We start from the raw sequence: 72,089 nt of genomic DNA, 5'->3' as shown, positions 1-72,089 counted from the left end.
GATGTGTTGCTACCTACCCTCACCACCTGGGGGCGGCCCGTCAGGAAGTCCAGGATCCATTTGCAGAGGGAGGTGTTTAGTCCCAGGATCCTTAGCTTAGTGATGAGCTTTGAGGGTACTATGGTGTTGAACGCTGAGCTGTAGTCAATGAATAGCATTCTCACATAAGTGTTCCTTTTGTCCAGGTGGGAAAGGGCAGTGTGGAGTGCAATAGAGATTGCATCATCTGTGGATCTGTTTGGGCGGTATGCAAATTGGAGTGGGTCTAGGGTTTCTGGGATAATGGTGTTGATGTGAGCCATTACCAGCCTTTCAAAGCACTTCATGGCTATAGATGTGAGTGCTACGGGTCTGTAGTCATTTAGGCAGGTTGCCTTTGTGTTCGTGGGCACAGGGACTATGGTGGTCTGCTTGAAACATGTTGGTATTACAGACTCAATCAGGGACATGTTGAAAATGTCAGTGAAGACACCTGCCAGTTGGTCAGCACACGTTCTGGTAATCCGTCTGGCCCCGCAGCCTTGTGTATGCTGACCTGTTTAAAGGTCTTACTCATGTCGGCTATGGAGAGCGTGATCACATAGTCGTCCGGAACAGCTGATGCTCTCGTGCATGCCTCAGTGTTGCTTGCCTCGAAGCGAGCAAAATAATGTTCATGTTATAATTTTTAAAATAAATAAATAATTACATTTGCTTATGAGTCTATTAAAATCGGCATTGATTAAAATGTAATTTCTTTTGAATAAGTTCTTAACTTTGCAATGTCTTGAATTCCGGACTTTTATTCTGAAGGTTTCTCATTACATTAAAAAAGTGACGTCATCGTTAGTGCGGCTAGTAGTCCGAGACTAGCCTTGAATAAATAGTATTCTGCCAGCAGCACAGACAACGACGTCAATTAGTATGTTAATGATAAAACCTTCAAAAATAAAAGACTGCATTTCAAAACATTGCATAACTCATTCAAATAATATTTAATATTAATCAATTGCCACTTTTATTGTGGCGACAACAAAATACAAAACAGTAATTTATGAAAACAAATATATGGTTCTAAAAACATTTTTTTTTTAGATCAATAATGAAAAAAATACAATGTTGACACTGATATGTTAAGAATATTGGCCTGTAGAGAACATTTCTACCTGTCTCAGCTAAAGTGTGGTGGGAAATACTCTACTAACCTTATATGTGTAGTTTTGGAGGGGGACTGTGTCGTACATACCCAACAGCACTTTGTTCTTCACCCCCTCCATAGCCCCTAATGCTATACAATAGATTGTAAGTAGGATACATATTGGCTTGTAGAGCGAAAACCTTTCTACCCGTCGCAGCTAAAGTGGGCTGGGAAATACTCAGTAGGGTCTCTACTCACCAAATATAGTTAGTTTCTCTATAAGCCAATATGTAATGAATATGCAGTGTCTTGCATTGCAGTGAATAGTGTGTGTGGAGTAATGAGTCATCAGTACTCTGTACTCAACCCGTTGCTCAGCACGAGACCCATTTATTTTATTTAACCCTTATTTTACCAGGTAAGTTGACTGAGAACACATTCTCATTTACAGCAACGATCTGGGGAATAGTTACAGGGGAGAGAAGGGGGGATGAAAGAGCCAATTGTAAACTGGGGATGATTAGGTGGCCATGATGGTATGAAGGCCAGAATGGGAATTTAGCAAGGACACCAGGGTTCACACCCTACTACGATAAGTTCCATGGGATCTTCAGTGACCATAGAGAGTCAGGACACCCAATTAATGTCCCATCCGAAAGACGGCACCCTATACAGGGCAATGTTCCCAATCACTGCCCTGGGGCATTGTGATATTTTTTTTTAGACTAGAGCAAAGGGTGCCTCCTACTGGCCCTCCAACACCACTTCCAGCAGCGTCTGGTCTCCCATCCAGGGACCAACCAGGACCAACACTGCTTAGCTTCAGAACAAGCCAGCTGTGGGATGCAGAGTGGTATGCTGCTGGCATTTAAGTGTATCTATTGAGTAATTCCAATAACATATATTTGTATTTTATTTAAAGTATTTCTATAAATATATGTCAAATTATCCATGTATTACAATGCTGTGAAAAACAGATGTGCTGCACCTGAGTGCAATTTTTTTTAATCGATTTCCCCAAACTTTAGCATGTCTTTGCAGAGGGACTCTTATTTTGAAGGAGAAAATAAAACGTGTGTTCGTAAGTGCACACTGGCGTGCCAGAGTATGTACATTCATTGTCCGTTCATAAATTCAGAGCATACACTGGACGCTCTGGCCGAGGAGTAGGGTTTATCCGAGCGTTCTGACCTCAGAACGGTAGTCAAGCACCCAAGTTAACTGGTTAAAGTTAGCTTGCTAGCTACTTCCAGACATAAATGAGAGAACACCTCACTCTGACCATTGTTCTCGCAATAGCAGAGCTGTTTAGGCTGTGTTCTTGTTATATAGAGTGTTGGTGACTGTAATTGTGCTGCTGGCAACAATTAAATTTTTTTTTTGCCGACGTTTACTGACACCGGTCATATTCAACGGGTGTTGCGCGTTCATAAATTCATCAGTTATTCGGCACCCTGTCACACTCAGACGAGAGCGCTCTCAATTCGGATTAGATATCCAGAGTGAATTTACAAACGCACCCAAAAAGGATCCGCGATCTTGCGGCCAGCATAACATCCTGATGCTAGGAGAACGATAATAGTCATCGTGTATGATTCCCCAGTGACGCCCATAAGACCTGAAAATCAACTATTAGCTACGTTATTAACTAGTCACAGAGTGTGGTAAGTGCAATAACTAATCTATGTGATGTTTTTGTCTTCAAAATAGAAACCGGAAAAATTCTAAAATTCTGTATCGCTAGGCCAACTACTGTGCAAACAGTGTGGCTAACTACAGCTAGCTAGCTATCATCGCAGCCACATCACTAACTCTGGTCAATGTTGTTACGTGCGGTTTGATCTTTCTATTTTCCCCAATTTTGTTGAGTAACGAAAGTAAATTGATGCCAGTCACTAAACAAAGTCACTAGCTATGTTACTGGAGTGCTGACACACTTAGTCGTTTCCCAGAAATACCGGTAAACGTTATTGAGCACTTTGTTTTCCTCCAGACTGTCTATGGTCCATACAGCCATTGGTCCACGCACATGCTCGTTAAGACCCGTGGAGCCGGTGTTTCGGCTCGGAAAGTGTACCTCAATCCAGGGATGAGAAATGTGTTGTACTCCGAATTGTCCCGTTATCCCAACTGTTAAAACGAGAAGATTGAAAGGAATTTATTTAAACGTATTGGTTTAACAGTTGCGATAATGGTACAACTGGGAGTAAAACTAATTTCTCGCCCCTGGTACGTTTTCCGAAGCCATAATAACTTGCGCGGTGTTTGCAGTGACTTAATAATATTAACATGAAAGTGTGTCGGATCTGCTGGCTAGCTGCTAGCCAGAACTGCTCTGACTGTGACTCGAGTTGGTCTGCAGTGCTTTTATGTTTTTTGTAATGATAATTTAAATCGTTGTCATGCCCATGGATGCTTGTAGTTATCTATTAGGAATGTGGCCAGCCAGCTAGTTTGTGTGACAATTGTTAGCTGGCTAGCTACAGTACAGTAGCTAGCTAACATGTTAGCCAACATAAACTGACATAACCAAATTAAGCAGCTGCTGTGCATAGCATTTGGTTGTTGTCTACAGTAGCTAGTTTCACAGTCATCTATGTTAGCCAGCGGTATGACTGTTATTAGCTGGCTAGCCATACAAGGTCTACGCTAAGTCAGCTAATAGGCTTTTGCATAGTAACAAAAAACAATGGCGTGCATAAATAGAAACATAGGAACCAAGACAGTTGTCTGTCTTGTTTGCTGAACAGCGAGGTAAAGGTGGTTTTATATTCACAAATTCAACAGACATTGGCCAAAAGCCATTTAAAAAAATGTAAAAATCAATAACTCAATCAATCAATCAATTTTATTTTATATAGCCCTTCGTACATCAGCTAATATCTCGAAGTGCTGTACAGAAACCCAGCCTAAAACCCCAAACAGCTAGTAATGCAGGTGTAGAAGCACGGTGGCTAGGAAAAACTCCCTAGAAAGGCCAAAACCTAGGAAGAAACCTAGAGAGGAACCAGGCTATGAGGGGTGGCCAGTCCTCTTCTGGCTGTGCCGGGTGGAGATTATAACAGAACTATGCCAAGATGTTCAAAAATGTTCATAAGTGACAAGCATGGTCAAATAATAATCATGAATAATTTTCAGTTGGCTTTTCATAGCTGATCATTAAGAGTTGAAAAACAACAGGTCTGGGACAGGTGGCGGTTCCATAACCGCAGGCAGAACAGCTGAAACTGGAATAGCAGCAAGGCCAGGCGGACTGGGGACAGCAAGGAGTCACCACGGGCGGCAGTCCCGACGCATGGTCCTAGGGCCCAGGTCCTCCGAGAGAAAGAAAGAGAGAAGGAGAAAATTAGAGAGAGCCAAGATTTTCAAAATGTTCATAAATGACAAGCATGGTCAAATAATAATCAGGAATAAATCTGTTGGCTTTTCATAGCCGATCATTAAGAGTTGAAAACAGCAGGTCTGGGACAGGTAGGGGTTCCATAACCGCAGGCAGAACAGTTGAAACTGGAATAGCAGCAAGGCCAGGCGGACTGGGGACAGCAAGGAGTCACCACGGCCGGTAGTCCTGACGTATGGTCCTAGGGCTCAGGTCCTCCGAGAGAAAGAAAGAGAGAAGGAGAAAATTAGAGAGAGCCAAGATTTTCAAAATGTTCATAAGTGACAAGCATGGTCAAATAATAATCAGGAATAAATCTGTTGGCTTTTCATAGCCGATCATTAAGAGTTGAAAACAGCAGGTCTGGGACAGGTAGGGGTTCCGTAACCGCAGGCAGAACAGTTGAAACTGGAATAGCAGCAAGGCCAGGCGGACTGGGGACAGCAAGGTGTCATCATGCCCGGTAGTCCTGACGTATGGTCCTAGGGCTCAGGTTCTCAGAGAGAACGAGAGAATTAGAGAGAGCATACTTAAATTCACACAGGACACTGGATAAGACAGGAGAAGTACTCCAGGTATAACCAACTGACCCTAGCCCCCCGACACATAAACTACTGCAGCATAAATACTGGAGGCTGAGACAGGAGCGGTCAGGAGACACTGTGGCCCCATCCGAAGAAACCCCCGGACAGGGCCAAACAGGAAGGATATAACCCCACCCACTTTGCCAAAGCACAGCCCCCGCACCACTAGAGGGATATCCTCAACCACCAACTTACAATCCTGAGACAAGGCCGAGTATAGCCCACAAAGATCTCCACCACAGCACAAACCAAGGGGGGGCGCCAACCCAGACAGGAAGATCACGTCAGTAACTCAACCCACTCAAGTGACGCACCCCTCCTAGGGACGGCATGAAAGAGCACCAGCAAGCCAGTGACTCAGCCCCTGTAACAGGGTTAGAGGCAGAGAATCCCAGTGGAGAGAGGGGAACCGGCCTGGCAGAGACAGCAAGGGCGGTTCGTTGCTCCAGAGCCTTTCCGTTCACCTTCACACTCCTGGGCCAGACTACACTCAATCATATGACCTACTGAAGAGATAAGTCTTCAGTAAAGACTTAAAGGTTGAGACCGAGTCTGCGTCTCTCACATGGGTAGGCAGACTGTTCCATAAAAATGGAGATCTATAGGAGAAAGCCCTGCCTCCCGCTGTTTGCTTAGAAATTCTAGGGACAATTAGGAGGCCTGCGTCTTGTGACCGTAGCGTACGTATTGGTATGTACGGCAGGACCAACTCGGAAAGATAGGTAGGAGCAAGCCCATGTAACGCTTTATAGGTTAACAGTAAAACCTTGAAATCAGCCCTTGCCTTAACAGGAAGCCAGTGTAGGGAAGCTAGCACTGGAGTAATATGATCAAATTTCTTGGTTCTAGTCAGGATTCTAGCAGCCGTATTTAGCACTAACTGAAGTTTATTTAGTGCTTTATCCGGGTAGCCGGAAAGTAGAGCATTGCAGTAGTCTAACCTAGAAGTAACAAATGCATGGATTAATTTTTCTGCATCATTTTTGGACAGAAAATTTCTGATTTTTGCAATGTTACGTAGATGGAAAAAAGCTGTCCTTGAAATAGTCTTGATATGTTCGTCAAAAGAGAGATCAGGGTCAAGAGTAACGCCGAGGTCCTTCACAGTTTTATTTGAGACGACTTTACAACCATCAAGATGAATTGTCAGATTTAACAGAAGATCTCTTTGTTTCTTGGGACCTAGAACAAGCATCTCTGTTTTGTCCGAGTTTAAAAGTAGAACGTTTTCAGCCATCCACTTCCTTATGTCTGAAACACAGGCTTCTAGCGAGGGCAATTTTGGGGCTTCACCATGTTTCATTGAAATGTACAGCTGTGTGTCATCCGCATAGCAGTGAAAGTTAACATTATGTTTTCGAATAACATCCCCAAGAGGTAAAATATATAGTGAAAACAATAGTGGTCCTAAAACGGAACCTTGAGGAACACCGAAATGTACAGTTGATTTGTCAGAGGACAGACCATTCACAGAGACAAACTGATATCTTTCCGACAGGTAAGATCTAAACCAGGCCAGAACTTGTCCGTGTAGACCAATTTGGGTTTCCAGTCTCTCCAAAAGAATGTGGTGATCGATGGTGTCAAAGGCAGCACTAAGGTCTAGTAGCACGAGGACAGATGCAGAGCCTCGGTCTGACGCCATTAAAAGGTCATTTACCACCTTCACAAGTGCAGTCTCAGTGCTATGATGGGGTCTAAAACCAGACTGAAGCATTTCGTACACATTGTTTGTCTTCAGAAAGGCAGTGAGTTGCTGCGCAACAGCTTTTTCTAAAATTTTTGAGAGGAATGGAAGATTCGATATAGGCCGATAGTTTTTTATATTTTCCGGGTCAAGGTTTGGCTTTTTCAAGAGAGGCTTTATCACTGCCACTTTTAGTGAGTTTGGTACACATCCAGTGGATAGAGAGCTGTTTATTATGTTCAACATAGGAGGGCCAAGCACAGGAAGCAGCTCCTTCAGCAGTTTAGTAGGAATAGGATCCAGTATGCAGCTTGAAGGTTTAGAGGCCATGATTATTTTCATCATTGTGTCAAGAGATATAGTACTAAAACACTTAAGTGTCTCTCCCGATCCCAGGCCCTCGCAGAGCTGTGCAGATCCAGGACAGCTAAGCCCTGGAGGAATACGCAGATTCAAAGAGGAGTCCGTAATTTGCTTTCTAATGGTCATGATCTTTTCCTCAAAGAAGTTCATGAATTTATTACTGCTGAAGTGAAAGCCATCCTCTCTTGGGGAATGCTGATTTTTAGTTAGCTTTGCAACAGTATCAAAAAGAAATTTTGGATTGTTCTTATTTTCCTCGATTAAGTTGGAAAAGTAGGATGATCGAGCAGCAGTGAGGGCTCTTCGGTACTGCACGGTACTGTCTTTCCAAGCTAGTCGGAAGACTTCCAGTTTGGTGTGGCGCCATTTCCGTTCCAATTTCCTGGAAGCTTGCTTCAAAGCTCGGGTATTTTCTGTATACCAGGGAGCTAGTTTCTTATGACAAATGTTTTTCGTTTTTAGGGGTGCAACTGCATCTAGGGTATTGCGCAAGGTTAAATTGAGTTCCTCAGTTAAGTGGTTAACTGATTTTTGTCCTCTGACGTCCTTGGGTAGGCAGAAGGAGTCTGGAAGGGCATCAAGGAATTTTTGTGTTGTCTGAGAATTTATAGCACGACTTTTGATGCTTCTTGGTTGCGGTCTGAGCAGATTATTTGTTGCGATTGCAAACGTAATAAAATGGTGGTCCGATAGTCCAGGATTATGTGGAAAAACATTAAGATCTACAACATTTATTCCATGGGACAAAACTAGGTCCAGAGTATGACTGTGGCAGTGAGTAGGTCCAGAGACATGTTGGACAAAACCCACTGAGTCGATGATGGCTCCGAAAGACTTTTGGAGTGGGTCTGTGGACTTCTCCATGTGAATATTAAAATCACCAAAAATTAGAATATGATCTGCTATGACTACAAGGTCTGATAGGAATTCAGGAAACTCAGAGAGGAATGCTGTATATGGCCCAGGAGGCCTGTAAACAGTAGCTATAAAAAGTGATTGAGTAGGCTGCATAGATTTCATGACTAGAAGCTCAAAAGACGAAAACGCCATTTTTTTTTTTTGTAAATTGAAATTTGCTATCGTAAATGTTAGCAACACCTCCGCCTTTGCGGGATGCACGGGGGATATGGTCACTAGTGTAACCAGGAGGTGAGGCCTCATTTAACACAGTAAATTCATCAGGCTTAAGCCATGTTTCAGTCAGGCCAATCACATCAAGATTATGATCAGTGATTAGTTCATTGACTATGACTGCCTTTGAAGTGAGGGATCTAACATTAAGTAACCCTATTTTGAGATGTGAGGTATCACGATCTCTTTCAATAATGGCAGGAATGGAGGAGGTCTTTATCCTAATAAGATTGCTAAGGCGAACACCGCCATGTTTAGTTTTGCCCAACCTAGGTCGAGGCACAGACACAGTCTCAATGGGTATGGCTGAGCTGACTACACTGACTGTGCTATTGGCAGACTCCACTAAGCTGGCAGGTTGGCTAACAGCCTGCTGCCTGGCCTGCACCCTATTTCATTGTGGGGCTAGAGGAGTTAGAGCCCTATCTATGTTGGTAGATAAGATGAGAGCACCCCTCCAGCTAGGATGGAGTCCGTCACTCCTCAGCAGGTCAGGCTTGGTCCTGTTTGTGGGTGAGTCCCAGAAAGAGGGCCAATTATCTACAAATTCTATCTTTTGGGAGGGGCAGAAAACAGTTTTCAACCAGCGATTGAGTGCTGAGACTCTGCTGTAGAGCTCGTCACTCCCCCTAACTGGGAGGGGGCCAGAGACAATTACTCGATGCCGACACATCTTTCTAGCTGATTTACACGCTGAAGCTATGTTGAGCTTGGTGACCTCTGACTGTTTCATTCTAACATCGTTGGTGCCGACGTGGATAACAATATCTCTATACTCTCTACACTCGCCAGATTTAGCTTTAGCCAGCACCATCTTTAGATTAGCCTTAACGTCGGTAGCCCTGCCCCCTGGTAAACAGTGTATGATCGCTGGGTGATTCGTTTTAAGTCTAATACTGCGGGTAATGGAGTCGCCAATGACTAGGGTTTTCAATTTGTCAGAGCTAATGGTGGGAGCCTTCGGCGTCTCAGACCCCGTAACGGGAGGAGTAGAGACAAGAGAAGACTCAGACTCAGACTCCGACTCGCTACATAATGGGGAGAACCGGTTGAAAGTTTCTGTCGGCTGAATGAGCGACACCGGTTGAGCATTCCAACAGCATTTCCCTCCAGAAGCCATGAGAAAGTTGTCCGGCTGCGGGGACTGTGCGGGGGGGTTTATACTAACGTTACTATCTGTACTTACTGGTGGCACAGACGCTGTTTCTTCCTTTCCTACACTGAAATTACCCTTGCCTAACGATTGCGTCTGAAGCTGGGCTTGTAGCACAGCTATTCTCGCCGTAAGGCGATCGTTCTCCTGTATATTATGAGTACAGCGACTGCAATTAGAAGACATCATGTTAATGTTACTACTTAGCTTCGGCTGTTGAAGGTGTTGACGAACCATGTCCAGATAAAGCGTCCGGAGTGAAAAAGTTGAATGAGGGAAAAAAGTTGCGATGGAAAAACTAAAAATATAAACGGTAATTAAAAAGAAAAACAAAACAAAAAAACGTAAAGTTGTCAGCTAGCAAAGTAAAGTAAAGTTGGCAGCAAAACGCACAGCAACACGTCTGCAGATTCAACAGGAAGTGACGTTACCACACACCGCAAGACCACCGCAAGACCTCTAATTTACCATTTGTCACCGAATCATCAACCTAGATATGATTTATTCTATAAATGTCTAGCATACTTTTACAACCTTTTGTTTTGAGTAAAAATCCAGTTTTTGATTTGTGGTCAAAGTTCTAACGAGTCTGTTATACCCTATTAGAAGGGGCCTGGCATAACATTCTGCATCTTCAGTCATATTAGATTACAGGAAAAAAGTACGGGATGAAGGGGTCAGGCCTGACTAACAAAGAAGACAGGTGGATGGATCAAGAGGACCAAGACAACCAAGGGGATCAACATGGGCATTCCACAGTGGAGATAAGGAAAACTAAGAGTGAACCATAACAAACACTACTGTTCAAAAGTTTGGGGTCACTTAGAAATGTCCTTGTTTTCAACAGTGAAGAGGTGATTCCGGGATGCTGGCCTTCTACGCAGAGTTGCAAAAAAAAAAAGCACTTTCTCAGACTGGCAAATAAAAATAAAATATTAAGATGGGCAAAGAACAGACACTGGACAGAGATATGGCTTTTTCTTTGCAACTCTGCCTAGAAGGCCAGCATCCCGGAGTCGTCTCTTCACTGTTGACATTGAGACTGGTGTTTTGTGGGCACTATTTATTGAAGCTGCCAGTTGAGGACTTGTGAGGCATCTGTTTCTCAAACTAGACACTCTAATGTACTTGTCCTCTTGCTCAGTTGTGCACCGGGGCCTCCCATTCCTCTTTCTATTCTGTTTAGAGCCAGTTTCCTCTGTTCTGTGAAGGGAGTAGTACACAGTGTTGTACGAGATCTTCAGTTTTTTGGCAATTTCTCGCATGGAATAGCCTTCATTTCTCAGAACAAGAATAGACTGATGAGTTTCAGAAGAAAGGTCTTTGTTTCTGGCCATTTTGCGCCTGTAATCGAACCCACAAATGCTGATGCTCCAGATACTCAACTAGTCTAAAGAAGGCCAGTTTTATTGCTTCTTTAATCAGGACAACAGTTTTCAGCTGTGCTAACATAATTGAAGAAGGGTTTTCTGATGATCAATTAGCCTTTTAAAATTACAAACTTGGATTAGCTAACACAACGTTCCATTGGAACACAGGAGTGATGGTTGTTGATAATGGGCCTATGTAGATATTCCATTAAAAATCAGTCGTTTCCAGCTACAATAGTCAGTGATGAATGATCATTGATGTTATTTTAATGGACAATGACGTGCTTTTCTTTAAAAAACATGGACGTTTCTAAGTGAACCCAATCTTTTGAACTGTAGTGTGTATATGTATATACCAGAGGGTGGATAACAATATAAAACGCCAGTATTTAGAAGTGGACGGTACATGTTTTGTTTTTAGGCTAAATGTATACATTATGATTGTGAACCCCTCTGCAATCTACTGGCACTAACCATTAAAACCTAGTACTTCAACGGGCTATTTGGTCTCTTTCTCTATCAAACTGCTAGCACAAAGCCTACGTGAATATGTGGTTTTTCACCAAAAAATATCAACTGGCTCTAATCAGCTCTACATAATTCAGCAGGGAGGTATGCAACTACCACACATTATACCCATTATACCAGTGGAGAAACTACGTCACCTACATAGGTATTACCATATCCCTTTCAACTCACATTCCTTGCAGAAAGAACTGTTTGCAAACCTTTTAAAACATCCAGAAAGACAGTGGTCTTAGAAGGGCATTTATACTTTAAAATACGTATTGTATGGATGTGGATGAAAGAATTCTGCCAGTGTTTTAAAGTCCTAGTTTCATATTTTTTCCTTTACCTCCAACTCTATATATCCAAGTGAGCCTATGAGGACCTTGGGGATCAGATGTACCATTATACCCTTTGATCAAACGTATAACAGACAGACACTGCTCAAAAGGAGTCGTTTGTGATATCTACACTCAGTTGCCACTTTATTAGGTTCACCACCCGATTCACGAAAATAAATTGCTCCTACATACACCAAGTCCCATGGTCTTTGCTTGCTAGACACTAAAGCATGCAGAGAAGTATTCTGTTACTGTTTGGTTGAACTTTAGACAGTCTGTGATGGTCTTTTGTAACTCAGAAAAGTTTCAAAACTTGTACTGACTGTAATAAACTCCAACTGGACTTAAAAACTTGAGCAGTCTTATCTCCTTTCCCAGTTTCATCAACAGTTTTGAATTCGCTCTGTACCAGATGCATAGGGGGTTGTACCTAATAAAGTGACCAAAGACCACTGAATCTCTAGACTTTCCAGAATGTGTTCTGGGATTACCCAGGGTATTAAACATTTGCCTGTAAGTGTTGAACAGTTGAATCTATTACCTCAGGAGATGGTACAATTCAGCTTGTCTGGGGATGACAAAGAAGGACTTTAATAGGAAATTATTGGAAGGGGCCTCTTTGCTGTTAAATTAGAGACGTGTAAATAAATGACTGTTGTGCCTTTTAACTACTTTAAAATGTGGAACTGTTGCACTAAAAATGCAACATTGATTTGGCATACAATTGAAGATTGTAAACTTACAACTTTATGTAAACATTGTAACTTCATATAGAACAAATTGCACTTGAAATGAACATTTCTTGCAAATAAATGCATATTTTCACTTTCTTCTGTGACAATCACTGATTTAATCATCTTTAAATGCAATATTTGAGATTTTATGTATTTCTATCAAATCAAAACTGGAATTTGTCCACAAAACATAAGGTTGTAAAAGTATGCTAGACATTTTATAGAATAAATCATATCTAGGTTGATGATTCTGTGACAAATGGTGAATTAGTTATAGATTTTTAAATGGCTTTTGGCGAATGTCTGTTGAATGTCTGATTTAAATGTCTGTTGAATGTGTGAATATAAAATCAACTTCACCTTGGTTTGCTGCTCACCCCAGCAAACCAGTGCAATTGTCCATTCAAAAAAAGTTTGTTACTTTCAGCTGAAACATCTGTGTCTCTACCTGTCCATCCATCTGACAGTTTAGAGGAGCTATCACATGGAGCCATCGGGACAGGATGCCAACGACCACGGCCAAAACTCAGTTGGCGACAGTGAGCACCCATGGGAGGTAACAGACATGACCAGGCTCCGCCGCTTCATCTGCTACGGCTCGGAAATGGCCATCTATGACACCAAAGAGCACCGGCTGGGCATGGAGAGTGCCCTGGCTCTGCTCTCCCTGCTACAGGAGGGCAGGGGTTGCGAGGTGGTGGAGGAGGTCAAGAGGCTGGCTCTGGAGGGCAGGCCAGTCAGGGCCAACCCTTCCCTGTTCGCCTTAGCTGTGTGCTCCCAACATTTGGACCTGAATACCAGACAGGGGGCGTTCCGAGCCCTGAGTGAGGTGTGCCGGGCCCCCGAGCACCTCTTCACCTTCATCCAATACAAGAAGGAGGCGAAAGAGAGGATGCGGTGCGGGATATGGGGACGGGCCCTGAGGAAAGCGGTGTCAGATTGGTACAATAAACAGGACGCCATGGGTCTGGCTCTGGCGGTGACCAAGTATAAAACGAGAGAGGGCTGGTCGCATCAGGATCTGCTCAGACTCTCCCACGCCAAGCCTGCTAACGAAGGTAAGCTGCAAAAGATTTACAATGTACACACTCTCAAACGCTATTATGAATATACAAGGGTCATGGTGCAAGATTTAGACTACGGAGAATGTTTTTTTGTGTTGATGACATGTTTTTTTATAAAAGGGTTATCCTCATGGATGAAATCAGTAATAAAATAATATCTCAGTAAAGCCTTTAAAGTAACAAATTATTGGTGGTATCAGGAAATGTGGTTCAATGCTCTTTTTCTTTTGTCTGATTTATGCTCTGACAACTCTGCTGTGCTTGCAGCGATCGTGTTGATCAGTAAATACGTTATGAAAGGATGGAAGGAGGTCCAGGGGGCATACGCCGACAAGGAGAACTCGGAGGAGGTGATCAAAGTCCTCTCATACCTGGAAGCGGTTGAGAAGGTCAAACACAGTGCAGACGAGATGGAGGTCAGCCATCTAATAGAGGAGCATAGTCTGGAGCGGGAACAACTTCTGACAGACCACCTGAAGTCCAAAGTGGTGAGCAGTGTGCACCCACCAACTTGTGTTTTTAACCAACTCTTTTTTTCCCCGCTCAAATTAAAGTTGGTCCAATATTGAGATGTCCTCGTCACTGCTAGCTTTTTTTGTTAAAGTGTGTAGTCCCACTCCTCACATTTTTGGTTTATTAACTGTGATAGATAGGAAAGATAGAGGAGAGAGTGTGCTGAAATATAGCAGTGTGACAGATTCAAATCCATTGCGCGGGAGTATATGTAGGCTGGGGCCTGCGGCTTAGACCACGAGCCTACTCTAAGCCCAGTAGCCTACTCTAAGCCCAGTAGCCTACTCTAAGCCCAGTAGTCTACTCTAAGCCCAGTAGCCTACTCTAAGCCCAGTAGCCTACTCTAAGCCCAGTAGCCTACTTTAAGCCCAGTAGCCTACTCTAAGCCCAGTAGCCTACTCTAAGCCACACTCCTAGCTGTTTTTTACATCCAGCTCTATGTCTCAATGCCATATTAATGGGAAATATTAGCACCATATAATTATCATAGTGGAATTATCACTTTTTCATGTGTAGGGTCTCAAGACATCCTTATTACTTTTGTGGGATGGGGGTTGTTTTTAGTTCATGTATGATGCCTTTTCTCCACTGCAGGTATGGAAAGCATTGTTAAAGGAGATGCCCATGGAGTCAATGCTAAGGACCCTGGGTAAGATGACCGCAGACCAAGTCCTGGAACCAGGAAGCTCAGACGTGGCAGAGGTGTGCGAAAGGATCCAGAGTGAGGCGGCTTTAAAGAAGGTGAGGCGTACCTATGTCTCTCACCTTCTGACAACTGGGATTCATTCACATACTGCTTTCCCAGGGATTTATCTAACTGTTTTATTGTTGTCTTAGGCAAAACTCCACCCTTTCAGCGTCTTGACAGCCTCGGAAAACTACAAAAGGGGCCAAGGCAACCGGGGGAAAGTGAAATGGGAACCAGACGTTGACATCATAAAAGCACTGGACTCTGCTTTCTACAAATGTTTCACAGTAAGTTGAGCGTCACATATACCGATACTCACAGATAGGGCTGTGGCGGTCATGAAATTTTGTCAGCCAGTGATTGTCAAGCAATTGTTAATTAACATAAACATATTTAGCATAACCTGCAAGCCACTGATGCAGAACTTTGGAACATCATTTAAAAAGTCTAATACATTAATTTCATATAGCTTGCACCATCACAATAAATCCATTATTTATTTTAGACAGGTCTTAAGAAACTTGATATGAAGAAAATGTAGTCTATTTCAGAAGAACAGAATAGCATACTCTGAGTTGTCCTGATCTAGCTATGCCATATGGTTGTGGGCTACACTAGTTAATTTAGCAGACAAGATTTGCTTAGAATTAGTGGCATTATTTTATGGTATGAAGAATACATTTGAACATAGTTTAATAAAATAGAAATAGAAATCGTTTGGAGAAAATATTGAGGGAGTGCGCACGTGGCTGTTCTGTGTTGAGCGGTTAACAAAGAAACAGGTCCTCCTATATGCTTAATTTAGAGCTATTTATTCAACTTCAGTTGTGATCCAAACGTTGGTCTATAGGTTTTGATTTGTAATATATTCTAAGGCTGCATGATGCGGCTAATGATTAGAAAAAGTTGCATGAAAGGCTTGAGCTCTGCTTTGTTTTTTGCTTACGCTGAACACACTTCATCAGTCTCTCATTCACAATTTGACAAGCACTTGATAGTGCCTGGAATTTCCCAGCGGCATCCCCCTTGTGTGGGAATATAATAATAATTCCCAGCTGCTTGCTCCAAAGCATCCAGGAGAAGAGCATTCGGAAAGTATTCTGACCCCTTGACTTTTTCCACATTTTGTTACGTTACAGCCTTATTCAAATATTTATTACAAAACAATTCCTCAATCTACACACAATACCCCATAATGACAAAGTGAGTACAGGTTTGTTAGAAATTTTTGCAAATGTATTACAAATAAAAAACAGATACCTTATTTACATAAGCATTCAAACCCTTTGCTATGAGACTCGAAATTTAGTTCAGAACAACAGCAAAGGACCTTGTGAAGATGCTGGAGGAAACGGGTACAAAAGTATCTAAAATCCACAGTAAAACAAGTCCTATTTCGACATAACCTGAAAGGCTGCTCAGCAAGGAAGAAGCCACTGCTCCAAAACCGCCATTAAAAAAGCCAAACTATGGCATGCAACTTCACATGGGGACAAAGATCGTACTTTTTGGCAAACGTCCTATGGTCTGATGAAACAAAAATAGAACTGTTTGGACATAATGACCATCGTTATGTTTGGAGGAAAAAGGGGGAGGCTTGCAAGCCGAAGAACACCATCCCAACCGTGAAGCACGGGGGTGGCAGCATCATGTTGTGGGGGTGCTTTGCTGCAGGAGGGCCTGGTGCACTTCACAAAATAGATGGCATCATGAGGTAGGAAAATTATGTGGATATATTGAAGCAACATCTCAAGACATCAGTCAGGAAGTTAGAGCTTGGTTCCAAATGGGTCTTCCAAATGGACAATGATCCCAAGCATACTTCCAAAGTTGTGACAAAATGGCTTAAGGACAACAAAGTCAAGGTATTGGAGTGGCCATCACAAAGCCCTGACCTCAATCACATCAAAAATTTGTGGGCAGAACTGAAAAAGCGTGTGAGAGCAAGGAGGCCTACAAACCTGACTCAGTTACACCAGCTCTGTCAGGAGGAATGGGCCAAAATTCACCGAACTTATTGTGGGAAGCTTGTGGAAGGCTACCCGAAACGTTTGACCCAAGTGAAATAATTTAAAAGCAATGCTACCAAATACTAATTGAGTGTATGTAAACTTCTGACCCACTGGGAATGTGATGAAAGAAATGAAAGCTGAAATAAATAATTCTCCCTACTATTATTCTGACATTTCACATTCTTAAAATAAAGTGGTGATCCTAACTGACCTAAGACAGGGCATTTTTACTGGGATTAAATGTCAGGAATTGTGAAAAACTGAGTTTAAATGTATTTGGCTAAGGTGTATGTAAACGTCCGACTTCAACTGTATATACACTGCTCAAAACAATAAAGGGAACACTTAAACAACACAATGTAACTCCAAGTCAATCACACTTCTGTGAAATCAAACTGTCCACTTAGGAAGCAACACTGATTGACAATAAATTTCACATGCTGTTGTGCAAATGGAATAGACAAAAGGTGGAAATTATAGGCAATTAGCAAGACACCCCCAATAAAGGAGTGATTCTGCAGGTGGTGACCACAGACCACTTCTCAGTTCCTATGCTTCCTGGCTGATGTTTTGGTCACTTTTGAATGCTGGCGGTGCTCTCACTCTAGTGGTAGCATGAGACGGAGTCTACAACCCACACAAGTGGCTCAGGTAGTGCAGCTCATGCAGGATGGCACATCAATGCGAGCTGTGGCAAGAAGGTTTGCTGTGTCTGTCAGCGTAGTGTCCAGAGCATGGAGGCGCTACCAGGAGACAGGCCAGTACATCAGGAGACGTGGAGGAGGCCGTAGGAGGGCAACAACCCAGCAGCAGGACCGCTACCTCCGCCTTTGTGCAAGGAGGGGCACTGCCAGAGCCCTGCAAAATGACCTCCAGCAGGCCACAAATGTGCATGTGTCAGCATATGGTCTCACAAGGGCTCTGAGGATCTCATCTCGGTACCTAATGGCAGTCAGGCTACCTCTGGCGAGCACATGGAGGGCTGTGCGGCCCACAAAGAAATGCCACCCCACACCATGACTGACCCACCGCCAAACCGGTCATGCTGGAGGATGTTGCAGGCAGCAGAACGTTCTCCACGGCGTCTCCAGACTCTGTCACGTCTGTCACATGTGCTCATGTGCTCAGTGTGAACCTGTTTCATCTGTGAAGAGCACAGGGCGCCAGTGGCGAATTTGCCAATCTTGGTGTTCTCTGGCAAATGCCAAACATCCTGCACGGTGTTGGGCTGTAAGCACAACCCTCACCTGTGGACGTCGGGCCCTCATACCACCCTCATGGAGTCTGTTTCTGACCGTTTGAGCAGACACATGCACATTTGTGGCCTGCTGGAGGTCATTTTGCAGGGCTCTGGCAGTGCCCCTCCTTGCACAAAGGCGGAGGTAGCGGTCCTGCTGCTGGGTTGTTGCCCTCCTACGGCCTCCTCCACGTCTCCTGATGTACTGGCCTGTCTCCTGGTAGCGCCTCCATGCTCTGGACACTACGCTGACAGACACAGCAAACCTTCTTGCCACAGCTCGCATTGATGTGCCATCCTGCATGAGCTGCACTACCTGAGCCACTTGTGTGGGTTGTAGACTCCGTCTCATGCTACCACTAGAGTGAGAGCACCGCCAGCATTCAAAAGTGACCAAAACATCAGCCAGGAAGCATAGGAACTGAGAAGTGGTCTGTGGTCACCACCTGCAGAATCACTTCTTTTTTGGGGGTGTCTTGCTAATTGCCTATAATTTCCACCTTTTGTCTATTCCATTTGCACAACAGCATGTGAAATTTATTGTCAATCAGTGTTGCTTCCTAAGTGGACAGTTTGATTTCACAGAAGTGTGATTGACTTGGAGTTACATTGTGTTGTTTAAGTGTTCCCTTTATTTTTTTGAGCAGTGTATATTTATACATTTGCAGAAATAACAAAAAATACTTTTTGCTTTGTCATTATGGGGTATTATGTGTAGTTTTAAGGGGGGTAAACAATTTAATCAATTTTAGAATAAGGCCGTAACGTAACAAAATATGGAAAAGTCAAGGGGTCTGAATAATTTCGAATGCACTCTGTGTGAAAATCGTTTTGTTTTAGAAGTGACCGTTATCATGCACCTGTCTCGGGAACAGATGCTGGGGGGGAAAAAAATTATCATCTATGCACTTAATTTGCAAACGGTGGACGCTTTTCCCGTGGTTAATTTTCATGCCAGCCAGGTAGGTTATACTCTTGTTGTAAAGCGAAGCGATGTGTTTAGTCTTTAGAAAGTTGAGAAATAAATATAGTAGGCCTAGCCTATAGAAAGCTGATGGGATCCTCTTTTTAATAGAGGCCATCAACTGTTTTCTCACGCAAATGCCTATGGGCTGTGGGTTTTCATGACGTGTTTGATTTTCGATCACTTTTGCATTGATGTCACAGTGATTAGAGGGACAATAGAGTGCTGAGCAGGCTACTAATGACCATTAGCAGCATCAGAGCTTGGAGAACCCTAGTTACCGTGGCTAAATGGTCACATGGAATTTGACTGCGGTCGTTACTCGTCACCGCCGGTGTGGCGGTAAAGCGGTCACCGTAACAGCACTACTCACAGAGCATCCCACTGTTCTGAGTAGTGTCCACAAATGCGAAACGTTAATTGTCCACCACGATGAAATGGATAAGTTTGTCGCACACGATATCTGACGGCACTGGCTCAATTTTTACGAAACTTGGGTGAATGATGCGTCGTGCCATAGAGATCCGGGTTTTTCAAAATGACACTGACTTGTTAGTCACACACAATATCTTAATTGGGATGCATCATTCTTGGGGGACGACATGTTTACTGTTGCATGTTTTTTGATTTTTTTCATTACATTTGAGTCATTTAGCAGATGCTCTTATCCAGAGCGACTTACAGAAGTAATTAGGGTTAAGTGCCTTACTCAAGGGCACGTTGACAGATTTTTCACCTAGCCGGCTCTGTATTGAACCAGCAACCTTTTTCGGGTTACTGGAACAGCACCAGCAACCTGCCACCTTACTTCACTTGTGTTCCTTTCCTGAGAACGTGGAGCCGGCGGGGAAGCGCTTTATGGTGGCGGTGGACATTAGCACATCGCTGAGCAGCATTGTTAAGGGGACCTCCGTCAGCACAGCTGTAGCGGCTGCAGCCATGGCCATGGTAAGTCAACACACTATGAGCAGGTACTCCTAAACAAGGCTAAATGACTAATGTAGTAGTTTGCAGCTGTGTTTCAAAGCGGTGTCTCTAACAGTTGGAAGACGGGTCTGTTGACACATTCTATGGATTCCTGCCACGTTTCCCCACATGCCCCCATCTCAAGAGAGCACAGGCATTGCATGTGTGCTTTGTAATGAGGACTTGTCATTTTTACATTTGAATGATAATTCCTGGCATCTTAGAGAGGGACTATTTCAGCATTGTGTTCTAAGTTGGTTGTATCTATGTTACAGGTTTTTGCGCGGACGGAGGCAGAGACACAGGTTATGGCCTACTCTGAAGGAGCTATAGTTCCTTGCACCATCACTGAAGGCATGTCTCTTCGACAAGTAGCAACCGAGCTGGTCAAGGTATGGAAACAAGAAGTGTCTCTCTGCAAACTATGCACCTCTGAATGACAAACTTTTTTTTAATGGAAAACTTGCTTGGAAAAAACGAATTTTACTTGCCAAAGTTTCTAAAAGTTCACTGAAAGGCAATAAGAAAAGCTCATTTCTGTTTTGCTACGCTGGGCCCTACTGAACATGATCAATTTCTCAGATGAAATATGAGGTTGTAAAATGTAATGACTGTGTGTTGTGTTCATAGCTGACCTTCTGTGTCAACCACCTGTTCACAGATCCCCAGTGGCTATACAGACTGTGCTCTCCCCGTCCTGTGGGCCTCGGAGAAGACGATCACCGTGGACATGTTCATCATATTCACCAACAGTGCCTGCTGGCACGGCGAGGCCAATCCAGCGGAGTGTCTGAGGATGTACCGACATGTAAGACACTTTGCTGTGGTGTACCACTGTCCTTCCCCTCTTAACTCCTTATTTTTTTGGTTGCATAGATATACAGCCTCATTATTACTTCATTATATTGTATGTCTTTATGTGGAACTACACACGTACGTGGAACTACAACACTGTAGTGGCAAACATGGCATAACACAGCCGCAAATATTGTATGCTCTGATCGTTCTTAATCATGTCAAATTAAGTAGCCTGTTCAACCTCTCTTTCGTATCGTCTGAGATTCCCAAAAATTGGAAAGCTGCCGCGGTCATCCCCTTCTTCAAAGGGGGAGAGACCATTTCGAATCCCACCGTACCTTCTCCGCTGTGCAATCTGGTTTCAGAGCTGGTCATGGGTGTACCTCAGCCACGCTCAAGGTCCTAAACGATATCATAACCGCCATCGATATGAGACATTACTGTGCAGCCGTATTCATCGACCTGGCCAAGGCTTTCGACTCTGTCAATCACCACATTCTTATCGGCAGACTCAACAGCCTTTGGTTTCTCAAATGATTGCCTCGCCTGGTTCATCAACTGCTTCTCTGATAGAGTTCAGTGTGTCAAATTGGAGGGCCTGTTGTCCGGACCTCTGGCAATCTTTATGGGGGTGCCACAGGGTTAAATTCTCGGGCCGACTCTCTTCTCTGTATCCATCAATGATGTCGCTCTTGCTGCTGGTGATTCTCTGATCCACCTCTACGCAGGCGACACCATTCTGTATACCTCTGGCCCTTCTTTGGACACTGTGTTAACTAACCTCCAGACAAGCTTCAATGCCATACATCTCTCCTTCCGTGGCCTCCAACTGCTCTTAAATGCAAGTAAAATTAAATGCATGCTCTTCAACCGATCGCTGCACGCACCTGTCCGCCCGTCCAGCATCACTACTCTGGACGGTTTTGACTTAGAATGTGTGGACAACTACAAATACCTAGGTGTCTGGTTAGACTGTAAACTATCCTTCCACTCACATTAAGCATCTCCAATCCAAAATTAAATCTAGAATCACCTTCCTATATTGCAACAAAGCCTCCTTCACTCATGCTGCCAAACATACCCTCGTAAAACTGACCATCCTACCGATCCTCGACTTCGGCGATGTCATTTACAAAATAGCCTCCAACACTACTCAGCAAATTGGATGCAGTCCATCACAGTGCTATCCGTTTTGTTACCAAAGCACCATATACTACCCACCACTGCAATCTCTACGCCCTCGTTGGCTGGCCCTCGCTTCACACTCGCCGCCAAACCCACTGGCTCCAGGTCATCTACAAGTCTCTGCTAGGTAAAGCCCCGCCTTATCTCAGCTCACTGGTCACCATAGCAGCACCAACCCGTAGCATGCGCTCCAGCAGGTATATCTCACTGGACACCCCCAAAGCCAATCCTTCCTTTGGCTGCCTTTCCTTCCAGTTCTCTGCTGCCAATGACTTTAACGAACTGCAAAGATCACTGAAGCTGGAGACTCATATCTCCCTCACTAGCTTTAAGCACCAGCTGTCAGAGCAACTCACAGATCACTGCACCTGTACATAGCCCATCTGTAACAAGCCCATCCAACTACCTCATCCCCATACTATATTTATTTCTTTATCTTGCTCCTTTGCACCCCAGTATCTCTACTTGCACATTCATCTTCTGCACATCTACCATTCCAGTGTTTAATTGCTATATTGTAATTACTTCGCCACCATGGCCTATTTATTGCTTTACCTCCCTTATCCTACCTCATTTGCACACACTGTATATCGACTTTTTCTATTGTATTATTGACTGTTTGTTTATTCCATGTGTAACTCTGTGTTGTTGTATGTGTCGAACTGCTTTGCTTTATCTTGGCCAGGTCGCAGTTGTAAATGAGAACTTGTTCTCAACTAGCCTACCTGGATAAAAAAGGTGAAATAAATAATAAAAATAAAATGAATGGTATATTGCCCAAGCCTAGTCAGAGTCTGGAATATAAATATATGTACCAGTCAAAAGTTTGGACACCTACTCATTCAAGGGTTTTTATTTTGACTATTTTCTACATGGTAGCAAAATAATGAAGACAAACTATGAAATAACACACATGGAATCATGTACTAAACAAAAAAGTGTTAAACAAATCAAAGTATATTTTAGATTCTTCAAAGTAGCCACCCTTTGCCTTGTTAACAGCTTTTTCACACTCTTGGCATTCTCTCAACCAGCTTCACCTGGAATCCTTATCCAACAGTCTTGTAGGAGTTCCCACGTATGCTGAGCACTTGTTGGCTGCTTTTCCTTCACTCTTTAGTCCAACTCATCCCAAATCATCTCAATTGGGTTGAGGTCGGGTGATTGTGGAGGCCAGGACATCTGATGCCGCACTCCATCACTCTCCTTCTGGTCAGATAGCTCTTACACGGCCTGGAGGTGTGTTTTGCGTCATTGTCCTGTTGAAAAACAAATTATAGTCCCACTAAGTGCAAACCAGATGGGATGGCATATCGCTGCAGAATGGAGATCATACGTTAGTTCATCCGCTCTGCGTATCAGAAAGACACGGCAGTTGGAACCAAAAATCTAAAATTTGGACTCGTCAGACCAAAGGACAGATTTCCACCGGTCTAATGTCTATTGCTCGTGTTTCTTGGCCCAGGCAAGTCTCTTCTTCTTATTGGTGTCCTTTAGTAGTGGTTTCTTTGCAGCAATTTGACCATGAAGGCCTGATTCACGCAGCCTCCTCTGAACAGTTGATGTTACTTGAACTCTGAGGCTGGTAACACTAATGAACTTATCATCTGCAGCAGAGGTAACTCTAGGTCTTCCTTTTCTGTGGCGGTCCTCATGAGAGCCAGTTTCATCATAGCGCTTGATGGTTTTTGCGACTGCACTTGAAGAAACTTTCAAAGTTCTTGAAATGTTCCATATTGACTGACCTTCATGTCTTAAAGTAATGATGGACTGTCATTTCTCTTTGCTTATTTGAGCTGTTCTTGCCATAATAAGGACTTGGTCTTTTGCCAAGTAGGTTCTATCTTCTGTATACCAACCCTACCTTGTCACAACACAGCTGATTGGCTTAAATGCATTAAGAAGGAAAGAAATTCCACAAATTAACTTTTAACAAGGCACACCTGTTAAATGCATTCCAGGTGACGACCTCATGAAGCTAGTTAGTGTGCAAAGCTGTCATCAAGCCAAAGGGTGGCTACTTTGAAGAATCTAAAATATATTTTGATTTGTTTAACACTTTTTTTTGGTTACTACATGATTCCATGTTTGTTATTTCATAGTTTTGATGTTCAGTATTATTAGACAGTGTCGAAAATAGTAAAAATAAAGAAAAACCCTTGAATGAGTAGGTGTGTCCAAACTTTTGATTTGTACTGTGTGTATATATACAGTGCATTCGGAAAGTATTCAGACGCCTTGACTTTTTCCATATTTTGTTAAGTCACAGCCTTATTCTAAAATTGATTAAATTGTTTTTTGCATCAATCTTCACACAATACCCCATAATGACAAAGCAAAAACATGTTTGTAGGAATGTTTGCTAATTTATTCTAAATATCCCATTTACTTAAGTATTCAGACCCTTTACTCAGTACTTTGTTGACGCACCTTTGGCACTGATTACAGCCTCAAGTCTTCTTGGGTATGACGATACAAGCTTGGCACACCCTGTATTTGGGGAGTTTCTCCCATTCTTTTGTACAGATCCTCTAAGGTTTGATGGGGAGCGTTGCTTCACAGCAATTTTCAGGTCTCCAGATATGTTCGATCGGGTTCAAGTCCAGGCTCTGGTTGGGTCACTCAAGGACTTTCTGAGACTTGTCCCGAAGCCACTCCTGCGTTGTCTTGGCTGTTTGCTTAGGGTCATTGTTCTGTTGGAAGGTGAACCTTCGCCCCAGTCTGAGGTCCTGAGCACTCTGGAGCAGGTTTTCATCAAGGATCTCTCTCTACTTTGCTCCGATCATCTTTGTCTTGATCCTGACTAGTCTCCCAGTCCCTTCCGCTGAAAAACATCCGCACAGCATGATGCTGCCGCCACCGTGCTTCACCGTAGGAATGGTCTCAGGTTTCCTCCAGATGTGACACTTGGCATTCAGGCCAAAGAGTTCAATCTTGGTTTTGTCAGACCAGAGAATCTTGTTTCTCATAGTCTGAGAGTCCTCATAGGTGCCTTTTGGCAAACTCCAAGTTGGTTGTCATGTACCTTTTACTGAGGAGTGGCTTCTGTCTGGCCACTTTACCATAAAGGCCTGAATGGTGGAGTGCTGCAGAGATGGTTGTCCTTCTGGAAGGTTCTCCCATCTCCACAGAGGAACTCTGGAGCCCTGTCAGTGACCATCGGGTTCTTAGTCACCTAGGCCCTTCTCCCCCGAATGATCAGTTTGTCCGGGCGGCCAGCTCTAGGAAGAGTCTTGATGGTTCCAAACTTCTTCCATTTAAAAATGATGGAGGCCACTGTGTTATTGGGGACCTTCAATGCTGCAGAAATGTTTTGGTTCCCTTCCCCAGATCTGTGCCTCGACACAATCCTGTCCCGGAGCTCTACGGACAATTCGTACGTTCATCTCTAGGAAACATAATGTGTCTCCTTCCTGAGCGGTATGACGGCTGTGTGGTCCCAAGGTGTTTATACTTGCGTACTATTATTTGTACAGATGAATGTGGCACCTTCAGGCGTTTGAAAATTGCTCCCAAGGATGAACCAGGATGAACCAGACTTGTGGAGGTCTACAATGTTTTTTTCTGAGGTCTTGGCTGATTTCTTTGGATTTTCCAATGATGTCAAGCAAAGAGGCACTGAGTTTGAAGGTAGGCCTTGAAATACATCCACAGCTACACCTCCAATTGACTCAAATGATGTCAATTAGCCTATCAGAAACTTCTAAAGCCATGACATCATTTTCTGGAATTTTCCAAGCTGTTTAAAGGCACAGTCAACTTAGTGTATTTAAACTTCTGACCCACTGGAATTGTGATACAGTGAAATAAGCTGTCTTTAAACAATTGTTGGAAAAATTGCTTGTTTTATGCACAAAGTAGGTGTCCTAACCGACTTGCCAAAACTATAGTTTGTTAACAAGAAATTTGTGGAGTGGTTGAGAAACGATTTTTAATGACTCCAACGTAAGTGTATGTAAACTTCCGACTTCAACTGTATTTTACACAGGTTTTGTGTATGTATATGTATGTATCTATCTATATCTCGGCAAAAAGAAATATCCTCTCGCTGCGTTTATTTTCATTAACTTAACATGTGTAAATATTTGTATGAACATAACAATATTAAATAACTGAGACATAAACTAAACAAGTTCAACAGACATGTGACTAACAGAAATGGAATAATGTGTCCCTGAGCGAAGGGGGGATCAAAAGTAACAGTCAGTATCTGGTGTGGCCACCAGCTGCATTAAGTACTGCAGTGCATCTCCTCCTCATGGACTGCACCAGATTTGCTAGTTCTTGCTCTGAGATGTTACCCCACTCTTCCACCAAGGCACCTGCAAGTTCCCGGACATTTCTGGGGGGAATGGCCCTAGCCCTCACCCTCCGATCCAACAGGTCCCAGACGTGCTCAATGGGATTGAGATCCGGGCTCTTCGCTGGTTGTGGCAGAACACTGACATTCCTGTCTTGCAGGGAATCACGCACAGAACGAGCAGTATGGCTGGTGGCATTGTCATGCTGGAGGGTCATGTCAGGATGAGCCTGCAGGAAGGGTACCACATGAGGGAGGAGGATGTCTTCCCTGTAACGCACAGTGTTGAGATTGCCTGCAATGACAACAAGCTCAGTCCGATGATGCTGATACACACCGCCCCAGACCATGACGGACCATCCACCTCCAAATTGATCCCGCTCCAGAGTACAGGCCTTGGTGTAACGCTCATTCCTTCGACGATAAATGCGAATCCGACCATCACCCCAGGTGAGACAAAACCGCGACTCGTCAGTGAAGAGCACTTTTTGCCAGTCCTGTCTGCTCCAGCGACAGTGGGTTTGTGCCCATAGGCGATGTTGTTGCCGGTGATGTCTGGTGAGGAATTGCCTTACAACATGCCTACAAGCCCTCAGTCCAGCCTCTCAGCCTATTGCGGACAGTCTGAGCACTGATGGAGGGATTGTGTGTTCCTGGTGTCACTCGGGCCGTTGTTGTTGCCATTCTGTCCAGCAGGTGTGATGTTCGGATGTACCGATCCTGTGCAGGTGTTACATGTGGTCTGCCACTGTGAGGACGATCAGCTGTCCGTCCTGTAGCGCCGTCTTAGGCGTCTCACAGTACGGTCATTGCAATTTATTGCCCTGGCCTTATCTGCAGTCCTCATGCCTCCTTGCAGCATGCCTAAAGCACGTTCACGCAGATGAGCAGGAACCCTGGGCATCTTTCTTTTGATGTTTTTCAGAGTCAGTAGAAAGGCCTCTTTAGTGTCCTAAGTTTTCATAACTGTGACCTTAATTGCCTACCGTCTGTAAGCTGTTAGTGTCTTAATGACAGTTCCACAGGTGCATGTTCATTAATTGTTTATGGTTCATTGAACAAGCATGGGAAACCGTGTTTAAACCCTTTACAATGAAGATCTGTGAAGTTATTTAGATTTTTACGAATTATCTTTGAAAGACAGGGTCCTGAAAAAGGGACGTTTATTTTTTTGCTGTGTGTGTGTGTGTGTGTGTGTGTGTGTGTGTGTGTGTGTGTGTGTGTGTGTGTGTGTGTGTGTGTGTGTGTGTGTGTGTGTGTGTGTGTGTGTGTGTGTGTGTGTGTGTGTGTGTGTGTGTGTGTGTGTGTGTGTGTGTATGACACTTAGATTGCACACAGGTGGACTTTAACTAATTATGTGACTTCTGAAGGTAATTGGTTGTACCAGATCTTATTTAGGATCTTCATAGCAAAGGGGCCGATACATATGCACGCACCACTTTTCCGTTTTTTATTTTTTATAATAAAAAATAAAAAAATTAACTTCACAAATTTGGACTACTTTGTGTATGTCCATTACATGAAATCCAAATAAAAATAAATTTAAATGACAAAATAGGAAAAACGCAAGGGGGTGAATACTTTTGCAAGGCACTGTATATGCAGGTGTGAATTTACCACATGTGTTTCTTCAACTTGATTGGAGTCCATCTCAAGGATGATCAATGGAAACTGGATGCACCTGAGCACAATTTTGAGTCTCATAGCAAAGTGTCTGAATACTTATGTAAACAAGGTGTTTTTTGTTGTTGTTTTTTGTAATACATTTCTAAATCTGTTTTTTCTTTGTCATTATGGGGTGTCGTGTAGATTGAGGAAAACATTTAATTTAATCAATTTTAGTATAAGTCTGTAACGTATCAAAATGTGGAAAAAGTCAAGGGGTCTGAATAATTCCAAAGGCACTGTGTGTGTGTATATATAATGGTGTGAATAGACAGTATGCACAGTATATGAATATAAAAGAGTCTCGATTGTGTTTTTGTGTTGCTAGAAAATGGGTATCTTCTCCAAACTTATGGTGTGTGGGTTGACCTCCAACGGCCTATCCATCGCTGACCCCGCCGAGGACAGGGGCATGCTGGACCTCTGCGGCTTTGACCTGGGAGCCATAGAGGTCATCCGTAACCTAGCCCTGGACCTGATCTGAGAACAGATTCTGGACAGTGCAAAGACGAGAAAGAAAAATATGGAGAGAATTGGTGGAAATACCTTGAAATGGATGTGGCTTGAAACGACGCAGAGAGCGGATTTTTTTTTAAAGTTGATATTTACAATAACGATTTCTTCAATTTATCATAAATATCATAACCTCAAAAAAATAATAAGGTCTCCCTATTGGTCATGTTGAGAGGTTAGCATGTCTTGGGGGTATGATGCATAATGTGCTTTCATTTCTAAACGGTAAAACAGATGAAAATACTCTCAAATAAAAAGGGACATCTGTACTTATTGAGCTCCCGAGTGGCACAGCGGTCTAAGCCACTGCCTCTCCATGCTAGAGGTGTCACTACAGATCCTGGTTAGATTCCAGGCTGTATCACAACCGGCCGTGATTGGGAGTCCCATAGGGCGGTGCACAACTGTCCCAGCGTCGTCTGGGTTAGAGTTTGGCCGGGGTAGGCCGTCGTTGCAAATAAGAATTTGTTCTTAAAACTGACTTACCTAGTTTTAAAAAATCAAATAAATACTCACACCTCATATCTAACATTTGTATTTTATTTTAAAATAATTTTACCCCCTTTTCTCCCCAATTTCGTGGTATCCAATTGTTAGTAATTACTATCTTGTCTCATCGCTACAACTCCCGTACGGGCTCGGGAGAGACGAAGGTCGAAAGCCATGCGTCCTCCGAAACACAACCCAACCAAGCCGCACTGCTTCTTAACACAGCGCGCCTCCAACCCGGAAGCCAGCCGCACCAATGTGTCGGAGGAAACACCGTGCACCTGGCTACCTTGGTTAGCGCGCACTGCGCCCGGCCCGCCACAGGAGTCGCTGGTGCGCGATGAGACAAGGATATCCCTACCGGCCAAACCCTCCCTAACCCGGACGATGCTAGGCCAATTGTGCGTCGCCCCACGGACCTCCCGGTCGCGGCCGGCTGCGACAGAGCCTGGGCGCGAACCCAGTGTCTCTGGTGGCACAGCTAGCGCTGCCATGCAGTGCCCTAGACCACTCATATCTAACATTTGAGCTCAAATCCAAAATGCTGGAGTATAGAGCCAAATTCAAAGTTTTAGCTTCACCGTCCAAATAAATACGTAGAGGGGTTTATCTAAGAAGGAATCCCTGTATACATCTACCACTGGAGGATGGCTCAAAATAATGGTTGGAACACCATTTCCACTCCAGTCATTACTACAAGCCTGTCCACCCCAATTAAGGTGCCACCAATCTCCTTTGATATGTTATAGCAAGTTTGATGTGAACATGGAGCCCTTTTTAATCTTGTCAATTTTCATCATTTAGCAAACTCACTTATCCTGTGTGACTTACAGGAGCAAATCAACAGATATTTCACTTAGTCTGTTCAGGGATTCGAACCAGTGACCTTTTGGTTACTAGCCCAATGTGCTTAACCGCTAGGCAACCTGCCTCCCCTTGTCCCTTATGTCTTCTTCAATTGGTCTAATCACTATTTAGAAGACTAACCAACTTATTTTGTTTGATTGCAGTATATATTTTTTGTTTTTTTATTAGGTCAAACTCATAATAGAATAGACTTGGTGCACTTAAACATGTAACATGTGAATCCATTTAGTTTATTTTGCATAGTCACAAGTCAAAACAAGGAAGTATTTGATGCCAAGAGATGAGAGAGTGACTGTCATCATTGTCACTGGCAGTTTTTGGCAAACCTGCAAAATTGGTTTATTCCCTAGGTCATGTTCATTAGGGCAGACGTTCGAAAAGGTTTAAAATCTTGTACAATGGAAAATTGAAAATGAACGTTTCTTATTGGACATTTGCAGGAAGTCCTTCCCTGTTTCAATTGGTTTTCTATTTGGTGCCTAATGATCACGACCCTGGAATCTATTGATTTTATGCATTACCAATGGCTTTTTCTATTGCTATATCATGTTTTTGAAGTTCTAAACAAGGCCATTTAATAGTCTGAAGACTGAAGCTGCTAGACGCACATTAAAAGTATTCCAGTGTAGGAGGTTTATGATAAACAAGCACTAATGTTAGAATGTCAGTTACTAATGTTCCATAGAAACTCGCTAGCTACTTTTCCATTGTAATAGATCCCACTGAATGTATCTTTGTCATACTTGTGTAACACTGTAGATATTTAAAATGCAATGCTTTATAATTCTTCCAATATTGAATAAATAAAATGGGATAATACTAAAATGCTTTACCTTTTAGCAGTCAATTCAATGGGAGAATGATGGCTGAAGCTAAAATAGCGGAAGTGGAAAGTATTAACTGTGGTTTATTGAATTGTTATTTTCTGTCTTCTGTCATTTCAGATCAACCCTAATTTAGACAAGACAACCTTAATAAAGTATTTCATGGACATTTCTTTACTATGTGTGTATTTACTTTACAAAATGTACCTTTTACAGAGAAGGCAAGCAAGTATTTTGTGGCTATAAAAGGGAATTCAAATTGTTTTGAGTCATAATGGCCATGATTGAATTATGATACATTTATGCATTTTATATATGGAGAACAGAGATAATAAAAAGTGAAATGTAATGCAATTTGTGTTCAGAATAGACCTATCCATTGACACGGAACACAAATACAACTGGAAATTGGGATCAGGCATTCTGTGAGACCACATTGGATTATGTTGATAGGTGACTGGGGGCCTTGCAATCACGCTCGCTAGTTACATGAAGACAAGTGAAGATGGCGGACGTGTTGAGTGTTCTTCGCCAATACAACATCCAGAAAAAAGAAATCGTCGCCAAAGGAGACGAAGTTATCTTTGGAGAGTTCTCTTGGCCCAAAAATGTCAAGACTAACTATGTCATTTGGGGGTATGTTAAATTAGCTTATAAATTGGTAAATTACTCGCTTCAGTCGGCCTGTTGTAGCTAGGCTAGCTAGTAACGTTAATAGCTAATGTTAGCGAGATAAGGTTGTTGATGCCAGAACTTTTCTTGCCGTGTTTAAAAGGTACTAGCTACTATTTGCACCGAAAGATAGCACATGCAGTTATCATTTATTGTTAGTTTGGGGGGTTTAACTAGCACGTTAGCTAACTATCTAACGTGAATTGCTTTGTGCAAAAGCAACAACCCAGGCAACGTTGTCATAAGCAAGCTGTCATGCTTGCAAACCCGCCGTAGTTAAGTTACAGTATTGCAACTAACGTTAGCTATTATTGATTTCCTCGGGTGACCGTACCTGTCACCATGTTTTTACATTTCTAGCTTGCCAGCTAGACATTACTTTGATGTTTTGTGTCAGCTAAGTATTTCCTGGTTTTTGCAGAACAAGCAGTCGTTCAGGCCGTATGACATGGAATAGTTGGACAACCTAATTTTAACCCAACAAGTTGGACCATTTGGAAGTGTCATTGAAAAGCTGTGACATAGTCGTCACAGCTGGTCACTATTTGTGTGTAACGTCATTAATAAAATACAGGATTTAAACTATTTATCTAAGCCTTCACTATTAATGCATGCATTGTAACTAAATTCCAGATTAGTTCCACAAGAGGGCACCTGGATTTTACTGAAAGAACTGTAGACAATGGGCAAAACTACTGGTCAATGCTGACTAGTGTTGCAAAATTCTTTTAACTTTCCCAACATTCCCTGGTTTTCAAAAAATCCTGGTCGAAGGATTCCCGATTTCATGTTTATTCCGTGAATCTTCTAACAAACATTTCTGGAAAACCTAGGAATTTTGGGAAAGTTATTTTTAATTTTGCAACGCTAAAGCTGAATGTAATGATTTTCAGAACTGGAAAGGAGGGTCAGCCCAAGGAGTACTATACTCTGGACTCCATTTTGTTCCTGCTCAACAATGTGCATCTCCCTCATCCATCCTACGTGCGAAGGGCTGCAGTAAGTAGACTTCATGTCCTCACTGCAAGTGAGAGTTGTATAGAGTTAGTTGAATACTGCTGCCATGTGTCATGGATGTTCTGTCTTAAGTGTTGCCAGTGGTCTATTGATTGTCATTGCCAGAGGCGTTGTTGTGACCTTGGTAAATTGTGTTGTATTTCACTGTGATTTACATGGGTTTTCTGATCACCCCCTAAGACAGAAAACATTCCGGTTGTCAGAAGACCTGATAGAAAGGGCTTGCTATCCTATCTCAATGGGGAAAGTTGTAAGTATAAATTGAAACCAAATCAGATTTAACACAGTGAAATTAATGCACACACGTTGATTCCATTGAAATTATTGTACTAAAGCAATTTCCATTTTGATTTCTCTTCACAGCTACTTCGACAAGTATCGACAGAAGTGCCCCCATAGAGATTGGTTTGCAAAGGCCAACGCAAGGTAGTTTTAGCATTTTGAATATGACAACTCTTCCATTGATTGAATGATTTAATCCATGTGTATTAGAAAATGTGTTCCCTTGAAACGGATATATCAACAGTCCATGCTGTAAGGCCTAATATACTATTTTGTTCACCATTGGCCTGTGTTGCACATGCAATCAGCTTGGTGAGAGTCATTTTAGATATTGTGCAGATTAGAATTGGAAAGGTATTGCATAATTTTGCACAAGTTGGCTAATTAATCCTTTATTGCATCAGTCAAACGAGCAGCAGATGAGGTGTCATCTGAAGCCAAAAAACCAAGGATTGAGGTATGTAATATGACCGGTGCCATTCAGACTCCTCAGCTCAGTTCTTTATAGAACGTTCTCCTCAGCTCTAAAGGAATTCTCTATAGGTATCCTGTTTAACAAGATGCCAGATAACTTGCCTGTTAAGACAATTCTATCCAAAGCAATTTACAGTACAGTGAATTCATACATTTTGAGAATATGATCCCTGCAGAAATTGAATACATGGTTGTCTTTTATCATACGGAGCATTTTACCATTCTAACACATTCTGTTGTTATCTAGGATGAGGAACGAGTGCGACTGGACAAGGAGCGTCTGGCTGCTAGACTGGAGGGCCACAAAGAGGGCATAGTGCAAACTGACCAGATCAGGTATGAGGCGCCTACACCCTTCCATCATCCAGTCGCTTTTATTTATTTTTTATTTTTTACGGTTCAACAACATAATGCAACTGGCAGCATCAAGCTGAATTGCGAGTATAGATTTGTTAAAAATATAGGTCCTAAGCAATGGATGAAAGTACCTAGTAATGTTTATAATCTGCTGTTGCCTTGAGTAGAGCAGTCTTATGACTAGCGTTAGGATGGGTATGAAGGTACTGTCATTGAACGTCCATAGTTACAAAATGTGGGCCTTTATCATGAAGCCATTCACCGTTGCTACACAGGTTTTAAGAAGCTAAGGTATCCCAATGAGAGCAGGCTGACATAAATACAAACCAGGAACCTTGCCTTATTCACTAAACACTGCATTATTTAAATTCGCTGCTCAATCAACCCCAAACATTAATTTCTACTCGAGGCAGCCTTGCTTTTTATTAGCTTTTTTTCTATTTTCTTTCTTCTCCCCACTAAATTATCATCTCAGGGGAGTGGGAAAGTGTAAAAATAACGAAAACATTTTCAAATCACACATGCATATAATATACACTTGTACGTGTGTAAAATAGGACAAATGTAAGCACCCATCTAATTATTCATGTGTTCTGTCATCTTAGCTGGTGAAATAAGGGCTAATAGAGATCACCTCTGCCCCCAGGTCACTGTCCGAGGCCATGTCCGTGGAGAAGATTGCCGCCATCAAAGCCAAGATTATGGCCAAGAAGCGCTCCACCATCAAGACAGACCTGGATGAGGATATCACACTGAAGCAGAGGAGCTTTGTGGATGCCGAGGTGGACGTGACCAGGGACATAGTCAGCAGGGAGCGGGTGTGGAGGACCAGGACCACCATCCTACAGAGCACTGGAAAGGTCAGAGGTCAACCCCTAGACTAGAGTGTCTATGACTATGGGGTGCAAGGGTCATGCTGTCATTAACACCCTGTGGATGCGTCACAATCAACCTCATCCGCCTATGTTGAACTTGAAAGGTGACACCGCTAGAGCAGTGTTTGTCAGACAATGAGACATCCCAAAAATGGGTGTTTTCACAAAATCGTATGTAGCGTTCAAACGGTTTGGCCTACAAACTATTGAGCCCTCTATGAGTCTCATGAACACGATGGTGTTTTGCTCTGTGATCTCAAGTGTCAGGAGACTCGCCTGAAGTTGGTACAACCGATCTGCCAACTTCTGTCTATAGCATCGGACCCGTTTGAGGTACACTCTAATATAACCCCTCTGTGCAATGGTGACTGTCTCACGAACATGTACAATACCAGTCAATGTTTGGACACACCTACTCATTCAAGGGTTTTTCTTTATTTTTACTATTTTCTACATTGTAGAATAATAGTGAAGACATCAAACTATGAAATAACACATTAAATCATGTAGTAACCAAAAGAATGTTAAACAAATCAAAATATATTTGAGATTCTTCAAACTAGCCACCCTTTGCCTTGATGACAGCTTTGCACACTCTTGGCATTCTCTCAACCAGCTTCGAGGTAGTCACGATGGGAACCACACATGCGGCAATCATCCGTTCACCTACTCTGCGTCTCACAAAGACACAGGGGTTTTGTGGACTTATCAGACCAAAGGACAGATTTTCACCGGTCTAATGTCCATTGCTTGTGTTTCTTGGATCAAGCATGTCTCTTCTTATTGGTGTCCTTTAGTAGTGGTTTCTTTGCAACAATTCGACCAAGAAGGCCTGATTCATGCAGTCTCCTCTGAATAGTTGATGTTGAGATGTCTGTTACTTGAACTCTAAAGCATTTATTTGGGCAGCAATCTGAGGTGCAGTTAATTGCCCATTTCTGAGGCTGGTAACTCCAATGAACTTATCCTCTGCAGCAGAGGTAACTCTAGGTCTTCCTTTCCTGTGGCGGTCCTCATGAGAGCCAGTTCCATCATAGCGCTTTTTGCGACTGCACTTGAAGAAACTTTTTCAAAATGTCTTAAAGTAATGGACTGTCGTTTCTCTTTGCTTATTTGAGCTGTTCTTGCCGTAATATGGACTTGGTCTTTTACCAAATAGGGCTATCTTCTGTATACCACCCCTACCTTGTCACAACTGATTGGCTCAAATGCATTAAGAAGGAAATAAATTCCACAAAAAGCACACCTGTTAATTGAAATGCTTTCCAGGTGACTACCCCATGAAGTTGGTTGAGCGAATGCCAAGATTGCAAAGCTGTCAAGGCAAATGGTGGCTACTTTGAAGAATCTCTAATATATTTTGATTTGTTTAACAGTTTTTTTGCTTACTACATGATCCCATATGTGTTATTTCATAGTTTTGATGTTTTCACTCCGATGCAAACTAGTCTCCTTTTGGCGAAATTCAACGTTTTTAATCCAAAATAGGTGACTTATTGATAAGTGTAGATCCAATGAGAAAAGTTTGGGTGGGGGCTTTGGATGACTACTGGCTGTATGTGAACGAGTGATGGCGTTTGGAGCAATACTGGCTGTATGTGAACGAGTGATGGCGTTTGGAGCAATACTGGCTGTATGTGAACGAGTGATGGCGTTTGGAGCAATACTGGCTGTATGTGAACGAGTGATGGCGTTTGGAGCAATACTGGCTGTATGTGAACGAGTGATGGCGTTTGGAGCAATACTGGCTGTATGTGAACGAGTGATGGCGTTTGGAGCAATACTGGCTGTATGTGAACGAGTGATGGCGTTTGGAGCAATACTGGCTGTATGTGAACGAGTGATGGCGTTTGGAGCAATACTGGCTGTATGTGAACGAGTGATGGCGTTTGGAGCAATACTGGCTGTATGTGAACGAGTGATGGCGTTTGGAGCAATACTGGCTGTATGTGAACGAGTGATGGCGTTTGGAGCAATACTGGCTGTATGTGAACGAGTGATGGCGTTTGGAGCAATACTGGCTGTATGTGAACGAGTGATGGCGTTTGGAGCAATACTGGCTGTATGTGAACGAGTGATGGCGTTTGGAGCAATACTGGCTGTATGTGAACGAGTGATGGCGTTTGGAGCAATACTGGCTGTATGTGAACGAGTGATGGCGTTTGGAGCAATACTGGCTGTATGTGAACGAGTGATGGCGTTTGGAGCAATACTGGCTGTATGTGAACGAGTGATGGCGTTTGGATCACTACTGGCTGTATGTGAACGAGTGATGGCGTTTGGATCACTACTGGCTGTATGTGAACGAGTGATGGCGTTTGGATCAATACTGGTTGTATTCAAGGCTCAGCCAGTCGTTCACATAACAGAATGCAGCACTCGACTGAAGAGAGAAGAGACAACCAATGTGCTAGTTACATCATCAGCGTGCGATCTGGAAAGACAGCGGGAGAGTGGAATGGCAGTTTGCCAGTTACAGCAGCGCGTCCCCTGAACGATAACGGGTAGCGTAAGTGAGAAGCCTGACCACGGAGACGGGGGCTAGAAGGTGATGAAGTGTACTTCATGAGCTGTAACCGAAAAACAAGTGGCATTTGGAAAGTTTGAGGTGAGGGAGAAACTAGTGGAACAAGTATTGTTAGCATTGTTTAGTATCTTGTTAGCCAGCCAGAGAGATGTTGAGCAACATCAGCCAACTTAACTGATGAAATATTTGAGTTTATGGTGTGAAAATGAGCTTGCTAATAAAGTCAGACAGCTAATGTTAGCTAGCTAACTTTACATCAGATGAGCTAACATCTAGTAACCTGACTAATTCGTTATAGTATTAACTGGTCTACGACTCCTTGCTGTTCCTCAAGTTATAATGCGTTAGTTGCTTACCAGACACTGGGAATCTGTGTGAAATGTTAACTAACCACTATCTGTGAACTAATGTTTTCCCTCTACAGTATGTGGTTAATATTCAGAATGAGAGAATTAGGTGAAAATGAGGCATTGCTTGTTAAACAAGTGGATTCAGGGATGAAGTGTAGCTGGAGCTGGGCCTGAGATGAAAGGAATACCACACACTTTCCCTTTTTCTCACTTCTTCAATACAGTGGATTAAAATGGGTATTCCAGGTGTACTCTCTGCCTGAAAGAGACCCTTGGTTGGCATAATTGATATCATGCTCTGTTGGCATATTGTAGAACAGGCAGAAAGTGTACAATGTAATAATGTGCACTCTCAAAGAGAGTGCTTATTTTGTGTTTGAATTTGACAGTAACACTTGCGTGTGAGTGGGTGGGGGTTTATTTAATGTTTTACTCAGTGAATGTTATTTTTGCACACATGTAGCCTTGTGCACTTGATCAATGTCTAACATGGTGGCCACTATAATAGAGCAAAAATAGAATGCCTGTTTTTCATTATATTTCTACCTTAAGATGTTTTCCCAAAGTGCAATAGTTAGATGTGTGTAGTCACAAGCATTCTATTATAAACATTCTATTATAAAGGCTGTCATGGTAACAAGCATTCTATTCTAAACATTCTTATTATAAAGGCTGTCATGGTAACTGCAATATTAGTGTATTGTTTTTTTCTCAAGACTTAAGTGTCATTTGCAGTGAAGTCTAGGCAACAAATAACTTTGGATTGCTTTCTTTACATTTCTTTTTTAGCTGTGAGTTAGGTTCACATTAAACACTTTATTTTACACAGAGACTGATCATGTAGATCATATTTTGTTTAATTAGTTAACCAGCATTTCCCACTACTGTCACCTTTTTGGTCCCTCACCACTTTGCATCCCTGTTCACTATTATTCTACAAGGTAAAATAATATAGAAAAACCCTTGAATGAGTTGGTGTCAACTTTTGACTGGTACTGTACATGTCTGTTTTGCTCTGGGACACCCACAGGCCTCACAAGACTTGTCTGAAGGTCCCCCGGTACTAGTTGAAAAAATGTATGCAAGTATTTATAGACTGTTTTTAATGCAAAAAAATATGGGGTTAAATGCATGTTCAAACATTTTATTCAAAAAAATATATGCTATATAGAAGAGACTTCAGAACAAATTCCTTTTGACATTTTTGGGGGACTATCTGTTCCATGTAGTGACTCTGTTATTCAATGCATTTGTATGGGCTAATGGCAGTAAGGCCAAAAATACTTTTTCATATAATTTTTTATTATATATATATCTTTATACTTCAATGGGTCTTAAAATTCAATCAAATACGTAAATTATCCTTGGTATGGCCTTAATACAATTCCATATAACTTAGTAGAACCCCCCCCCCCCCCCCCCCCCCCCGGCTTAGACTCTGATGGGTTAAGGTAATGAGATGGACATTATTAGGAGGAACCCGGCCACATGGGAAGAACACGCATGTATTCACTCCATGTCGACATTACCGTGTTCGGATCAGCTTCCCCGGTCCTAGCCTTGGAAGGGTGGCGGCAATGGTCCATATCCGTAGCTGATCAACAGTCTTTGGCTTATCTGTTTTCACACTTCAGTGTTCTTTTAATGCCTGCAGGTGGCAGCATCACCTCACCTTGGTTTGGTGGTGATATCTGCTGTTCTCTTATTAAACAGAACAGTAGATATCGCGCCTACCTTTTTTACACTGACGTCTCGTCTACCTTTTCTTTTCTTTTTTTTACAATGTGCTTATAAATCTTATGCTCTTGCAGAACTTCTCCAAAAACATCTTTGCCATCCTGCAATCGGTGAAGGCCAGGGAGGAGGGACGCGCTCCTGAGCAGAGACCAGCACAGAACACCACTCAGGTGGTAAGGAACAGCCCATGTTTGATTTTGGATATAAACTGATGTAGATGTACCTTATAGTTTGATTTTGGATACACACTTTTGCATCCTAGGAATCCAGCCATGTGATTTCATTTTTTCCGTTGTGATGTAATTAATGCATAATTGAGACTGACTTCCATAACCAGTAAAGGCTCTTGCTGAGGAGTTCCATAAAAATAAATACCTCCCTGTTCTAATTTCTCCAAGAAATGGAGCTTGAAATTAACTGGGAGTTTCTCCAGAAAAGGGTCAATGAGTATTTAACCCGTCGAAGCAGGGTTGAGCGTAGTATTACCACTGAACTCTCCGTTATAGTCGTCTCTATTTGGATCGTTCATTGGAAATGACCTGTGTTTTATGTGTAACCTCTTATCTCCCCTCAAGGACCAGTCCATTAGGAACAAACAGCCTGTCCCAGCTGCTTATAACCGATACGATCAGGAGAGATTCAAAGGAAAAGAGGGTGAGTGGTAGAGCTGGGATGATAAACCGAAAATTATCACTTATCGCAGGCATTTGACTGATTATCGTTCATTATGATAAGTAGCCTATACTAGAGAAATGTGATGTTTTTAAATTAAGTTTGCTGCTATATTTGATTGTTAATGGGACAATTGATGGCTACAATCAAACTAGTTAGTAGTTTCAAGAGAAGTGTGGTGCACATGAATGTTATAAAATTGATTATCTATTTATTGTTATTGCATCAATGCATGCCATTTATCGTGATATAGATTTTTGCCCATATCCTCCCAGCTCTAGTGAGTGGGACCAGGGCACATATTGTCATGTGACGTGTGCTGCTTTGTAAATATGGCCATGAATAGTAACATTTGGTGTGTGTGTGTGCATTAGTTTTAGCTGACCTGAATGAAAGTTTGTGTCTCTAGTCACGTACGCATGCGATGTATATGTTCATAGATGGTGCTTTACTTTGTAACGTAAATATATATTTTAGTGTTATCCATTTCATTTCCTTACACAGTAATGAACAAATGAAGATACACCAAAAAATGTTACCTATTTTTTAATGAAAAGTAAGATGCATTATTGATTAACTAATTGTGTCCTTAGAAACGGAGGGTTTCAAGATTGACACCATGGGAACATACCACGGCATGACCCTGAAGTCTGTGACGGTAAGCTCATCCTTTCGTCTTCTGCTACCCTAGGCATCTTGTAGTTTAACATATATTCAGGATGTTTAGTCCATGCAGGAATCGAACAACCCCATCGTTGAAGGGTGACCCTGAAGGAGGCACAGTGATGCCAAAACATTGGTGATTTACCCAATAAATTACTGGGAGTTTATATAGTGTGTGACTCTATTTTTATAGTTTATTTAGTCCGCACCTCTACATAACATATTTTTATTTTAAAAAAAATGCCAGCCCAAAACATTTTTGGGGACATAATTACACAAAAATACAATTTAATAAATAAGGATGACCATGCTTTGTAATGTTTCTAAAACAATACATGAATTGTTAAGAAGTAATGTGGTATATTGCTCAATTTAATGCAAATGATCAGAGACCGGAGGTTACTGTGGTAATGGGGACACTCGACTCCTGTCACGTGTTTCTGTGAGATTTGGGATCTGAGCAATGGATCTTTGCTTTGTTGAAGCAGCAGACTAGAACTAATGTTGAAAAACAACCAAGCTTGTAAACAAAACAATGTAAATAGCGAAGAAACACAAGGACAAAGTCTCACTTTGTAGACTTTTGAGTAAATGCCTGTTCGCAGCACCTCCAAAAATGATTCTCAGTACTTCACTCAGTGAGCTCAGCTCCCCTGCCAGGCAGTGTTGCTGTGTGAGGTGTAGTATTATCTATTAGTAGCTATGAAACAAAAGAGCAGAAATACTTTGAAAACAGATACTGCAGAGTATTTTTCTAACTTGCACATGTGCTTATACTTGGCTTTTGACTTGTTATTCGCATATGTAATGCTCGCACTGTAGAGCCCTGCAAATTCACCACCTGCTAATGTGGCTGGTGAAATACATTCTTACCCTTCCAATACCTCAATCTACTCGCATTTGACAGGTGTTAATTTTATGCTCTGTGTACCACCCAGATCCGTTTCCTCTCTCAACCACATGCTCTACTCTTGCAGATATCCTATATTTCATTCTTCCTGCATGTCAACTGCTACTTGAAATGATTCAATGTTCCTTTTGTTTTTTGATACCACTAGAAGTGGTTTTACCACTGCTCAAGTATGCCCAAAGATCTTTTGGGGGAATAATTTAAGTACCCTTGAAGGCTCTTTGAAACCCGAACATAAAAAAAAAAAAAGGGGGGACATTATTTAAACCCAAGTTGAACAAAATGTATACCAGACCGTGACAGTCCACCAATACAGTCTAAGATTTATCAGTATCCCCTGTTCAAATATAATGGGCCCTTCACGCAAACACAGCGATGGAGCATCATTTTCACACGTAGTTCTATGTACTTTGTGTGGCTTAAATGTTGGAACGGCCTGTAAATGACGCTCCATTGCGCTGTTTGTGTAGCGGCTTTAATTCAGGTCTTCCTCTCTATACCGACGCATACATTTTTTCCCAATTAATATATTAAACAAAAAAATATGAACTGGAGTGCCAGTAAAAAAAAAAGACTTTCCTCAACCAATAGTTTGTCCAAAAACGTGCTTTAATCGGTTACATCTTGCCAGTGACTCCTGCACAGGCCATGATCTAACATCACCCTTGATCCTCTGTCACCAAATAGGCTGTACCCATGCAGTCTCTGGTGAAACCTGCCCATCTAGTCGTTGGATGCGTTGATGCAGGCGTTGCGCTGCAGGTGGTGCCAGTACTTGAGCAGTTCGTTGGGGTGAAACTGGTGGGAGGTGATAAGGTGGCTGTACTTGCAGCTGGAGTAGGACACCCGCCAGTGGTTGAACAGGAACTCATTGGGTGGCGGTGTGGGTTCGATCCGTAGCTTGGCCAGGCAGATGCCCATGTAGACGTCCTCCAGATGCAGCCTGCGAATGCCTAGAGAAGCCCTGTAGATCTTCCCCGCCAGGTCCCCCGAGAACACGTAGCCAGTTCCTGAGCAGAAGGTGGGGTACCTCTCGCTTGGATACAGCTCAGGGGACATGTACCACTTGCTGTTCTTATTCCTGTTGGGCGCATAGCCCTTCATCAGGTAGCCTGTGAAATAGTCACGTTTGGGCTGATTTTTGGGCCGGAGCAGCTTGTGGACGAGATACTTGGTGTTGACAAACATGTCACTGTCTGTCTTCATGACGTAATTGGCGCCCGGGCAGTGCACGGCCACCCAGTGCATGCCCATCAGGGTTTTGATGGTTAGGTTGTTGTACGTGTCCATGAAGTCCTGCTGGATGATGTCATGGTGTCTCCTGCTCTCTGCCTCCAGGCTGCTCTGCTGCAGGCGGCCCACCTCACCCTTCTTCACACCCAGCAAGAAGAGCCGGGCAAGGCCTGGGACCACACTCTCGTTTCCCCATGTTTGCCGGATGGCCTCCCTGGCCTCCACCTGCTGGGCCTCCGTGGCTATCAGCAGCACCAGTAAGGGTTCTGGGTCGCCCTCCCGGCACTTGTTGGGCTCGTTGATGATGTAAGGGTAGGGTTCCGATGTCAGCAGGCCCCCTAGCCCGACCTCTCCGCTCAAGCTAGCATTAGTCGCCAGCGAGCTCTCCAGTCCCGTAACTCGCTGCGGAGAGGACTCCCCCTGAGGGGAACTGAGGTTGGCATTCATTTTCAGAGGTGCAGGGGGAACCGGTGCATTCCTCCATTGAATCTGTGAGGAGCTGTGATTTCCTTTGTCTATGGCGTGTAGTCCTCCCTCAGTGTAAGCCACTGGGTTCTCCCTCCGCAATGTTGGGCCCTTGATGCCCGGCAGCCAGTCCTGATGACGCAAGATGACCAGGACCACCAGCAAGGAGAGTAGAGACAGGAGCCTGGCGACGTGAGTGCAGCAGTAGCGCCGCCTCCACTGCATGGTGGCTGTGTGCACCACCTCACTTGGGCAGCGGCGACACCCGGTCAGGTGCTTGTCGTGTGCGAACAAACCTTTATTGCCGATGACAGGGTGACGTGTCGGGAGTTCCTAAGAGAACTACACCTGGGGTGGTGCATGCTGTACTTCCATTCAAGTCACTTTAAATTGCTGGTCAGATGTCAGTCCTGCCTGTATGTTTCAACCAGCTTCATGCTCTGAGACGAAGTGCAGTCTTCAACAGAGGCTTTATCTAGGAGAAAAACAAGTTATTTATATATATATGAGGTAGATCAGCTTTAATATTGCAGATTGTAGCTTCCTTCAATGTAATTGTCTGCATTTCCAATCCCCCATATATTTTTCTGGTAAATATATATATATATATTTTTATACATACATTACTGTTCAAAAGTTTGGAGTCAGTTGGAAATGTCCTTGTTTTTGAAAGAAAAGCACTTTTTGTCCATTTAAAATAACATCAAATTGATCAGAAATACAGTATAGACGTTAATGCTGTAAATGACTATTGTAGCTGGAAACAGCTGATTTTTAATGGAATATCTACAGTTGAAGTCGGAAGTTTACATACACTTAGATTGGAGTCATTAAAACTTGTTTTTCAACCACTCCACAAATTTTTTCTTGTTAACAAACTATAGTTTTGGCAAGTTGGTTAGGACATCTACTTTGTGCATAACACAAGTAATTTTTCCAACAATTGTTTACAGACAGATTATTTCACTTATAATTCACTGTATCACAATTCCAGTGGGTCAGAAGTTTACATACACTAAGTTGATTGTGCCTTTAAACAGCTTGGAAAATTCCAGAAAAGGATGTCATGGCTTGAGAAGCTCCTGATAGGCTAATTGACATCATTTGAGTCAATTGTGGGTGTACCTGTGGATGTATTTCAAGGCCTACCTTCAAACTCGGTGCCTCTTTGCTTGACAACATGGGAAAATCAAAAAAAATCAGCCAAAACCTCAGAACTAATTGTAGACCTCCACAAGTCTGGTTCATCCTTGGGAGCAATTTCCAAACGCCTGAAGGTACCACATTCATCTGTACAAACAATAGTACGCAAGTATAAACACCATGGGACCACGCAGCCGTCATACCCCTCAGGAAGGAGATACGTTCTGTCTCCTAGAGATTAATGTACTTTGGTGCGAAAAGTGCAAATCAATCCCAGAACAGCAAAGGACCATGTGCAGATGCTGGAGGAAACAGGTACAAAAGTATCTATATCCACAGTAAAACGAATCCCATATCAACATACCTGAAAGGCCGCTCAGCAAGGAAGAAGCCACTGCTCCAAAACCGCCATTAAAAAATCCAGACTGCGGTTTGCAACTGCACATGGGGACAAAGATCATACTTTTCTGAGAATTGTCATTTGGTCTGAAAAACAAAAATAAAACTGTTTGGTCATAATGACCATCGTTATGTTTGGAGGAAAAAGGGGGAGGCTTGCAAGCTGAAGAATACAATCCCAACTGTGAAGCATGGGGGTGGCAGCATGTTGTGGGGGTGCTTTGCTGCAGGAGGGACTGGTGCACTTCACAAAATAGATGGCATGATGAGAAAGAAAAATATGTGGCTATATTGAAGCAACATCTCAAGACATCAGTCAGGAAGTTAGAGCTTGGTCGCAAATGGGTCTTCCAAATGGACAATGACCCCATGCATACTTCCAAAGTTGTGGCAAAATGGCTTAAGGACAACAAAGTCAAGGTATTGGAGTGGCCATCACAAAGCCCTGACCTCAATCCCATAGAAAATGTGTGGGCAGAACTGAAAAAGTGTGTGTGAGCAAGGAGGCCTACAAACCTGACTCAGTTACACCAACTCTGTCAGGAGGAATGGGCAACGTTCAACTAACTTATTGTGGAAGGCTGCCCGAAACGTTTGACCGAAGTTAAACAATTTAAAGGCAATGCTACCAAATACTAATAAATACTAATTGAGTGTATGTATACTTCTTACCCACTGGGAATGTGATGAAATAAATAAAATATGAAATAAATCATTCCTTAGACTAGTTGAGTATCTGGAGCATCAGCATTTGGGGGTTCGATTACAGGCTCAAATGGCCAAAAATAAAGTACTTTAGACTGACGAGTTTCAAAAGTTTCTTGTTCTGAGAAATTAAGTCTATTCCATGCGAGAAACTGAACATCTCGTACAACGCTGTGTACTATTCCCTTCACAGAACAGCGCTAACTGGCTCTAACTAGCACAACTGAGCAAGAGGACACGTACATTAGTGTCTTGTTTGAGGAACAGACACCTCACAAGTCCTCAACTGGCAGCTTCATTATATAGTACCCGCAAAACACCAGTCGCAACGGCAACAATGAAGAGGCGACTCCAGGATGCTGGCCTTCTAGGCAGAGTTGAAAAAAACCGGCCAATATAAAGAAAATATTTAAGATGTGCAAAAGAACAGACACTGGACAGAGGAAGATTGTAAAAAGTGTTACGGATAGACAAAACTAAGTTTGAGGTCTTCGGATCACAAAGAAGAACATTCGTGACATGCAGAAAAACTGAAAATATGCTGGAGGAGTGTTTGACGCCATCTGTGATGCTTTGGTGGTGGTAAAGTGGGGGATTTGTACAGGGTCAAAGGGATCTTGAAGAAGGAAGGCTATCACTTAATTTTGCAACGCCATCCAATACCCTGTGGACGGCGCTTAATTGGAGCCAATTGCCTCCTACAACAGTACAATGACCCAAAGCACAGCTCCAAACTATGCAATAACTATTTAGGGAAGAAGCAGTCAGCTGGTATTCTGTCTATAATGGAGTGGCCACCACAGTCACCGGATCTCAACCCTATTGAGCTGTTGTGGGAGGAGCTTGACCGTATGTTACGTAGGAAGTGCCCATCAAGCCAATACAATTTATGGGAGGTGCTTCAGGAAGCATGGGGTGAAATCTCTTCAGATTACCTCAACAAATTGACAACTAGAATGCTAAAGGTCTACAAGGCTGTAATTGCTGCAAATGGAGGGTTCTTCGACGAAAGCAAAGTTTGAAGGACCCATTATTTCAATAAAAAAATCATTATTTATAACCTTGTCAACGTCTTGACTATTTCCTACTCATTTTGCAACTCATTTCATGTATGTTGTCATGGAAAACAAGGACATTTCTAAGTGACCCCAAACTTTTGAACGGTAGTGTACGTACCTACATACATTTTAAAATATATATATTTTCCTTTTATAATTTCCCGCAAACACGACAAACAATAACACTTATGCTTCTACTTCCAGCTTATACATACTATATACATTTTACATACAACATTTTACTACAGTTATATTTTGTTTTTAGACCTGGCCATCCTCTTTTTCTGATGTCCATCCAGTTTGATTTCTATTTGCTGTATAATTGTAACTGATAGTTAACACCCAAGCTGAAACCATCAAACACTTGGTGTGGGGTGACCTGAGCGATTTGTATTGGTGTCTCGACCATAACACTTAATCTACTAATTAATTATTAATTCTGAGAAGTGTAATCAGCTCTTCAAAGCTTATGAGCCCTGTTTAGCATGTCATTTTAGAGATTAGACTGGCTAATGAGTCTCACCAACAGCTCTCTCAGAAAGCAGGGAACTGTCATTCATACTATGTAAAACTGGCAAAGTGTCAAATGGGCTGGGTGCGCCCCTAACACTGTCTGTCTGGTCTTTGACAGAGTTGGAGATCCAGTACAGTTGTTTTTACACCTATGCTGCGGTTGAATTGTGTATCGTATGAAACTCTACACTGCGGCTGATTTTGTCACTTACTGACGAGTTGGCATCAATTGTTTTTCGTGATGAAGAAAAGAGCAGTTGGGAGACGGCTACGTGTTTATCATTCTGAGCAGATCTCTGGTCAGGTCAGAGATGACTAATGAGGTTCGTGTAGGAACTCATCTGTCAATTGAGGCAACGACTATTCCTTTAGAGAGACTATTCTGATCTGCTGTATACCACGTACACTGGAGGCATTGATAAAGCTGCTTGGGAAAAGTACTTGTTTGGAGATGAGGAGAAAAGGACTTTGATATTGCTTTGCATACATTTACGTGTCAGTGTTATTTGCGTATCTCCTTGTGAAGCATCTTTTTTTTTTTTAAGGTGAACACCTATAGGTGGGTGGACTAGATGGTGAGCTTCTCTGACAATTGGAGGAATTCATACTGAGATGGGAAGTGGTCACATTTGGCACAACTCAAGCTGACTGACATTTTTAGGAAAACTTTGCTCCGGCATTAAGTAGGTTTGGTTTAGATTGCTGTAAAAGCAATGCTCCATTTGCCCTTTTTGTGCCAGTAGACCCCAGGAGTGGTGTGGGTTCTCTCGCATTCGACTGGATTACATGCTGCCCTCTTAAGACGCCCCCCCCCCAGACAAAGGGTTGTTTTGTGCGTGCGCTGAAAAGCCCAATGTTAAGCCCTCATGGAAACATCCTCAGGAACACAAAGAAACACTTACACACCAATATGTTCTAAACAAAAACAAGCCAGAAACTGTGTATTTGGCAGTTTTTACTACAACTATGTTGTTGAAGAGTGACGTGTGAGTATTTGTCAGCTGTGTTTGTGCTGGAATTGAGCATGTCGGACTAGAAGACATACCTGTTCCCAGTGCAAGTCGTTTCGGAGGAGGACGGAGGGATTGTTTTGCACATCTCTCAGGGTAAAACAACCTCCCCATGCCTCTGCCCAGTGCTGCCCCTAGATTGAAAGGTTTATCTATATCCTCTTCTCCCTTCCCACAACACACCTTGGCTCTCATCACCGTCGCACAGTTACACTTCTATCGCTGCTCTTCTCCCACTGGGTGGTTGGCCCAATCACGCGGCCACTGCTTCTATGGATCCGGTCCTCAGGTTTGGACGCCGTCGTTCCTCTGCAATGTTTTCTCAGTTATTCCTCTTACTGCAAACATGCCCATACGCAGAACCGTCCCTCCGTTGGTTTCAGTTCAATATTACTCACATGGGAACACTGTGTGTTTGGAGCACCAGCAATGCACTCTCGGGTTCAATGTTGCTAATAACTTGAGGCTAACAGAGCCATAGAGATGAGATCCAGCAGATCACCGGTACCGCTGCTGAGCTTGGCAAAGTTGTCCCGTACTCTGCACTCCACTCCAGTCGCGACGTTGCTAGGCAGAATGCGGGATGAATGTATACCTGCCTGTTCTTTTCTCTGTACGTCTCTGGTTGTCTCAGGCACTCTGCATCTGTCTCACTGCTCTTATCTTTTCTGCCCTCGCGCTTCCTCTTTCCCTCTCTCTCTCTGGGGGGTGATACTGAGGGGGCAGGGCTATTTTCTCTGTACGGTCTGATAGACAGCTGCAGGCTTGGTGATTAGTATGCTCCACGTCTCACACACTACCCATGGCTCTAAAAGAGGGGGAGGGTTTCTGAACTATTAATTCCTACTCCCCCGATGGAGGGTGAAAGAATTTGAGGGGAGGGTTACAGTGCTCCTTTCCCAAGGCATGTTGTCTTATGTCTCTATGTAGTGTTGTGGTGTGTCTCGTCGTAAATGTGTTCTTAACTGACTTGCCTAGTTAAATAAAATGTAGCCAATCTCTCAATAGCTGATCTTCTCCAGAGCATTTGTAGGGACTCCAAACCTTAGGCTAAATGCCTTTTTTCCACCCTTTACCGGAGTGACAATTGTAACTGTAGCGTGTTCTCGCTGGAGCACAACAAAATGCTATTTCACCCTGCCACCCTGGCTTTATATCTCAATTCTTTCCCCTTCAGGTTTCTGTGTGCGAGAGGGATATGAGAAGCTTCTAGTGGGGTGGAATATGGCGGGTCCGGTTGTGGTGTTTTCAGGCTAAAATAGCACCCCACACACACACACACACACAAGTCAACTCAAACAGATCCAGCTCGTAGAAGCCCCAGCAGCAGATTTTATTTTAGAATGGAAAATTTATGGTTTTATGCAACAAATGTTAGTGCATCGATTCTTTCCTCTATTCAAACTGAATCGTTTCAAATTTAAAGGTATTGGAGCCCATGTATCTAGATGGGTAATTCAATCATCTTGAAAGGGAAAGCTGCACATCCCTAATGAATGTTAGAGACCATGAGTTGGATGGAACTTACCTTCTTTCTGCCAGTATGTCGAGTTGGATCTTGTACCCATAGGAGCAAAGCAGGAAGTCTGTCCAATGTTTTTAGTTGATTTAAACTAAACTAACATTACAAATGTTTTATTTCATTGCATGAGCCTTATTCGTTATCATTTGAATGAACATTCTATATTACATGGAAATTATTGCGTCACAATACCAGACAGCCATTGTTCGGAGAAGTGTATAGCTGCAGCCCAATATGGCAAACAGGATGGGTGTGCAGTGCTGTTTCCCTTTCGTTTATTACCTCAGTCAGACTGACTCAACTACCGTACATTGCGCTACTGTGTTAGGCCAGACAATTGATTCACTGTTTGAATGATTCCCCCCCCCCCCCCCCCCCCCCCCCCCCCCCCCAGAAAAGTGAAGCGAGCAAAATTATGTGTATGTACAGTTAAAGTTGTAAGTTTACATACACTTAGGTTGTAGTCATTAGAACTTGTTTTTCAACCACTCCTCAAGTTTATTGTTAAAACTTCTTTGGGCTAGGGGGCACTATTTTCACTTCCGGATGAAAAGTGTGCCCAAAGTAAACTGCCTGTTACTCAGGCCCAGAAGCTAGGATGTGGATATAATTGGTAGATTTGGATAGAAAACACTCAAGTTTCTAAAACTGTTAAAATAATGTCTGAGTATAACAGAACTTATTTGGCAGGCGAAACCCCGAGGACAAACCATCCAGGGGAAAAAAATGGAGGTCACTGTTTTCAATTCGCTTTCTATGGGAAACAATATTTGAGGCACCTGGTTGCAGTTCCTATGGCTTCCACTAGATGTCAACAGTCTTTAGAAATAGGTTGATGTTTTTATTTTGAGAAATGAAGTAGGGCTGTTCATTGTGAGTGTCAAGCCAAGTGGACTCTATTGTTTGTTGCTCACGACCTGGAGCTCGTTGATTTTATCCGCTATTGAACACAGTATATTCCGTCTTAAATTTGGTCGATTATTTACATTTTAGGATACCCAAGGTTGGGTTAGGAAAGTTGTTTGAAATCTTTGGACCAAGTAACAGGTAACTTATTAGATCATTTGTAGTCATGTTGGGTGAGTTGGAACCGGTGTTTTTCTGAATCAAACACGCCAAATAAATGCACATTTTGGGGATATAAAGAAGGAATTTATCGAACAAAATGACCATTTGTGATGTTTCTGGGACATTTTGGAGTGCCAACAGAAGATCTTCAAAGGTAAGGCATGAATTATATCGTTATTTCTGACTTTCGTGTCACACCTCCCTGGTTGAAATATGTTTGTCATGCATTTGTATGCTGGGGCGCTGTCCTCAGATAATCGCATGGTTTGCTTTTGCCGTAAAGCCTTTATGAAATCTGACACGTCGGTTATTTTGATGTATTGCACATGTGATTTTATGAAAGTTAAATATTTATAATTTAATTTGAATTTCGCGCTCTGCAATTTCACCGGATGTTGTCGATGTTCCGCTAGCGGAACGTCTAGCCGTAGCAAGTTAACAAACTAGTTTTGGCAAGTCGGTTAGGACATCTACTTTGTGCATGACAAGTCATTTTCCCAATAATTGAGACAGATTATTTCACTTATAATTCACTGTATCACAATTCCAGTGGGTCAGAAGTTTACATACATACACTAAGTTGACTGTGCCTTTAAACAGCTTGGAAAATTCCAGAAAAGGATGTCATGGCTTTAGAAGCTTCTGATAGGCTAATTGACATCAGTTGAGTCAATAGGTGTACCTGTGGATGTATTTCAAGGCCTACCTTCAAACTCGGAGCCTCTTTGCTTGACAAAATGGGAAAATCAAAAGAAATCAGCCAAGACCTCAGAACTAATTGTAGACCTCCACAAGTCTGGTTCATCCTTGGGAGCAATTTCCAAACGCCTGAAGGTACCACGTTCATCTGTACAAACAATAGTATGCAAGTATAAACACCATGGGACCATGCAGCCGTCATACCGCTCAGGAAGGAGACACGTTCTGTCTCCTAGAGATGAACGCACTGTGGTGCGAAAAGTGCATCTCAATCCCAGAACAACAGCAAAGGACCTTGTAAAGATGCTGGAGAAAACGGGTACAAAAGTATCTATATCCACAGTAAAACGAGTCCTATATCGACACAACCTGAAAGGCTCCTCGGCAAGGAAGAAGCCACTGCTCCAAAACCACCATTAAAAAAAGCCAGACTACGGTTTGCAACTGAAAATGGGTACAAAGATCATACTTTTTGGAGAAATATCCTCTGGTCTGATGAAACAAAAATGGAACTGTTTGGCCATAATGACCATCTGTTTGGAGGAAAAGGGGTTAGGCTAGCAAGCTGAAGAACACCACCCCAACCATGAAGCACGGGAGTGGCAGCATCATGTTGTCGGGGTGCTTTGCTGCAGGAGGGACTGGTGCACTTCACAAGATGGATGGCATCACGAGGAGGGAAAATTGTGGATATATTGAAGCAACATCTCAATCAGTCGGGAAGTTATAGCTTGGTTGCAAATGGGTCTTCCAAATGGACAATGACCCCAAGTATACTTCCAAAGTTGTGGCAAAATGGCTTAAGGACCACACAGTGAAGGTATTGGAGTGGCCCTGACCTCAATCCTATAGAACATTTGTTGGCAGAACTGAAAAAGAGTGCGAGCAAGGAGGCCTACAAACCTGAGATGTATATAAACTTCAACTGTATATATATGTATGTGTGTGTCTATATATGAACATAAAGTGGATAAGGAATAACAGTACTTTACTACATTGTCCTATGTGCTTGTGCAGGCTCTAAGGCCTAATGTGAGCTTCAAGAGTTATTATTCCATGAGAAAAGCTACACTTTTTTTCTAAAAGAATGCTGATGTCAGTGTTATAACCACGAGAAAGGAAACACAGTGGAAAGTGTAACTTGTGACAGTTTCGTTATTCCTGATTTTTAACTTTTTTTTTGTGCAATCCAATCTTGTGATTTTGATGTGTAGGGTAATAGAGAACACTATAATAAAATAATACAAATCTAATTCAAGAATGATTGACAAATAATTGTAATCAATTAAAATGTTGATGCATATTGAGTTCATTACCTGAATACATCTCTATAGCCGTTAACAAAATATTCTTACAAATATGATTAGGCCTCTCATAGACTAGGCCTTGTAGAAAGAGGGTCAATCAAGTTAGGTCTGCCAAATTATTGGAGCATTGGAAAAAATACATAAATTCAGCCAGAGTATAGCCAATCATCAAAATAAAATAATTTTTTTAATAACATGCACAATTAGAAGCATCACTTTATATGGAGCAAGCGTGACTAAATTCGAGCCCAGTAATTTTGCTCACCGCAGCCTCTGTCTCGTCTGGCTGCCACATAAACCCCCCCCACCTTGGAGACATGCGATCACATCATTGTGGAGCTGCTGATCTACACGAGGTGTGTGCATGCCACTGGCGATGTATTTTCCTCGACATGCTAGCTGTTCTTGCCGGCTTATCTTCACCTCATGCGTTCCGTCCTGGTGTTATCGGTTGGTCTACTATTACTGGTAGTAATGGAAAAATGTAAGTTATGAATCGCAAATCACCATACAGCCGACACTTCAATTTCATCAATAATTTTGACTTCAGTTTTTTGTCAAATACTATCCGCTTGCACTGTGTCTTTGCTCATGAATGCCCTGCTCTCTGGCCAGGCAATTGGTTCAATGGTGTTGCGTCTATTAATCGCTTCTAATGGATCTGAAAATTATGCATTAAACATGAATTTAACCGACTGTTTTATGAGTGACGTCCCACGTTTAACTTGTACACACACAGTAGGAATTTGCACTGGCTTCAGCCATGATGACATGGGCGAGAAATGAACATCTGCACGTCGCCTGCAGGTGTGAACGTGTGTGTTTCACTGTCCAATCCGAGGCCGGAACATTTGTTTGGTCTCTTGCGCATCAACTTGGGGAAAGCCTCAAGGGTGAGCGGACAGTGCATTATAAACAAAGCTCTGCATATATTGCCACCGCATATATATATATATATATATATATATTTGTATTTTTTAATACAATTTAAGGCGGGGCATCCGTTAAACCGTAATTCGACTTTGTCCGGCCTTAGTTTTACACAAATAATTGGGTGTACTGTTGCTTAATGCATGGTATGCGTCCACTTACTGAGACTGACTATTGGCTACTAGGTAGCTACTTCCCACGCAGTTGCTGGACAGTAAGTGCATGTCAAGCGGGAGCGAAGGGCACTGTGTCCTCCCCATTGACTAGTAGACTGTATATGTATCAAGGTAACATCTAGATGGTTATCAATATTATTCATTTGTTTAGGCTGCTGTCCTACTTTAAATAAAATCATATGAGGGAGGGGTGGGAAATTGCCACGTTAGCTACCGCCAGCAACACGACCTTGATACCCAATAGGAAGCAGGACGGAAGTGTGGTGGAAATTCTACCTTTTTAACTAATAATGAAGGTATTAATCAAGGTATTACTTTTAATTAAAAAATGTATTATAATGAGGCTGGTCATATTTCACGCAGGTGAAATGGAGTGAGAGCCTGCTGTACAAAGAGTACAGGATCATTTATATAGTCAAGCTACCCCATGCAAGAATCTGTAAGACACGTGGCCCTTCTGTACAGCACTTCGAGTTATTAGCTGATGCACGAAGGGCTATATAAAATAAACTTGATTGATGTATGTTTGTGTAAGGGGAAAAAAGGTTGCCTCAGTCTGTCGCAAACTTCATACTTCCTCTATCAGTAGCTCAACGGTTCCCCCAAGTTGGTCAAACTAGTGCTTTTGATTGTCGGCCCAGATGTATTGGTCTACTAGTCACACAGGATGAACCTTTTTCCCAGAAACGGGCTCCGAACAGAACAACAGCTTTATCACTGTTGTGCAGGATATAACCTTTACTCTGTCTCCAGTTATCTTAAGAGGGACCGGTCAGTTTCTGTCAAGTCTTGGCTAAGCTCTCAGACATCATGGGGTCTTTCTACACACACACACACACAGAACAGTTAGAACAGGCCTCTGTTAATGCGCACACACACTTTTCTATCTTTTAGTTTATTTAACAAACTCAAGCCCAATGCCTATGCTTAAAGATGGATATTTTAGTACAAAAGCATTAGTAAGGTTTAATAAAAAATGCCCCCACAGCAGGCATGTAGATACAACGGTGCACTGGTCGCCGACTTATCGACTCGTCGTGCAGCCCAATCAGCCACACAAAGGTCTTGAGTGGCAGCAAATCTGCACAATTAGCTGATTGGCTTTCCATACACCCACTCCTTTCGTTCAGACGGAAAGTCATATTACAGTTCGTAGAAACATGTCAAACGAAGTATAGAATCAATCTTTAGGCTGTTTTTATCATAAATCTTCAATAATGTTCCAACCGGAGAATTCCTTTTGTCTGTAGAAATGCAATGGAACGCAAGCTAACTCTCACGTGAGAGCGCGTGATCAGCGCATGCCACTCTGGTAGACTTCTGACTCATTCAGCTCCCATTCCCCCCTCCGTCACAGTAGAAGCATCACACAAGGTTCGAAAGACTGTTGACATCTAGTGGAAGCCTTAGGAAGTGCAATATGACCCCATAGACACTATTCGATAGTCAATGACTTGAAAAACTACAAACCTCAGATTTCCCACTTCCTGGTTGGATTTTTTCTCAGGTTTTTGCCTGCCATATGAGTTCTGTTATACTCAGACATCATTCAAACAGTTTTAGAAACTTCATAGTGTTTTCTATCCAAATCTACAAATTATCTACGTATTCTAGCTTTTATGGCTGAGTAGCAGGCAGGTTAATTTGGGCATGCTTTTCATCCAAAATTCCGAATGCTGCCCCTTACCCTAGTGAAGTTAAGAGTCCATATATCCGCAGAAACACTCAACCGCAGGAATGTCAGGCCGTCCCGTCGTCAGTCAACTGTTTTTAACCTTTTTTCCCCCTTTGTCACATGCGCCGAATACAACCGGTGGAGACTCATGTGAAATGCTTACTTACAAGCCCTTAACCTCTACGGGATGGGTGTCCCTAAACCAGGATGGTTGTTGCTAATGTGACTAGAATGACGTTGTATACAACAGCCAACTGTCTTATATGGGCAGAAAGCGTAAATTCTTGTTAATCTAACTGCAGTTTCCAATTAACAGTAGCTGTTACAGTGAAAAAATACCATGCAATTGTTTGAGTGCACAACAAACTTATCACAGCTCACCCAGAGGCGGCGCTCCTAGTAGCCGGGGACTTTACTGCATGGCAACTCCGATGGCATTGAGGAGTGCACCACATCAGTCATTGGCTTCATCAATAAGTGCATCAATGATGTCGTCCCCACTATGCTCGCTTTGAGGCAAATCAAATTTATTTTATATAGCCCTTCGTACATCAGCTAATATCTCGAAGTGCTGTACAGAAACCCAGCCTAAAACCCCAAACAGCAAGCAATGCAGGTGTAGAAGCACGGTGGCTAGGAAAAACTCCCTAGAAAGGCCAAAACCTAGGAAGAAGCCGAGAGAGAACACTGAAACATGCATGAGAGCACCAGCTGTTTCGTAAGACTGTGATCACGCTCTCTGCAGCCGATGTGATTAAGACCTTTAAACAGGTCAACATTCACTAGGCTGCAGGGCCAGATGGATTACCAGGATGTGTAATGCGAACATGCGCTGACCAACTGGCAAGTGTCTGACATTTTCAACCTGTCAGTCTGTAATACCAACATGTTTTAAGCAGACCACCATAGTGCCTGTGCCCAAGGACACTAAGGTAACCTGCCTAAATGACTACCGACCCATAGTACTCACGTCTGTAGCCATGAAGTGCTTTGAAAGGCTGGTCATGGCTCACATCAACACCATTATCCCAGAAATCCTAGACCCACTCCAATTTGCATACCGCCCCAACAGATCCACAGATGATGCAATCTATATTGCACTCCACACTGCCCTTTTCCACCTGGACAAAAGGAACACCTATGTGAGAATGCTATTCATTGAGTACAGTTCAGCCTTCAACACCATTGTGCCCTCCAAGCTCATCAATAAGCTGAGGACCCTGGGAATTAACACCTCCCTCTGCAACTGGATCCTGGACTTCCTGATGGGCCGCCCCCAGGTGGTAAGGGTAGGTAACAACACATCCACCACGCTGATCCTCAACACAGGGTCCCCTCAGGGGTGCGTGTTCAGTCCCCTCCTGTACTCCCTGTTCACTCATGACTGCACAACTCCAACACCATTAAGTTTGCCGATGACACAATGGTGGTAGGCCTGATCACCGACAACAACGAACTAGCCTATAGGGAGGTCAGAGACCTTACCGTGTGGTGCCAGGACAACAACCTCTCCCTCAACGTGATCAAGACAAAGGAGATGATTGTGGACTACAGGAGAAAGAGGACCAAGCACGCCCCCATTCTTATTGACGAGGCTGTAGTGGAGCAGGTTGAGAGCTTCAAATTCCTTGGTGTCCACATCACCAACAAACAAACATGGTCCAAGCACACCAAGACATTTGTGAAGAGGGCACGACAAAGCCTATTCCCCAGAAGACTGAGAAGATTTGGCATGGGTCCTCAGATCCTCTAAAGTTTCTACAGCTACACCATCGAGAGCATCTTGATTTGGTTGCATCACTGCCTGCCATGGCAACTGCTCGGCCTACGACCGCAAGGCACTAGAGGGTAGTGCGAACGGCCCAGCACATCACTGGGGCCAAGCTTCCTGCCATCCAGGATCTCTATACCAGGCGGTGTCAGCAAGGCCCTAAGAATTGTCAGACTCCAGCCACCCTAGTCATAGACTGTTCTCTCTGCTACCGCACGGCAAGCGGTACCGGAGCGCCAAGTCTATGTCCAAGAGGTTTCTAAACAGCTTCTACCCCCAAGCCATAAGACTCCTGAACACCTAATCAAATGGCTATCCAGACTATTTGCCTTGCCCCCTCTCTTTTACACTGCTGCTGCTCTGTTATCTATGCATAGTCACTTTAATAACTCTACCTGCATGTACATATTACCTCAACTAACCGGTGCCCCACACTGACTCTGTACCGGTACCCCCCCATATAGTCTCGCTTTTGTCATTTTACTGCTGCTCTTTAATTACTTGTTACTTTTATTTCTTATTCTTGTCTGAATTTTTTTAACTGTTTTGTTGGTTAGGGGCTCATAAGTAAGGATTTCACTAAGGTCTACACCAGTTGTATTTGGCGCATGTGACTAATACAATTTTATTTGATACATTCACCTCTGAAGGTAAATAATGTACTTACATTCAGTAATCTTGCTCTGATTTGTCATCCTGAGGGTCCTAGAGATAAAAATGTACCATAGTTTTCTAGATGTGTGGAAGTTAGTGTATAAACTAATGATCCATCATGTATGACATTCCTGGGAGTGTCTACTTACATTTTTTATTACCATATCATTTTGGTATGTTCTCTATAGTTATGTACTTAAATGTATCAATTGACCAATTCGGCACATTTGGAAAAACTCCTGGCAGACTTGATACAAAATATTTTGCAGTAATGTAATGCTTCACTGGATCAGTCTGAAACTTTGCACACTGCCTCCATCTGCTGGCCAAAATCTATATTACACCTAGACTCCTATCTGAAAGTATGGCCTTTCTCTTGCATTTCAAAGATGATGGAATAAAAAATAAATAATGCATGTTTTTTATCTTTTACCACATCTGTGTTATATTCTCCTACATTAATGTCACATTTCCACAAACTTCAGTGTTTCCTTTTCAAATAGTATCAATAATATGCATATCCTTGCTTTAGGTCCTTAGCTACAGGTAGTTAGATTTGGGTGTTGCAAAAAAAAAAAAAAAAAAACTTTTGTTTTTATTTGTTACACAATTAAATAGCCATAACAAGGCTATATACAGGGGGTACCGGGACAGATTTCATGTTTATTTTATTTTCATGACGGTCTTCATCTGGTACCGTTGGTTATACTGTGCCAGTCCTAGCTGCAGCTTGACCAGTGTGTTTGTGTTTCAGGAGGGAGCGTCTGCCAGGAAGGCCCAGACACCAGCCCTGCAGCCCGTCCCCAGACCAGGTCTGTATCTAGCAGCACCAAAGTAGATCAAATGAAAACGACGTGTTTAAAGTAGGCCTTCGTAGAGACGGCTTTACAAGTCATTCAAAACTCCTATTTCAGTGGTCACCACCAACCGTGGTCCAGAAAGTAAGTTTTGGTGCTGGGCTGGAATGAAACCCTGCACACCATGTTGTCACGCTGGACTCATAACATGGTGTGTGATTCAAAGCCCTCTCTTTATTGGTTGAATGGAGAACATTGTTAATGGGCTGGCCTGCATGCCCTGTACTCAATGTTCCCTCTAAGCAGTAGCCTCCCCTGGGACTGCCTCGCAGAAGAAATATATCAGCCCACGGAGAGAAACACGAGTTTGAACTTCACTCAACTTTCTAGAGTAGTGGTCACAAACCGGTCGATTGCTTTCCTATTCGATTGCCAAACATTAAAAAATAAATAAAAAATGTACGATAACGCCGCAAAAAAAATTGGGGTCTCTGGCTGTTGGTGGTAGGTGCACCTGATTCAGCTGCCTTGCGTGCCGGGAAGGCCAGCTGTTACCATTTTGAACCACTTCATGTCTGAAGGTACAAACCCCGCCTTCCCGGTGGGCCCAGAGAGCAAATCGAGTGGGGGGGATAGCCTAATACAGACAGAAGCATGTCTGTTCTATGAAATATATTTACTTTGTAATAAATGTTTGAGTGGATAATTATTTATATAATCATAATAAAATACTAATTTTGAATCATAACAATTGTGTCCAATGGGGTTAATGCCGATAGTCTTTAGCATGGGGTTTGTCCTTGTACATTTTATAGCCACTGCTTAATCAGTTGGGATACAGGTGTTGTTGCTTATTGCTAATAGCACATCTGATAATTTAGACCATGCGTAGGCTATTTCCAGTATGTTAAAATAATGTTGTTTTTTTTACTAATGTTATTTGGACCATTTCTGGAGGTGGAAATTATAATTTAGATGGTGTCAGCATAATATTTATTAATTTGAGTAGAATGTCCTTTATAAAAAGTCACCAGTCCTCCTACGTAAAAATTATCCCGGGCCCGACCCCCCCCCCCCCCTAAACAAGGGGACTGAAATTGGTCAAACTTGCAGTTTAATACATGTACAGAATTATCATCTTTCCCTAAAAGCATGATTGTCATTACTTTCTTACATGAACGTGGAGAGTAACTTGGCCCCAGACAATCGATCTGAGATCGACATAAGTTTCAGTCTTGGGATTTTTGTTGTTGCTTTAACCCCTGTCTTTGGATACTCTTTTCAAAACCTTTCTTTGGACAACTGTCAATTGCTTCAAGGTTGCACACCTTCACCAAAAGCCAAAGTCCTCCAAGGAGCGCCGTCAGACCAGTGTTTGGCAGCTGTCATCAAGCGTCCGTCATTGTTTCCACCCAAATCATTTATGGGGGAAGTGCAGAGCAGACATGAGGTCCGAAGCTCGAGGTCACCGCTCAGGCCCTTGATCGCAAGTTTGTTCTGCTATCCAGTTCTGACATTCGGCGTGGCTGTGTGGAGGAAAAGTCACGTTCGGTGTGTGTGTGTGACATCCGTCCATGTTGTGAGCGATAGCCTGACAGCCAGAATGTGACACATTTTCCACCGCACCGCTGATGTAGATTAATAGATGAGCTCAGTTTGATAAAGTAGCAGATGTCACAAACACTGGCCTGGAGGAAGGAATGCTGAAATTCAGCTTTAAGGAACTCACCACATTACACAACACATTAGTTTAAAAGGGTTGTTACTTTTTCTAGTCTGAAAACAGGAAGGAATTCAATGTGACTATACAGTCTAACTTCAAGATGTGTCCACATCTCACGCCATTGAATGTGTAGACCCAGCTGTCTCTAATCCCGAAAAAATTAGTCTGGAAATTACATGGTGCTTATCCTTTCCATTCATTTTGGATAGTGGCATATAACTGCATCATGTTCAAACATGGCCTGGGTTGTGGACTTAACTCAAGAGGATCGCTTTTGAGTTATGAAACAATCGGAAACATTGAGTGTTATGTCCCTTTAATGACAACTTTTTAATTTGTTTTGTGAACCACACATTTCAATGTCCTTTTTTGCTAATTAGTTTTTTTTTTTTTACTGTTTTGCATTAATGCAACCGTGTCTCAACTCTGTCACAAAATATATTAATAATCAAGGCAACAACCAGCATAAATGTATCTTGGGCAGAATCAATGCTGTTTTGTGTCTGTTCTTGGTGTTAAAGAGATGCAAGCTGTTAAAACCGAAGAGGAAAATCTATGTTTGGAAGCCTCCGATGACACACATGGCTCTGTTGGATGAGATCTGGGCCTATATTCAGAGTCTCAGAGTTGGAGTGCTTATATAGGATCAGTTTTGCCTTTCAGAGAAGAATGAATGTAATTATATGAACAGTTGGTGACCTGATCCTAGATCAGCGCTCATAATCTGAGACTCTTTGTGAATACGGGCCCTTTAACTATACAATAAACTATAGTAAGAGCTGCTTTGCTATAGTGAAATACAGGAAACATACTAAAGCAGCTGCTCGCTACTCATTGTATCCAAGCCTCTAAACACACGGAGACAAAAAAAAATAGCTATAGGTCGTGTCTCGGAACGAACAAGTGAAACTGAAATCGGTAAACAGGACAGCAGTACATTGGTTTGATAATGTGTCTTCAGTAAGCCAACGCCATGAAGGTTTTTTTTAGAAATTGGCTCACTAAAGCAGTGCATTGGCTTTACCTGGTCTATGGCTTTCTGTTGAAAGCTGAATAGAAGCCAGAGCTGTGTCCTCTAACACATTTCATATGTTGTCTCCTCCTCCCTGCAGTTTCCCAAGCCAGACCCCCACCAAATCAAAAGAAGGGTAAGTACTGCTACGTGTGTGTGTGTGTGTGTTATTGATGAATGTTGTTAAATGGAAATATATGAACTTATGCATATTGTGGTCCTGTTTCATTGCAGGCTCTAGGACTCCCATCGTCATCATCCCAGCGGCCACCACATCCCTCATCACCATGCTCAATGCCAAGGACCTCCTGCAGGACCTCAAGTAAGTATTGTGTGTGTGTCTACAGGGAAAAACGTTGATAAATCCTTTTGGTGTTCAACCCTGGTAAGTCATCATCAATACACGCACAGTATTTATGCAACTATTTGTGGTGCTGGGTGTTGGTCATTATTAATAATTTGAATTGTCTTCTGCTTTGTACAAATACATCGAGCATAAAGTGCTAAATAGGAAGCAGGTGTTTGACTCAGTCAAACCCCTATCTGTTGAAATGTGCACAAGCATTTGTCTAAGTGGTAAAAGTTTAAGGTACATGACATTAAGTTGAGTTTTAGCCAAGAAAAATACACATTCTTATTTGATTAATAACAGTACTTCACGACTGAGGCTTAAACAATGAAACCCTCTGCAATGCCATTGTTCGCCACCTCCACACCTCACGAAGGTGAAATACACCGGCGTGTTCATTGAAGGTGCGTACACACACACAGACGCACATGAGTGGAGTAATTGCTATTTTGCAGTTTAATTGGCGTCATAAATCACTGGACGTCATAAGATGGCGGTGGCTCCGGCTGTGTGGATGAGCAGCATGGAGGTGGAGGGAGAGCTATAACCAGGGTTCTGACGGCAGAACACAGGGTCTAGCTACCCACCCCCTGCTCTGCGAATACATGACAGCTCCTTCTAAACATTGCTGCACATAGCTGTTGGCTACTAAGCCAGCCTGTTGCCTGAGGTCATAGTGTCCGGTTACATTTAAAAACAGGGTGTTTTAATAGGGGGTGGGAATTACTTTTGGTAAAAGAAAATGAGCGCTTATTATTGGCCTTTATCGTCAAAGAGAATAAACATAATTAGGTCAAGAAACTGGTTCTCCAATACTGCCCTACAAAACGAAAGAGCGGGAGCTGCAAATTTGGTCAAAAATGACTTATTGACATTTTTGATACGTTAACTACTAGGGCTGCGAATTGCCAGGGACCTCACGGTACACCGTGTTTTGTGTATGGAGAGGCTAGCAGTTGCTAAGTTTCAAAACAGGCAAACTAAAACAACCCTACGGGGGATGTCTTTAGTGTGACTGGGAGAAGATGGGACTTGTTTTTTTGTAGTTAGCGTACTAGGGAGACAATGGAGGGCTTTGAAGGCAGAGGCTGGAACGAATGACGGCCAAGTGGAAACCATTCAGACTGGGCTAAAAATAAAATCTGTGCTGGAAATGAATAATAAGACTTCATTATTTCATTACTTAGTAACTTGATCTTATCACACCCAAGTTGTCAACATCTGTCCTCTTGGGACCACTACTACCAATTATTCATATGTATAAAATAAATTCCAAAAACACAACTTCATTATTAGATTTATAATGCCTTTGAGATTTGCGTATATCCATAAAGCTCTGTCACCTTCATCGTCCCAAAAAATACTTATTTTTAGCTTTGCCCCCCTTTCTGAAGAACAGTTGATAACAGTAATGCATCCTTGAACTTGGTTATACATGCGTCAGTGATAAGATTTCTCAGGAATCCGTAATTCCTGCTTTCTGACGTCCTCTCATACTGAATTCATATTAACCAACATGTTTATTTTTTCATTGCCCCTCCCTCCCTCTGTCTGTCAGGTTTGTGACGCCAGAGGAGAAGAAGAAGCAGGGCATCCAGCGGGACAACGAGGTGCTGCTCCAGAGACGTAAGGACCAGATTCAGCCCGGTGGGGCAACGCTCAGCGTCACTGTGCCCTATAGGGTTATTGACCAGCCCCTCAAACTAGCACCGCAGGACTGGTGAGTCACCAGACATGATCATTTGTCATCTTCCATACATATGTTCCACTCTGTATCGTCACCAGGACCGTACATGACGGTTCATTATCGTCCACACATGCATTGTACTCAGTAGGACTGAGTCACCAGGACTGTACAGGACTACACAGGGCTCTAAATTAAAAAATGTCATTAGTAGCACTGGTGCTCCTAACTTAGAAAAGTTAGGAGCACCACACAAATGTAGGAGCACCAGAGAAATAGATGTTTCTAGTTGATTGAGATATTGCCTACTTTGGGCCTATATGAATTATACTTACTTTTGAAGCACATATTTTGAAGGTATCCATTTTACTTTCTGTGCCATATCCACAAAATGTTTGCATATACTGGTAATGATACCAGGTTGTTAGTAGGGTTGCACGATTTGAGCAAAAAATCTAATTGCAATTTTTCTACCAAATATTGCTATTTGACTTGTGAACTGTTTGAGTAATAGAAATATAATGATTATTCTATGGTTGGTATTTGGCATGACAACAAATGGAAAAAGCCAGGTAGGAGTTATGTCAGGGTAGGAACCAAAGTGTTGGTCAGTGTTTCCCAGGGGACCCTAATCACATTTGAATAAAGATTCAGAACTGCTGTTGCACAAACATGCTCATCTACATCACTGGTACCAACCTGTATTAGAGCTAACGTTTTCTTTGCCCTAGCTAGGACATTTAGCTAAATGGCATTTAGTTAGCGATTTAACATTATTTTAGGCACATACCAGCTTCCTTTAACTAACCTATGTTTTGCATAGAGCAAGATGCACAAACTAATACTATAATAGAGAACATGTGGACTCATATTTAGAAGCAACGTGGAAAGCAGCATCGTTTTTGTTTTGGAAGAATATGTTGAGTGCATGAATTCGACAGCATGCTGAGAGAATAAAGAGCATGGACGAGCTGTGTGCTTGCCTGCTTGAGGGGCTTGGTGTCTTGTGGCCTGAGAACTGGAAGCAAGCAGCCGCAGTAGGCAGCTTGTCTTGTTTGAGTAGCCGTGCACCGGGAGTCTCAAACTTAAGGCCCCTGGGCCAGATGTGGCCTGTGCCAATTTTAATGCGACCCATGGTTCTTAGTCCCCAAAAAATTGCCACATGGTAATACTTGCCGATAAGTGATGGTATTTTACAGTATGTACATGGTACTAAACTCAGGAGAAAAAAAAAGAAACGTCCTCTCACTGTCAACTGCGTTTCTTTTCAGCAAATTTGTGTTAACATGAGATTTAACAACTGAGACATTAACTGAACAAGTTCCACAGACATGTGACTAACAAATGGAATAATGTGTCCCTGAACAAAGGGGGAGGGGTCAAAATCAAAAGTAACAGTCAGTATCTGGTGTGGCCACCAGTTGCATTAAGTACTGCAGTGCATCTCCTCCTCATGGACTGCACCAGATGTGCCTGTTTTTGCTGTGAAATGTTACCCCACTCTCCCACCAAGGCGCCTGCAAGTTCCCAGACTTTTCTGATGGGAATGGCCCTAGCCCTCACCCTCCGATCCAACAGGTCCCAGACATGCTCAATGGCATTGAGATCTGGGCTCTTCGCTGGCCATGGCAGAACACTGACATTCCTGTCTTGCAGGAAATCACACACAGAACGAGCAGTATGGCTGGTGGCATTGTCATGCTGGAGGGTCATGTCAGGATGAGCCTGCAGGACACGGGTACCACATGAGGGAGGAGGATATCTTCCCTTTAATGCACAGCGTTGAGATTGCCTGCAATGACAATAAGCTCAGTCCGATGATGCTGTGACACACTTCCCCAGACCATGACGGACCCTCCACTTCCAAATCGATCCCGCTCCAGAGTACAGGCCTCGGGTGTAACGCTCATTCCTTCGACGATAAAAGCGAATCCGACCATCACCCCTGGTGAGACAAAACCGTGACTCGTCAGTGAAGAGCACTTTTTGCTAGTCCTGTCTGCTCCAGCGACAGTGGATTTCTGCCCATAGGCGACGTTGTTGCCGGTGATGTCTGGTGAGGACCTGCCTTACAACAGGCCTACAAGCCCTCAGTCCAACATCTCTCAGCCTATTGCGGAGAGTCTGAGCACTGATGGAGGGATTGTGCGTTCCTGGTGTCACTCGGGCAGTGGTTGCCATCCTGTACCTGTCCCGCAGGTGTGATGTTCGGATGTACCGATCCTGTGCAGGTGTTATGCGTGGTCCGCCACTGCGAGGACGATCAGCTGTCCGTCCTGTCTCCCTGTAGCGCTGTCTTAGGTGTCTCATAGTACGGACAATGCAATTTATTGCCCTGGCCACATCTGCAGTCCTCATGCCTCCTTGCAGCATGCCTAAGGCACGTTCGCGCAGATGAGCAGGGACCCTGGGCATCTTTCTTTTGGAGTCCGTAGAAAGGCCTCTCTAGTGTCATAACTGTGACCTTAATTGCCTACCGTCTGTAAGCGTTTAGTGTCTTAACGACCGTTCCACAGGTGCATGTTCATTAATTGTTTATGGTTCATTGAACAAGCATGGGAAACAGTGTTTAAACCCTTTACAATGAAGATCTGTGAATTTAATTGGATTTTTATGAATTATCTTTGAAAGACAGGGTCCTGAAAAGGGACTTTTCTTTTTTTGCTGAGTTTATATGATCGACAGTACCTGACAACATTGTTGTAATGCTTGGCTGTACATGAAAGTACCCTACATCCACATACTGCTACACCACTTTAGCAACCAGCTCCTCAAAAGTTTACAAATGACTTTCCTCTAAATCTGGCTTACAATGCGTACTGCCATTTTACTGGACTACACACATTCAGTACAGTGACATGTTGTATTATTTGTCTATTGGGTTTGTGCTTATAATTAAATATAACCCTGAGGTGCCTTATTGCTATAATCAACTGGTTACCAATGTAATTAGAGCAGTAAAAATAAATGTTTTTTTCATACCCATGGTATACGGTCTGATATACCATGGCTGTCAGCCGATCAGCATTCATGGCTCAAACCACAGTTTAATTTGGTGGGTGCTTATATTTGTTCTATTTCACACATGTGCAAGTGTGTGTTACTACGCATGTGTGAATTGGATATGTTTTTAGTTTGTTTTGCATATTTCAAAATTCTAATTTCTAATTTGCATATTAGGCGCCTTTTTGGTGAGTTGGGTCATGGCCAGGGTCTGCCGTTATCAACTACGACCCTGGAGCAATTAGGGTTAAGTGCCTTGCTCGAGCCCATCGACAGATTTTTTTCACCTAGTCAGCTCGGGGATGCGAATCTGCAACCTTTCGGTCACTGGCCCAACGCTCGGTTGTCCACCGCCCAAAAATTCACCCGCAATCTGCAATCAGAATGTCTGCCAGGGTTAGAAAGTTGATATTGACTTTGTGTTGTGCAGGGATCGTGTGGTGGCTGTGTTCGTGCAGGGCCCTGCCTGGCAGTTCAAAGGTTGGCCTTGGCTGTTGCCTGACGGATCTCCTGTGGACATTTTTGCTAAAAGTGAGATTCCTCCCATTTCTCTTGCTGTTATACACACGGGTAGCATTTTTGACAAGGTAATTGAATTTCTTGTTGCAGGTAACTACTGGTAATTAGTATGGTTACCCAGTTAAAGTGCCACCCATACGGGTCTTTGGCTCCCAACCTGTTATACCTGTTCAATGAACTGGACTTAGGTTAATGCATATTTGCAAGCTAACCTGTACAACGCAAGTCTCAACTAGTATTGGTCCTACCTAATTAACCGTGTGTGGTTGTGGTCGCCCTGCAGTAAGAGCCTTTCATCTGAAGTATGACGAGCAGAAGATGGATCCCAACGTTCAGAAGTGGGATGTCACCGTGTTGGAGCTGAGCCACCACAAGCGCCATCTCGACCGGCCCATATTTCTGAAGTTCTGGGAGACCCTCGACAGGTGTGTTCTTCAAAGCACATTTGTGCACATGTATGCTCATGACGCAATGGGGTTGATATTAAACCCACCTCCTCTGTCATGTACTCTCCCCTCCTTCTAATCTGGGATATATTTTCAATAAAATGTCTGGGGGAAATTACTGAAGGGGAAAAAAGTGGAATGAAGATTTCTGTGTAGATGGGTTATTGTAAATGTTAGCACTCGTATACATGGAGCTAAATCTATCTGTAAATGTTCTCTGGGGTTAGACACAGTTGGGATGTACAGTATATTTGAATAAGATGACATTGTAGAATGCATGAGCTCCTACTGACCAGTTGTTCTCGTCCTGTTCCACCTACAGATACATGGTGAAACACAAGTCCCACCTGAGGTTCTGAGCCTGGACCGCGGCCTCCTTCCTCCACAGGTCCCGTCAAGGCATTTATAAACCCCCTGCCACAAACCTAGCCCCCCCCTTCCTCCTCCCTACCAGGACTACCTCTAGAAGAGACTGGGTACCCTACTAGCACTTTGGGCTCCCAGAAAAAGCCCCCGTGTTCAGATAGTCCTTCAGGAACATACCTTCTACCTGGTCTCTATAGTTACAAGCAGCAGATGCAGTATGTCACTCTGGACATGGGGAGGGGAAGTTGGAGCTTCCAATGTTTTTTCAAGTTCTAATGTAAAAAATAAAAATAAAATAAAAACTATTTTCTAACATCAGAGCATCTTACTGTGGAGACCGAGGTTGAAGAGAGAGCGAGATGGAGAGAGAGAGAGCGGACGAGGGGGGATGGATAGATGGAGGTGAGAGAAGAAACCTCTTCTCGTACTATTTCCTTTGTGAAATGAATCCTGTACATTCCATGTGAAACATGAGCTGGCTAAGAAGCCCTCTGGAAATCTGGTGGTGCAAAATAAAATCACTGGATATGAGACCTCTGTCAGATTCATTTTCCTGTGTTTTTACTTTCTTAATAAAGGTACCACCCCCCAGGCTGCCTCTCAAATTGCACCCTACTCCATATATAGCGCACTACTTTGTCTACGCAGTGTCTAAACACAGGGCCCTGGTCAAAGGTAGTGCACTATGAATGGAATATGGTGCCATTTATGACTGAAACCCAGTTTGACAGAGTGTAGGTAGGCAGCCCATAGAGGGCTCTTTGTTTCTGTTATTATGGTGTCAAAGTGCACAGGCAGTGCCATTGATGCCATCTCCATTTTGAAGTAGTCCATTTTCTTAATCTACTACTTCTGAGTTGGTAAACAAAAGGTACACAGTGCCACCTGGAGTGTGTTTGAACAAGGCCAAGGTTGATTTACTGCCACCTGCAGTTATGGAATGTTTGCTCACCAGCTAAATTAATTTGCTGATCCCTTCTGGTGACCTGGATGGATTTTGCAATCCTTCCTTAAGACATAGGAAGTCCCAAGTTGACTACTTAAAAATGGTGGCGGTCCTCAATGGCGCTGCTTTTGGGCACTATGATGCAGCCCTGTAGCATCTGAATGATGTTCCATGCGATCCAAATGTATATATGATATAAGAGCCAAACTTTCTGAACAGACTTTGAAGAAAATCAAAAAAGCTATTCTCTTATAGATGCATATCAAAGATCTTTATGATTCAGTGGGATTGATATGTTCACATTTCAGACAGTCAATTCCAGCCTTTGCTCCCAAGTGTTTTTTTTGTGTGGTGCAAATGAAAGGAATGATGGCGAATGTTATGTGTTCACAGTGCAAATGGATCATAAAGCTGGTAGAGGAACGTGTCTTGATTGTGTTGCTGTTTACTTCTACCTTTACCACGCAGAGATGGGTTTTTCCTGCCCACATGACCTGAACCCCACTAGGGCCCATTTTTTTTGTCCTGATTACATATAGTTATGAAAACTGAACTTATAACACAATACAGTAACATCATATTACCTGTCGGTAAATGGAACAGTGGCTTTGAAGAATAGTCTTTAAGTTTAAAAATGGGTGTGTAATCAGTCAGATTTGTAAAATAAAATACCTCAGTATATCAGCTACTTTAGAACAACAAAACTATGCCAGTGTCTAAAATGTGGTGGGAAAAAGACATGGTGAGTCAGACTACTTTTTTTAACTAGGCAAGTCAGTTAAGAACAAATTCTTATTTACAATTACGGCCTAGGAACAGTGGGTTAACTGCCTTGATCAGAGGCAGAAGGACAGATTTTTACCTTGTCAGTTCAGGGATTCGATCTAGCAACATTTCGCTTACTGGCCCAATGATCTAACCACTGCTGCCCCGAAATGTACAGCACCCTGAAATGGAACCTTGCCTACTTCTACTGGAACACAACCAGGTAGTGTCGAAGATGGAGAACAGATCAGGCTTCCTGTAAATTCCGAGCCTTGTCTCTGGGTCCTATTCCTTAGATGCCAAACACAAGAAAGCGGACAAAACTTAAGGGGCTTAATGCACTTGTCCAAAATGAAACGCTCGTCTTCCGTCAGCAAAATGTTTTCGCTATGAAGTTAACTTGAATTGTGTTAGTCACATGCTTCGTAAAACAACAGGCGTAGGTAGACGAACAGTGAAATGCTTACTTATGGGAGACCTTCCCAACAATACAGAGAACATGGAGCAAAAAAACTAAACAATTGTCGAATTGGTCAGGATCCCGTAAAATGGCTGCTATACATTGCAGCGCCATTCTAAGAGGTTCCATGTGCAAGAATGTAGATGACACTGGTGTAATAAATGACCAGCCACACTCTGTGGTTATTATGGGACGTGAAGGTGACCTGACCAAACCAAGATTGATTGACTCGGGGGGTGGAGTTGTCGAAATTGGATATCTGATCTCATCACTGGCAGTGCCACAGTCTGTGACCATCTTTGGTCAGATGATACATTTTTATAAATGTTGAGTCATAATTTAGAAACAAGTATTGAAACAACCCCTAGCAGCACAGAGGTAAGTTACAACATTAACACGTTATAATATTGGCCAGGTGAAGTCCAGGAGTGGAGTTGGCCAAACAGATGTCTTGCTCACCTGAAGGGTGGTGTAGATGCATCAGATCAGTGACGTCAGTCAGCTAAACTCTGGGTATATGGTAATGTGGACTTTACCATACCCAGAGCTTTAATGTAGTTCTAGCCTACATCATAAAATGATTTACTTAGGCCTACAATTGACAAAAGGACGCATGAAGACAAACTCGACCAAAGAATTAAGAAAATCGTAAAATACAAAAGGAAAATCTACACATTAAGGCCTCGCGTGCCATTCAGCACCACTGAATGGACACTGCCCCCGTACAGGTAGACATGGACACTGCCTCTGTACAGGTAGACATAGAGGAGCTCCGTGGCGTGTGGCTGAATGGACACTGCCTCCGTACAGGTAGACATAGAGGAGCTCCCGTGGCGTGTGGCTGAATGAACACTGCCTCCGTACAGGTAGACATAGAGGAGCTCCGTGGCGTGTGGCTGAATGGACACTGCCTCCGTACAGGTAGACATAGAGGAGCTCCGTGGCGTGTGGCTGAATGGACACTGCCTCCGTACAGGTAGGCATAGAGGAGCTCCGTGGCGTGTGGCTGAATGGACACTGCCTCCGTACAGGTAGACATAGAGGAGCTCCGTGGCGTGTGGCTGAATGGACACTGCCCCCGTACAGGTAGACAGAGGAGCTCCGTGGCGTGTGGCTGAATGGACACTGCCCCCGTACAGGTAGACATAGAGGAGCTCCGTGGCGTGTGGCTGAATGGACACTGCCCCCGTACAGGTAGACAGAGGAGCTCCGTGGCGTGTGGCTGAATGGACACTGCCTCCGTACAGGTAGACATAGAGGAGCTCCCGTGGCGTGTGGCTGAATGGACACTGCCTCCGTACAGGTAGACATAGAGGAGCTCCGTGGCGTGTGGCTGAATGGACACTGCCTCCGTACAGGTAGACATAGAGGAGCTCCCGTGGCGTGTGGCTGAATGAACACTGCCTCCGTACAGGTAGACATAGAGGAGCTCCGTGGCGTGTGGCTGAATGGACACTGCCTCCGTACAGGTAGACATAGAGGAGCTCCGTGGCGTGTGGCTGAATGGACACTGCCTCCGTACAGGTAGACATAGAGGAGCTCCGTGGCGTGTGGCTGAATGGACACTGCCTCCGTACAGGTAGACATAGAGGAGCTCCGTGGCGTGTGGCTGAATGGACACTGCCTCCGTACAGGTAGACATAGAGGAGCTCCGTGGCGTGTGGCTGAATGGACACTGCCTCCGTACAGGTAGACAGAGGAGCTCCGTGGCGTGTGGCTGAATGGACACTGCCTCCGTACAGGTAGACATAGAGGAGCTCCGTGGCGTGTGGCTGAATGGACACTGCCCCCGTACAGGTAGACAGAGGAGCTCCGTGGCGTGTGGCTGAATGGACACTGCCCCCGTACAGGTAGACATAGAGGAGCTCCGTGGCGTGTGGCTGAATGGACACTGCCTCCGTACAGGTAGACATAGAGGAGCTCCGTGGCGTGTGGCTGAATGGACACTGCCTCCGTACAGGTAGACAGAGGAGCTCCGTGGCGTGTGGCTGAATGGACACTGCCTCCGTACAGGTAGACATAGAGGAGCTCCGTGGCGTGTGGCTGAATGGACACTGCCCCCGTACAGGTAGACATAGAGGAGCTCCGTGGCGTGTGGCTGAATGGACACTGCCCCCGTACAGGTAGACATAGAGGAGCTCCGTGGCGTGTGGCTGAATGGACACTGCCTCCGTACAGGTAGACATAGAGGAGCTCCCGTGGCGTGTGGCTGAATGGACACTGCCTCCGTACAGGTAGACATAGAGAAGCTCCGTGGCGTGTGGCTGAATGGACACTGCCCCCGTACAGGTAGACATAGAGGAGCTCCGTGGCGTGTGGCTGAATGGACACTGCCTCCGTACAGGTAGACATAGAGGAGCTCCGTGGCGTGTGGCTGAATGGACACTGCCCCCGTACAGGTAGACATAGAGGAGCTCCGTGGCGTGTGGCTGAATGGACACTGCCTCCGTACAGGTAGACATAGAGGAGCTCCGTGGCGTGTGGCTGAATGGACAGCGTCTATGTCTAGTAGCTAGAATTATTCCGTTTGTGGCCAGTTAGACATTTTTGGGGCACGGTTGAGTAAGTAGCCTACAATGCTTATATGTAAGTCATAACCGGCTCGCAGATCTTTAGAGACGTTAGGATCAATTGTAAATTGGCACTCACATGGAAAAGGTTGCCCACCGCCTGCTATTGGCTATATGAAGCCACCCTCGTGGAA

The 72,089-nt window shown here is 43.2% G+C and overlaps 3 protein-coding genes across 4 annotated transcripts; 2 read left to right on the top strand and 1 right to left on the bottom strand.

The window, feature by feature from the left end:
• The first annotated feature begins 2,690 nt into the window (after positions 1-2,690).
• On the top strand, positions 2,691-28,647 carry ro60 (Ro60, Y RNA binding protein). Its single transcript, XM_038964327.1, has 9 exons — positions 2,691-2,781; positions 12,834-13,424; positions 13,698-13,918; positions 14,538-14,684; positions 14,781-14,918; positions 19,676-19,792; positions 20,086-20,202; positions 20,472-20,618; positions 28,087-28,647. The coding sequence occupies exons 2-9, from the start codon at positions 12,851-12,853 to the stop codon at positions 28,240-28,242; spliced, it is 1,617 nt and encodes a 538-aa protein (XP_038820255.1). The 5' UTR covers positions 2,691-2,781; positions 12,834-12,850; the 3' UTR covers positions 28,243-28,647.
• Positions 28,648-30,941: 2,294 nt separating this feature from the next.
• Positions 30,942-67,745, top strand: cdc73 (cell division cycle 73, Paf1/RNA polymerase II complex component, homolog (S. cerevisiae)). 2 transcript variants are annotated; one of them, XM_038964328.1, is made up of 17 exons: positions 30,942-31,087; positions 32,017-32,122; positions 32,321-32,390; positions 32,504-32,566; positions 32,827-32,879; positions 33,144-33,232; positions 33,900-34,113; positions 38,817-38,915; positions 39,318-39,396; positions 40,008-40,072; positions 58,070-58,127; positions 60,948-60,983; positions 61,082-61,169; positions 62,755-62,916; positions 66,314-66,414; positions 66,686-66,827; positions 67,171-67,745. In XM_038964328.1, the coding sequence occupies exons 1-17, from the start codon at positions 30,957-30,959 to the stop codon at positions 67,205-67,207; spliced, it is 1,593 nt and encodes a 530-aa protein (XP_038820256.1). In that variant the 5' UTR covers positions 30,942-30,956; the 3' UTR covers positions 67,208-67,745. The 2 variants fall into 2 exon arrangements, with proteins under 2 accessions (XP_038820256.1, XP_038820257.1); XM_038964329.1 differs by lacking the exon at positions 67,171-67,745 and having other exon boundaries at positions 66,314-66,470; positions 66,686-66,800.
• On the bottom strand, positions 41,576-47,703 carry LOC120020619 (beta-1,3-galactosyltransferase 2-like). The gene is made up of 2 exons (XM_038964330.1): positions 47,549-47,703; positions 41,576-43,160 (listed from the first exon to the last, which is right to left on the bottom strand). The coding sequence occupies exon 2, from the start codon at positions 42,908-42,910 to the stop codon at positions 41,711-41,713; it is 1,200 nt and encodes a 399-aa protein (XP_038820258.1). The 5' UTR covers positions 42,911-43,160; positions 47,549-47,703; the 3' UTR covers positions 41,576-41,710.
• Positions 67,746-72,089: the final 4,344 nt, after the last annotated feature.

Source organism: Salvelinus namaycush, chromosome 25, assembly GCF_016432855.1.
Source record: "Salvelinus namaycush isolate Seneca chromosome 25, SaNama_1.0, whole genome shotgun sequence".
NCBI lineage: Eukaryota > Metazoa > Chordata > Actinopteri > Salmoniformes > Salmonidae > Salvelinus > Salvelinus namaycush.
The sequence above is the reverse complement of the archived record's forward strand: the minus strand, read 5'-3'. Positions and strand labels throughout refer to the sequence as shown.

Bases quoted from the DNA above. Each gene is read 5' to 3' on its own strand.
- cdc73 (XM_038964328.1), top strand. From the start codon at position 30,957: ATGGCGGACGTGTTGAGTGTTCTTCGCCAATACAACATCCAGAAAAAA. The intron at 38,916-39,317 runs GTAAGGAACAGC...TCTCCCCTCAAG, and splicing joins CACAGAACACCACTCAGGTG to GACCAGTCCATTAGGAACAA. The intron at 66,415-66,685 runs GTGAGATTCCTC...GTCGCCCTGCAG, and splicing joins TGTGGACATTTTTGCTAAAA to TAAGAGCCTTTCATCTGAAG.
- LOC120020619 (XM_038964330.1), bottom strand. From the start codon at position 42,910: ATGCAGTGGAGGCGGCGCTACTGCTGCACTCACGTCGCCAGGCTCCTG.
- ro60 (XM_038964327.1), top strand. From the start codon at position 12,851: ATGGAGCCATCGGGACAGGATGCCAACGACCACGGCCAAAACTCAGTT. The intron at 19,793-20,085 runs GTAAGTCAACAC...TCTATGTTACAG, and splicing joins CGGCTGCAGCCATGGCCATG to GTTTTTGCGCGGACGGAGGC. The intron at 20,619-28,086 runs GTAAGACACTTT...TTGTGTTGCTAG, and splicing joins GTCTGAGGATGTACCGACAT to AAAATGGGTATCTTCTCCAA.